Consider the following 54559-nt stretch of genomic DNA (forward strand, 5'->3'; position numbering starts at 1 on the left):
GAAACTGGGTCTCACTGAGTTGCAAGGAGACTCACTAAGTAGCTGAGGTTGTCCTTGAACTGTGATCCTCTGGTCTCAGCCTCCCAAATGTGGGTATTACAAATGTGTGCCACCACACCTAGCTGGAAACCATATCTTTTGTGAATGCCCTTCTAATTTGATTGCCCTTTGGAAGAAAGATTGCTAGCAGTAATATATTAAAATATGTGAAGTGTGTGTGTGTGTTGAACTTAGGGTTGTTGTACTTCTGAGCTACCCCTGCAGCCCTATTTTTATATTTTGAAACAGAGTCTCATTAAGTTACTGTATGCTGGCCTCCAACCTTGGATCCTCCTATCTCAGCCTTCTAAAGCACTGGTATAACAGGCTTGCAACTGCTGTGATGGCTCCACAAAGAACTTTAATGTACCCTTAAAAATGGGTTCCTTCATGGTGGTTACCAGGCATGGTGGCGCACGCTTGTAATCCCCGCGCTTGGGAGGCAGAGACAGGAGGATCGCGCAGGTTCGAAGCCAGCCGCGTGCGCTGGCTTAGGAGACCCTGTTTCCAAAATGAAAAATGTAAAAATAGGTCTGGGAGTGTAGCCCGGAGGTAGAAGGGCTTCCAGGAACCCCAGTACCACCAAAAAAAAAAAAAAAAAAAAAGGGTTCCTTCATAAATTTCCCAACTGCTGGGTGTGGTGGCACACGCTTATAATCCCAGCATTCAGGAGGCTGAGACTGGAGGATCCCAGTTGGCAGACAGCCTCAGCTACTTAGTGAGGCCCTCTGCAACTCAGTGAGACCCTGTTTCAAAATAAAGAATAAAAAATAGGGCATGGGTGTAGCTTGGAGGTCAAATGCCCATGGGTTCCATCCCCAAACCCGCAAAAAAAAAGAAAGAAAGAAAAAAAAATTCCCCAACTTTGTGTGGACTAAATTAAGATTCCAGATATTAAATTGTTTTGTTCTGTGATACCAAGATTGAATCCAGAAGTGTTCTGCTTGAGTTACAGCCCCAGCCCTCTTTTAGTTTTTATTTTGAAACAGAGTCTCACTAAGTTACTAAAGGCCTTGCTAAATTACCAAGGCTGGACTCAAACCTGCAATTCTTCTGTCTCAGCCTCCCATCTATGAAGGGTCAGAGGCTCCTCAATTCCCCAAATTCCAGAGAAATTTAAAGGTGCAAAACCAGTATGGAGAAATTTATAAAAGAGAACTTTCTAAGGTATCTTTTTCTGGTAGTACTCTCCTACAAACTTGTCCTAATCTCTGATTGCAGTCAAACACTAAGAAATAGCAACTCAGACTTGGAAGGCATGAGACAGAAATAGTCAGGAATTTTCATTTTATAAAATACCCTAGTTGAATTCATCAGTTTGAGTATCAACCATACTCCCACAAAAAATATCCTTTCAAACTGGATATGGTATCACATGCTTTTAATTCCAGTACTTGGGAGGCTGAGACAGGAGCACTGCAGGTTTGCAGCCAGGCTCAACCTCATGGGGCAGCAACTTAGTGAGACCCTATTTAAAAATAAAAAATAGAGCTGGGCATGGTGGCACACACTTGTGATCCCAGCATTTGGGAGGCTGAGACCAGAGGATCGCAGTTTGCTGACAGCCTCAGCTACTTAGTGAGGCCCTCTGCAACTCAGTGAGACCCTGTTTCAAAATAAAGAATAAAAAATAGGGCTGGAGTGTGGCTCGGAGGTAGAATGCCCCTGGGTTCCATCCCCAGTACCGCAATAAATAAAAAACAAAAATAAACCAGGTGTGGTGGAACACACTTGTAATTCCAGTAGTTGAGAGGCTGAGACAGAAGGACTGCAGGTTTGCAGTCAGGCTCAGCAACCTCATGAGGCGCTCTGCAACTTAGTGAGACCCCGTTTCAAAATAAAAAAATAATAAAATCAGCCTGGGGTATAGTTCAGAGGTAAAATGCCACTGGGCTCAAATCTAAGTACTAAAACAAAACAAAACCCTCCTTTTAAGAAATACAAATAAGCCAAGTGTGGTGGCACATACCTATGATCCCAGTACTTGGGAAGCTTAGAGAGGAAGATCGCAGGTTCAAAGCCAGCTTCAGCAATGTAGCAACACTGAACCTAGCCAGATCCTATTTCAAAACAAAAATAAAGGCTGAGAGTGTAGCTTGGAGGTAGAATGCCCCTGGATTCAATTCCCAGCACCCTCATATATATATAACTTAGAAACAGATTAAAACATACAGAGTACTTGGGAGGCTGAGATAGAAAGTTTGAAGGTTTGAGACCTGCCTCAGCAATTAAAAACTTAAATTCTCAGGAATTTAGCAAAATGCTGTTTCAAAATAAAAAGGAGTAGGGCACAGCTCAGAGGTATAATGCCCCTGAGTTCAATTCCCAGTATTATACACACACAAAGATACATCAATATTATCTTTGATAAAGACAAATCACCTCAAGCCCACCCCCAGCCTCCCATGCCAAGCAGAAATATGTAATCAGCAAAGGTAAATGCTTGAATCTTTAAGGGTCTCATCCTGATCTGAGTAGAAACCTGCAAGTTTCTCAGAGCACAGACTAAGAAACAGTGACCTGGAACCCCATCCCCCTGGAAGGGGAGAACCAGATCACAAGATTTCCACAAAGAAGCTGTAAAAATTATACTACAAGCCAGGCATGGTGGCACATGCATGTAATCCCAGTACTTGGGAGGCTTATACAAGAGGATAGCAGGTTCCAGGCCAGCCTCAACCACTTAGGCCCTCTATAATTTAGCAAGACCTTTTTTTAAAATTTAAAAAATAGGCCTGAGAGTATAGCTCAGAGATAGAATGCCCCTAGGTTCAACCCCCAGCACAACACACACACACACACACACACACTACAGAAGAACACTAATTTGAGTTATCCAAAAAGTAAAATTTCAAATAGCTTTAGTAAGAGCATTCTGTAAGGTTTCCAAGAAGCTATGAGAGATTGAGTAACCATATCTGGTAACCCAGTTATTTTCAAAAGGTATAATTAAGCCAGGTGTGGTGGTGCACACTTGTAATCCTAGTACTTGGGAGGCTGAGAAAGGAGGATCGCAAGTTTACTGCCAGCCTCAGCAACTTGTGATGCTCTCCATTACTTAGAGACTTTTTCAAAATAAAGAATAAAAAAAATCAGGCTGGGAGTAGAGCTCAGAGATAGAATGTCCCTGGGTTTTATCCCTGGTACCACCACAACAACAAAAAGTACAACTTGGGTCCTAAGTGAGAGAAACCTGAGAAAAATTGCATGGTTTGAATTACAGCAGGCCTGCAGCCCATTCAAATCAGTGGAATTTTCATTAGAATTTTTTTTAAAAGCCAAGCATGGTGGCACATGTTTGTAAGCTTCGGAGGCTGAGACAGGAGGATCTCAGAGTTACTCTGAGGATCTCAGACCTGCTTCAGCTACTTAGTGAGGCCCCTCACAACTTAGTGAAAGCCTGTTTCAAAATAAAAAATATAAGCCAGGAATGATGGTGCATAGTTGGAATCCTATACTTGGGAGGCTGAGACAGGAGGATCACAAGTTTGAGGACAACCTCAGCAAATAGTGAGAATCTCATCAACCTAGCGAGACCCTGTCTCAAAATAAAATTTAAAAAATAGGGCTGAGAAGCCGGGTGTTGGTGGCGCATGCTTGTAATCACAGCTGAGACAGGAGGATCTCAGAGGATCTCAAGCCTGCTTCAGCTACTTAGTGAGGCCCTCTGCAACTTAGTGAGACCCAGTTTCAAAATAAATAAAAATTAGGGCAGAGGATGAAGCTTGGAGGTCGAATGACCCTGGGTTCCTTTCCCAGACCCACAATAAATAAATAATAGGGCTGAGGGTATAACTTGGGGGTAGAATGCCTCTGGGCTAAATCCTAGTACCACACACAAAATAAATAAAATAGGGCTGAGGGGAGAGCTCAGAGTTAGAATGTTCCTGGGTTCCATCCATCCCCAGTACCACCCATACACACACACAAAAAGGTATCACCACCCTGAAAGTGCAAACTGTCTGCCTGCCTGCTTTCCTTCTTTCTGTGGTACTGGGGATTGAGCCCAGGGGCATTCTACTTTCAAGATATGCCCCCAACCCGATTTTATTTTTATTTTGAAACAGGGTCTCACTAGGTTGATGAGAGTTTCACTGTTTGCTGAGCCTGTCCTCAAATCTATGAGGCTGATGTCTCAGCTTCCCAAGTACTGGGATTACAAGTGTGTGCCACTATACCCGGCTCTTATTTTATTTTTGAGGTACTGGACATTGAACCCAGGGGTATATTACCTCTGAGCTACATCCCCAGCCCGATTCTATTTTGAAACTGGGTCTCACTAAATTGCGGAGAGCCTAAGTAGCTGAGGCTAGCTGCGAACCCAAATCCTCCTATCTCAGCCTCCCAAGATTACAAAGCGTTTGTAAGCCTCCGAACCTTACAAACATGTGCCACCATGCTTGGCACTTTACACAAGGTCTTACTAAATTTCAGAGTGCCTCGCTAAGTGTCTGAGGCTGGCTGCAAACCTACAATCCTCCTGTCTTAACCTCCCAAGTACTGGGATGACAGGCATACAGCACCACACCCAGCTACTTCCATTAATATTTCAACAACAAAAAAAAATTTCCCCCCAGCATTGTCTGGCATTAAAAACTTGCATTTCAGCCCGGCGTGGTGGCGCACGCTTGTAATCCCCGCGCTTGGGAGGCGGAGACAGAAGGATCGCGCAGTTTCGAAGCCAGCCTCGCTGGTTTAAGAGACCCTGTTTCCAAATAAAAATATAAAATAGGTCTGGGAATGTAGCCCGGAGGTAGAAGGGTTTCCAGGAACCCCAGTACCACCAAAAAACAAACAAACAAACAAACAAACAACCCAAAAAACAAAAAAACTTGCATTTCCAAGCCAGTTCACCCCCCCCCCCCATTCACGCTTGTTGCGTGCCGGGACGGGTTTCTGGGTAAGTAGAGGTCAGGGTGAACTTTGTTCAAGAGTCACATTAAGATCCCAATACCTTCGCGGCCCCTGGGCCGAGGCTCTCTCGGAGGAGGTCTCCCAACGCCCAACTCCGGAATGGGGTCCTCGCCCTCTGAAAACGGCTATTAGCTCTATTGGTCTCTGGGCGGCTCCAAAGGATTCTGGGAACTAGGGGAGGGGCCCAGGAGCAAAAGCACAAACGTTGGCGCGGGGGAGGGGGAGGGGGCAGCAGCCGGTAACTTTGGGGTTATCCGTCCGTTGCTGCTTGACTTCTCAAATCCTCCCAGCGCCTCCTCCGCCTCTCCAACGGAGAAGCGCCCCTACCAGCCAATCACCGGGCTGCTGTTCGCCAGTTCCGACCAATCCCGAACAAGCTTACTTTGAGCGGGAAAAGCTGGCGAGCTGCAGGAAAGCGAGGTCGGCTAACCGCCCCGTCGGAGCCTTGTCTCTGAGGGGGTAACAGGCGCTGGAGACGGCCGCCCATTGGCTGGGCAGCGGGCCAATGAGGGGTGCGAGGCGGGGGCCGGGCCTCACCCGCGGGGCGGGGCGGGGCGCGGCGCGGCCGGCCGGTGCCTGGTCGCGTGCGGGGCGCGAGCCCGGCGCTGGCGATGTAACGGCCTCTGCGCCCCCATCGCGCGCCCGCCCCTCCACAGACCGGCTCCAGGCAGCGCCCGGGGCGGCGGCGGCGGCGGGGTGCAGGCCGAGGGCGCCGGGCCTCGACGCCCCTCACCCTCGTCCCCCAGGAGCCGGACCTAGCCCGGGAGGGCAGGGGGCCCCATGGAGGTGAGAGGCCCTCACGCCCGGACTGAGGGAGGGACTCGAGGGCCCGGCTGGACGTCCACCGCGGTTCTTTCAGGAGGGCGGCCCGGTGGGCGCGGCGCGGCGACGTGGCTGAGGAGCCGGGGGCGGCGGGGCGCGGGGCCGCGGCGCCTCGGGCGGCTGAGGCGGGCCGGCGTGGTCCTGTCAGGGCGTCGACTGCGGACCCGGCCCGGCTCGCGGGGCGGAGGGAAGAACCCCGGGGCCGCGAGCGGGGCCCCGACCCCGGGTCCGCTAAGAGGATTCGGACTTGAGTGCTAGAGTCGAGGGCGGGGCAGTCCGCACTGTCTGGTGACTCTCTCTCCGTGTCTTTATTTTTTTGTAAAGTCTAAAGTTTTCTATTCTTGTTTTGTGCAGCCTAAAGTAGCGTTCCGTGGAGGTGCGAATCGCTGCTGGAACCTCAGCGTCGACCCCAGCAGTCGATTATCCGACGTATTCAACAGCGTGATGCTGACTGGCTCCACTTCCTTCTATGATTGCTACAAATCGCAGGTCCTTTAATAAATCCAAACCCTTCATTAGACGATTTATTCTAAATTGCATTCATGTACCCAGACGGGTTCATAGGTGTTTAAGTGGCCCCACAGTTAAGACCAGAAAGCCAGGCCGGGCGTGGTGGCGCACGCTTGTAAACCCCGGGCTTGGGAGGTGGAGACAGGAGGATTGCGCTGGCTTAAGAGACCCTGTTTCTAAAAAAAAAAAAAAAAGTATAAAATAGGTCTGCGAGTGTAGCCCCGAGTTAGAAGGGCTTCCAGGAACCCCAGTACCACCAGAAAAAAAAAAAAAAAAAAAAAAAAAAGACCAGAAAGCTAGTGAGATTTTATTTTAGTACTGGAATACTGGAGGATTTAACTTCAGGAGCATTCTACCTCCAAGCCACACACACAGCCTTATTTCTACTTTTGAAACAGTCTCGCTAGGTTGATGAGAGTCTCCTAGTTGCCAAGGCTGCCCTCAAACCTGTGATCTTGTCTCCGCCTACCAAGTACTGGGATTACAAGTGGTCCCCCACCACGCCCAGCACCAATGACATTTTAAGTAAAAGCTGACGACATTTTAAATACAAAATTTAGGCTGGACGTGGTGGTGCACGCTTGTAATCCCCGCGCTTGGGAGGCAGAGACAGGAGGATCGCGCAGGTTCGAAGCCAGCCGTGCTGGCTTAAGAGACCCTGTTTCCAAAAATAAAAAAGTATAAAATAGGTCTGGGAGTGTAGCCCGGAGGTAGAAGGGCTTCCAGAGACCCCAGTACCACCTAAATAAATAAATAAATACAAAATTTACAAAATGCATACCTGGCTTTGAAAATAACAGTAAGATTTTTCATTGACTCTTGTTTTTATCTTGTCCTCAGTATAACATGACATCAAAAATACAGGAAAATCCTGCTGGATATGGTGGCACATGCTTGTAATCCCCGTGCTTGGGAGGCTGAGACCGGGAATCACAGTTCACAGACAGCCTCAGCTACTTAGGCCCTTCACAACTCAGACCCTGTTTCAAAAATAAAAAAAATAAATAGGCTGGGGGTGTAGCTTGGAGGTACAATACCCCAGGGTTCCATCCCTAGTACCACCAAAAAAAAGAAAGAAAAAATTAGGCTTAGGGTAAGATAAGTCATTTTCATTTGAACTTGTTTAACCAGGACATCATTGTCAATACTGTTGTACTTTTATTTGCTTGTTTGTTTTTTGTACTGGGAATTGAACCCAGAAGTCTTCATCGTAGTCCTCCCCTTCCTCCTCCCTTCCTCCTCCTCCTCCCCTTCCTCCCCCTCCCCCTCCCCCTCCCCCTCCCCCTCCCCCCCCCCTCCTCCTCCTCCTCCTCCTCCTCCTCCTCCTCCTCCTCCTCCTCCTCCTCCTCCTCCTTCTTCTTCTTCTTCTTCTTCTTCTTCTTCTTCTTCTTCTTCTTCTTCTGTGTGTGGTACTAGGGATTGAGCCCAGGTGCATTCAGCATTCTACCTCTGACCTACCACCTCCAGCCCTATTTTTATTTTTTAAACAGGGTCTTCCTAAGTAATGAGAGTCTCACTACTTGCTGAGGCTGCTCTCAAGCCTTCAATCCTCCAAAGTACCATGATTACAGGTCCTGGCTGAGGTGCTGTTCTGAGCTACACCACCATCCGTTTTTATATTTTGAAATAGGGTCTCACTATGTTTCTAAGGACCTTCTCATGTTGCTGAGGGTAGCCTCAAACTTTCTATCCTCCTGTGTCAGCCTCCCAAGTATTGGGATTACAAGTGTGTGCCAGAGGCTGAGACAGGAGGATCTCACAGGTTCAAAGCCAGCCTCAGCTACTTAGGCTCTCAGCAACTTAGTGAGACCCTGTTTCCAAATAAAATATAAAATAGGTCTGGGAGTGTAGCCTAGAGGTCAAAGGCCCCTGGGTTCTACCCCCAGTACCACAATAATAATAATAATAATAAACCGGTATGTATGTAATCCCAGTACTTGGGAGGCTGAGACAAGAGGATCTTGTAGGTTCGAAGCCAGCCTCTACTTAGTGAGGCTCTCAGTAACTTAGACCCTGTTTTCAAATAAAATATAAAATAGGTCTGGGAGTGTAGAACAGAGGTAGAAAGCCCCTTGGTTCCATCCCCAATACTACACACACACACACACACACACACACACACACACACACAATAATAAACCATTTTACTTAAGCCGGGTGTGGTGGTGCGTGCTTGTAATCCCAGTACTTGAGAGGCTCAGACAAGAGGATTGCAGATTCAAAGCCAGCTTCTGCAACTTAGCGAGGCTCTCAATAACCTAATGAGACCCTTTTTCCAAATAAATAAAATCAGAGTGCTGGGCATAGTGGTGCACGCTTGTAATCCCATTACTTGAGAGGCTGAGACAGGAGGATGGCAGGTTACACAACCTCAGCTACTTAGGCCCTCCACAACTTAATGAGATCCTGTTTAAAAGTAAAGAATAAAAAATAAAGCTGAGACTATAACTTGGAGGTAGAATGCCTCTGGGTTCAATCCCCAGCGCCTTGAAAAAAATAAAAAAAAATTAGGCTGGGGATGTATCTTGAAGGTTAGAATGCCTCTGGGTTCAATCCCCAATACCAACTAACTAAATAATTTTACATAATCCACACTACAACCTTATGTTATGCCCACTGTACAGGTGGAGAGATTGAGATTTGGAAATTTGTACCCTAAATGACAAACCCCAAATGAAACCTAGATGTTTCATTCCCAAGCACGGAGATAACAAGCGTGCGCCACCACGCCCGGCTCAGAACCAGACTTTTTTTTTTTTTTTTTTTTTTTTTTGGCGGGTCTGGGGATGGAACCCAGGGGCATTCTACCTCTGAGCTACACCCTCTGCCCTATTTTTTTATTCTTTATTTTGAAACCGGGTCTCACTGAGTTGCAGAGGGCCTCACTAAGTAGCTGAGGCTGTCCGCAAACCGCGATCCTCCTGTCTCAGCCTCCCGAATGCTGGGATTACAAGTGTGCGCCACCACACCCGGCTAGAACCAGACTCTTAATGCTGTCTATTTATTTTTGTGGTACTAGGGATTGAACCCAGGGGTATTCTTCCTTCAAAATACATCCGTAGCCCTATTTTATTATTTTGTTTGAAACAGGGTCTCGCTAAGTTGCAAAGGTCCTCACCAGAGTTGCTGAAGCTGGCTGTGAACCTGCAATTCTCTTGTCTCGCCTCCCAAGTACTGGGATTACAAGAGTACACCACCAACACGGCTTTATGTACCCTATGATGTTTACATTTCCACTAAATTTTACTTGAATTTAAAATTTTTATTTTTATTATTTGTTTTTCAGTACTGGGAATGGAACCTAGGGGCATTCCACCTCCGAGCTACACCCCTAACCCTATTTTTTATTCTTTATTTTGAAACAAGGTCTTACTAAGTTGCAGAGGGCTTAAGTAACTGAGACTGACTGTGAACCTGTGATCCTCCTGTCTCAGCCTCCCAAGTACTGGGATTACAAGCGTGCACCACCACACTGGGCTTGGATTTATTTGTTTTGCACCATGGGTCAAACCCAGGGACATTCTACCTCTGAGCTACACCCCAGCCCTTTTAAGTTTTTTTACTTTGAATCAGGCTCTCACTAAATTGCTTAGGCTGGCCTGGAACCTGCGCTCCTTCTGTCTCAGTCTCCAAAGTACTGGGAAAATGGACTTTCATCACCATGCCCAGCTTTTCTAGATTTAATTTCATTTAGCTGTTTTAAGAATAACAGTGATATAAGAGGTAACATTTAAGCCAAGCATGGTGGCACTTGAAGGTGTATACATATGTATATGTATATACATATATCTTTTTTTGTGGTACTAGGGATTGAGCCCAGGAGCATTCTACCTCTGAGCTACACCCCTAACTTGACTTTATTTTGAAACAGGGTCTCAGTTGTAGAGGGCCTCACTAAGTAGCTGAGGCTGGTTGTGAAACTATATTCTCCTGTCTCAGCCTCTAACGTACAGTAATTACAAGCATGCACCACCAGACCCGGCTCTTAATTTTTTATTTTTATTTTGAAACAGGGTCTTGCTAGGTTGATGAGTCAATACTTGCTGAGGCTGTCCTCCAACCTGCAATCCTCCTGTTTCAGCCTTCCAAGACTAGAACTACAAGCATGTGCCATCACGCCCTTTTCATAAATATTTTAACTGAAAAGAATCCAGATATTTGAAGTATAATTATGTATAAATCCACCAAATTATTTGTTTTTTCCAAGAATACAAAAGTTAAACCAATCCTTTAAAAAGGATTTTCTTTTTATTTCTTTATTTTTTATTTTTTGAGGTATTAGACATGGAACCAAGGGGCATTCTGCCTCTGAGCTACACCCCCAGCCCTATTTTTTTTATTATTATTATTATTTTGGTGGTACTGGGGTTCCTGGAAGCCCTTCTACCTCTGGGCTACACTCCCAGACCTATTTTTATATTTTTATTTGGAAACAGGGTCTCTTAAGCAAGCATGGCTGGCTTCGAACCAGTGCGATCTCCTGTCTCTGCCTCCCAAGTGTGGGGATTACAAGCATGCACCACCACGCCTGGCATTTTTTAAATTTTTTATTTTACTATTTTGGTAGTACTAGGGATGGAACCCAGGGCCTTTTCTACCTCTGGGCTATATTTGCAGACTTTTTTTTTTTTTTTTTTTTGGTGGTACTGGGGTTCTTGGAAACACTTCTACCTCCAGGCTACACTCCCAGACCTATTTTTATATTTTTATTGGGAAACAGGGTCTCAAGCCAGCAAGGCTGGCTTCGAACCTCCCCAATCCTCCTGTCTCCTCCTCACAAGTGCTGGAATTACAAGCTGTGCAGCCACCACGCCCAGCTCCTGGCCCTATTTTTTATTCTTTATTTTGAAACAAGGTCTCACTAAGTAGCTGAGGCTGGCCATGAACCTGCAATCTTTCTGTCTCAGCCTCCCAAATACTGGGATAACAAGCCTGTGCCACCACACCAAGTAGGATTTGCTTTTTCTAATAGAATTTATTTTTATGCCTCAATTCTTCTCTGCCTTTATTTTTTTATTTTTTATTTTTTTATGTTTTTGGTACTTGGGGTGGAACCCAGGGCCTTTTCTACCTCCAGGCTATACTCCCAGACCATTTTTCTTTCTTTCTTTTTTTTTTTTTGCGGGTCTGGGGATGAAAACCAGAGACATTCAACCTCCGAGCTACACCCCCTGCCTTTTTTTTTTTTTTTTTTTTTGAAACTGGGTCTCACTGAGTTGCAGAGAGCCTCACTAAGTAGCTGAGGCTGTCCTCGAACCGTGTTCCTCTGGTCTCAGCCTTCTGAATGCTGGTATTACAAGCATGAGCCACCACGCCCAGCTCTCCCAGACTTATTTTATACTTTATTTGGAAAACAAGGTCTCATTAAGTTGCTGGGAGCCTCACTAAGTAGCTGAGGGTAGCTTTAAACCTGTGCAATCCTTCTGTCTCAGCTTCCCAAGTGCTGGGATTACAAGCATGTACCACCATGCCTGGCTTTTTTTTTTTTTTTTAAGACACTGAACTCAGTGCCTTGTGCATGGTAAGAACTTATTATTTTGCGCCAGGCATGGTGATGCACACTTATATTCGCAGTAGTTGGAAGTCTGAGACAGGAGGATCACAGGTTCGAGGACAGCCCCAGCAAATAGTGAGGCTTTCTTCAAACTAATGAGAATGTTTCAAAATAAAAGTAAAATAGAGCTGGTAGTGTAGCTCAGAGGTAAAATGCCCCTGAGTTCCATCTCCTGTGCCACAAAACAAAACACATTTAGCACTGAGCTACATCCCTAGCCACAGAGTTTACTTTGCAATGTAAATGTACTTAAAAGTATCCTCCCAAATATATTTTTATTCCCAACACTTTATCTTGTTGTCTAAAAATATTTCTTTTGGCTGGGCATGGTGGCGCACACTTGTAATGCCCGCGCTTGGGAGGCAGAGACAGGAGGATCGCACAGGTTCGAAGCCACCCTCGCTGGCTTAAGAGACCTTGTTTTCAAATAAAAATATAAAAAGTTAGGTCTGGGAGTGTAGCCCGGAAGTAGAAGGGCTTCCAGGAACCTCAGTACCACCAAAAAAGAAAGTTAAAATTTTTTTTTTGTTTAAGCAGCTATTTAATCTTTTTATTTTATCTTTTGTAGTACTGGGGATTGAACCCAGAGGCATTCTACTTTGAGCTACAGCCCCAGCCCTATTTTTTATTCTTTATTTTGAAACAAGGTCTCTCTAAGTTGTGGAGGGCCTCACTAAGCTGAAAGCCTGCAATCCTCCTGTCTCAGCCTCCCAAGAACTGAGATTACAAGCATGTATGCACCACCACACCCAGCTCATTTAAAAATTTTTTAAATTACATATAATTTTTGCACTACTGGGCATTGAACCCAGAGATGCTCTGTATCTGAGATACATTTCCAGCCCTTTTTATTTTTTATATTTGTTGACACAGGGTCTTGCTAATTTGCCAAGGCTTCCCCAAATTTGCCATCCTTCTGCCTCAGACTTCCAAGTAGCGATGATTTTAACTATTTATTAATTATGTGTTGGGGGGTTACTGGGAATTTAACCAAGAGACATTTTATCTCTGAGCTATACACCAGCCCTAGAAACAGGGTCTCTAAGCTGATGAGAATCTCACTGACTGTCATCAGTTATAATCTAATTGCTGAGGCTGGCCTTGAACCTGTGATCCTCCTGTCTCAGCCTGCCAAGTACTAGAATTACTGCTTGTGCCATGATACCTAGCTGGGTTTTAACTTGTAAATTTAAAAAAAATTATATAAGGAAAAACAACTCAGGGCCTTGCAAATGTTAGGCAAGCCCTCTACCATTGAGTTATTTCCCTATCTCGTAAGCAACTTTTAAATTTATTTACTTATTTTTATTTTTATTTACTTTATTTATATTTTATATTTATTTATATATTATATATTATATAATATATATAATATATTATATATATTATATTATATTTATTTATTTTTATTTTTATTTACTTATTTATTTACTTATTTTTATTTATTTACTTATTTATTTACTTATTTACTTTTTTATTTATTTACTTATTTACTTATTTTTTATTTATTTACATCATTACTGGTGATGGAGCCCAGGGGCATTCTACCTCTGAGCTGAGGTTGTCCTCGAACCCATGATCCTCCTGTCTCAGCCTCCCAAGTACTGGGATTACAAGTGTGCACCACCACGCCCAGCTTACGCTATTTCAAAAAGATAAACAAGTTTTTTGTCACTTTGGATTATTCACCACTGAAAACAAGTCAAAGTAAGTCTACGATTAAAAAAATTGAGGTAGCCGGGCGTGGTGGCGCACGCTTGTAATCCCCGGGCTTGGGAGGCGGAGACAGGAGGATCGCGCAGGTTCGAAGCCAGCCGCGTGCGCTGGCTTAGGAGACCCTGTTTCCAAAAATGAAAATGTAAAAATAGGTCTGGGAGTGTAGCCCGGAGGTAGAAGGGCTTCCAGGAACCCCAGTACCACCAAAAAAAAAAAAAATTGAGGTAAAGGAATAAAATTATAAAAGGTTCTAAAGAAAAAAGCCTTTATAGGGTTAGGCATGTAACTCAGTGGATACTTGCCTAGTATGTGTGATACCCAGGTTTGATCCCCAGCAGTGGGAAAAAAAAGTCTCTGGGTATGGTGGCACACGCTTGTAATCCCAAGCACTTGGGAAGTTGCTAAATACATAAATAAATAATAAAGTAAAATAAACAAGCCAAACTTGGTGGCTCATACTTGTAATCCCAACATTTGGGAGGCTGAGACAAGGAGGGTGGAAGTTCGCAGACAGCCTCAGCTACTTAGTGAGGCCCTTTGCAACTCAGAGCCTGTTTCAAAATAAAGAATAAAAAAGCAAGGCTGGGGGTTTGGCTTGGAGGTAGAATGCCCCTGGGTTCCATCCCCAGTACCGTAAAAAAATAAATAAAAATAAAACAGCCGGGCATGGTGGCGCATGCTTGCAATCCCCCCACTTGGGAGATGGAGACAGGAGGATTGCGCAGATTCGAAGCCAGCCTCTCTGGCTTAAGAGACCCTGTTTCCAAATAAAAATATAAAAATAGGTCTTGGAGTGTAGCCCGAAGGTAGAAGGGTTTCCAAGAACCCCAGTACCACCAATAAATAAAATAAAACAGCAGGGTGTGGTGGCACATGCTTGTAATTCTAGTACTTGGAAGGCTGAGACAGAAGGATCATAGGTTTCCATTCAGCCTCTGCAACTTCACAAGGCCATCTACAATTTAGTGATTTCCTGTTTAAAAATAAAAACTATGAGCCGGGCGTGGTGGCACACTCTAGTAATCCCCGCTCTTGGGAGGCAGAGACAGGAGGATTGTGCAGGTTCGAAGCCAGCTGTGCGCTGGCTTAAGAGACCCTGTTTCCAAATAAAAACATAAAATAGGTCTGGGAGTGTATCCCGGAGGTAGAAGGGCTTCCAGGAACCCCAGTACCACCAAAAATAAATAATTAATAATAAATAAATAAAACATGGCTGGGAAGCCGGGCATGGTGGTACACGCTTGTAATCCCCGTGCTTGGGAGGCTGAGACAGGAGGATCTTGCAGGTTCAAAGCCACCCTCAGCTGGTTTAAGAGACCCTGTTTCCAAATAAAATATAAAATAGGTCTGGAGCCGGGCATGGTGGCACACGCTTGTAATCCCTGTGCTTGGGAGGCTGAGACAGGAGGATCGCACGGGTTTGAAGCCAGCCTCAGCTACTTAGTGAGGCTCTCAGCAATTTAGTGAGACCCTGTTTCCAAATAAAATATTAAAAAAAAGGTCTGAGAGTATAGCCCGGAGGTAGAAAGACTCTGGGTTCCACCCCCAGTACCACCAAATAAATAAATAAATAAAATAGGTCTGGGAGTGTAGCCGGAAGTAGAAGGGTTTCCAGGAACCACAGTACCACCCCCCCAAAAAAATACATATATATATATATAGTATGTATGTATGTATGTATGTATGTATGTATGTATGTATATGGCTGGGGGTATAGCTACAGTCAGAATGCCCCTGCATTCAGTCTCCAGTACCAAACAAAACAAAACATAAAACAAGTGGGTGTGGTCGTGCAAGCAAGCAATACCAGTAATTAGGAGGCTAAGCCAGGAGGATAATAGGTTCAAAAACAGCCTCCTCAGCAACTTAGTGAAACTCTCAGCAGCCTAGCATGGTCCTGTTTCAAAACAAAAATTATATAGGACTGGGGTGTAGCCCAGAGGTAGAATGATGGTTCAATCCCCAGTACCACACACACACACACACACAATCTAGGCATGGTGGTACATACCTGTAGTTCTAATATTGGGAGGCTAAGACAGGAGTATTGCAAGTTTGAGGCCAGTCTCAGCAACTTACTAAGACCCTGTTTCAAAATAAAAAGGGCTATGGGTGTGGCTTGGAAGTAGAATGTCCTTGGGCCCAATCCTCAGTGCCACAAATACATGAATGAATAAATATTTAAAAAATAAAACACATTTTTAGTATCTGAAAACTTAGAGGTATAGTGTGTGAAAGTCCATGGATTCAGTCCTCAGTACTAAAAAAAGCATATTTATGCTGGGCATGGTGGCATACACTTGTAATCCCAGTACTTGGGAAGCTGAGACAGAAGGATTGTGCAGGTTCAAAGCCAACCTCAGCTACTTAGTGAAGCTCTCAGTAACTTAGTGAGACCTGTTTCAAAATAAAATATAAAATAGGTCTGGGAGTGTAGTCCAGAGGTAGAAGGCCCCTGGGTTCCATCCCCAGTACCACATACACACACAAAAATACCAGCACATTTAACCAGGTATGGTGGCAAATGCTTCTAGGTTCAATCCCCAGTACCACACAAAAACAAAACACATTTTTAGCCAGAATTATATTTCTTCTGTATAAGAAAATAAGACTTACATTGTGTTTATGTCAGGATATTTATAGTTATTACATGTCAGTGTGTGTGTGTCTTCATATTGGAGAGTGAACCCAGAGGTATCTACCTCCAAGCTACACCGCAGTCCTATTTTTTATTCTTTATTTTGAAACAGGGTCTCACTGAGTTGCAAAGGGCCTCACTAAATAGCTGAGGCTGTCCGCGAATTGCGATCCTCCTGTCTCAGCCTCTCAAATGCTGGGATTACAAGAGTGCGCCACCACATTTGGCTTTTTCTTTTTCTTCTTTTTTTTTTCTTTTCAGGTCTGAGGATGGAACCCAGGGGCATTTGACCTCCGAGCTACACTCCCTGCTCTATTTTTGATTCTTCAGTTTTAAAATTTTTATTTATTTTTGTGGTACTGGGGATGGAACCCAGAGGCTTTATACCTTTGGGCTACACTCCCAGACCTATTTTCTTTTTCTTTTTTTTTTTATTTTTGGTGTTATTGGGGTTCCTGGAAACCCTTCTACCTCCGGGCTACACTCCCAGACCTATTTTTTATATTTTTATTTGGAAACAGGGTCTCCTAAGCCAGCATGGCTGGCTTCGAACCTGCACTATCCTCCTGTCTCCGCCTCCCAAGTGCAGGGATTACAAGTGTGTGCCACCATGCCCAGCCTCCCCAGACCTATTTTCTATTTTATTTTTAATCAGGGTCTCACTAAGTTGCAGAGGCCCTCACTAAGTAGCTGAGGCCTCCCAAGTACTGGGATTACAAGCGTGCGCCACTACGCCCAGCTGTTTTTACTTTTGAAGAGGGTTTCACTAGGGTTGATTGCCAAGGCTGTCCTCCAACCTGTGATCCACCTGTCTCAGCCTTCCAAGTGCTGGGATTATAAGTGTACACCACCATACCTGGCTTAGATTTAGAATGTGTGTGTGTGTGTGTGTGTGTGTGTGTGTGTGTGTGTGTGTGTGTGTTACTGGGGATGAAATCCAGAGCTTTCTATCTCGAGCCTACACCCCCAGACCTACTTTATTTTTATTCGGGAACAGGGTCTCACTAAGTTTCTGAGAGTCTCACTAAATTGCTAGGGCTGGCTTTGAACTTGTGATCCTTCTGTTACAGCCTCCCAAGTACTGGGATACAAGTGTGCATCACCATACCCGGCTAAATTCACAATTTTTAACTCTTCAAATAAGGAACTATTAAAACTTGGGATGTAAGATATAGTAGAGCACACTTGTAATACCAATATTTGTGAGGCTGAAACAGGAGGATTGTGGCCAGCCTCAGCTACTTAGTGAGGTCCTCTGTGATTTAGTGATGCCCTGTTTCAAAATAAATAATAGGGCTGGGGTGTGGCTCAAAGGTAAAATGCCCCTGGGCTCCACCACAACAAAAAACAACACAAAACCCCAAAACCTTGATATGTGCATAAGATGTACAGGTAGCAGTGGCACATGCCTGTAATCCCAGTACTTAGGAGACGGAGTAAGAAGGACTAGCCTCTGCAACTTAGTAAGACTCTTATTAACTTAGTAAGATCATTTCAAAATAAATAAAAAATAGGGCAATCCTTCTGTCTCAGCCTCCCAAATGCTGGGATTACAAGCGTGTGCCACCCAGCCCAACTCTTTTGTGTGTGTGTGTGTGTGTGTGTGTGTGTGTGTGTGTGTGTGGTACTGGGGATGGAACCCAAAGGCTTTCGGCCTCCGGGCTATACTCCCAGACCAATTTTTAAAATATTTTATTTGGAAACAGGGTCGCACTAAGTTGCTGAGAGCCTCACTAAATAGCTGAGGCTGGCTTCAAACCTGTGTGATCCTCCTGTCTCAGCCTCCCAAGCGCTGTAATTACAAGCATGAGCCACCACGCCTGGCTCATTTTTTTATTTTGAAGCAGGATCTTACTATATTACTAAGTCTCACTAAGTTGCTAAGACTGGTCTTGAACCTGTGATCCTCCTGTCTCAGCCTTCCAAGTACTGGGATTACAGTTTTACACCACCACATCTGGCTTCTTTCCTTGTGGATTTTTTTTTTTTTTTTTTGTACTGGGAATGGACCCAGGGACATCCTACGTCTGAGCTGAGACAGGAGGGTCACAGATTTAAGGACAGCCTCAGCAACTTGTGAAGCCCTCCACAACTTAGTGAGACCCTGTTTCAAAATAAAGAATAAAAAATACGTGTGGAGTGTAGGGCTTTTTTTTTTTTTTTTCTTTTTTTTTGGTGGTGGTGGTACTGGGGGTGGAACCCAGAGGCTTTCTACCTCTGGGCTATATTCTCAGACCTTTTTTGTATTTTATTTGGAAACAGGGTCTCATTAAGTTGCTGAAAACCTCACTAAGTAGCTGAGGCTGGCTTTGAACTCGTGCGATCCTCCTGTCTCAGCCTCCCAAGCGTGGGGATTACAAGTGTGCGCCACCACACCCAGCTAGGTGTGGGGTGTAGTTCGGAGGTAAAATGCCCTGGAGTTCAATCCCTAGTACCGAAAAAAAAAGGAAAATCTTAAAATTCAAACTTTTTGGCTTCTTTACTCAATTCACCAGAAAAAGAAAAGAATAAGTTTGTATTTGTCTTCTAATTATAAAATTATCTTTGAAAATTTTGAAGAGATAACATTTTTATTATTATTATTATTATTATTATTATTATTATTATTATTAGGGGTACTGGGGTTCCTGGAAGCCCTTCTACCTCCGGACTACACTCCAGGACCAATTTTTTTTATTTTTGGAAACGGTCTCTTAAGCCAGCGCAGCTGACTTCGAACCTGCGCCTCCCAAGCGCGGGGATTACAAGCTTGCGCCACCACACCCGGCTATTATTATTTTTAAATTTTTTTTTTTTTGGTGGTACTGGGAATGGAACCCAGGGGCCTTCTACTTTTGGGCTATAATCCCAGACCTATTTTATATTTTATTTGGAAACGGTCTCTTAAACCAGCTGAGGATGGCTTCAGACCTGCATGATCCTCCTGTTTTAGCCTTCCAAGCATTGGGGACTACAAGTGTGGATTACAAGTGTGTGCCACCACCCGCCCTGATAATAACATTTTAGATATTGTTTCATTTTTGCAACATATCTTGAAAATAGCTGAAAAGTAAAGATAGTAGTAGTAGTAGTAGTATTTTGGTGGTACTTGGGATGGAACCCAGGGGCCTTCTACCTCTGGGCTACACTTTCAGACCTATTTTATATTTTATTTGGAAATAGGGTCTCTTTAGCCAGCTGAGGTGGCTTCGAACCTGCGCAATCCTCCTGTCTCAGCCTCCCAAGCGTGGGGATTACAAGTGTGCGCCACCACGTCCAGCTAAAAATCTTATTTTTAAAAAGGCCTTTTGCTAGAGGATGCGATTTGATTTAAGTTTGTCATATATTGCTTGAGTAATCTGTAGCCTCATATTCCTTGTGTTTTTTGTTTTCCTGTACTGGGCATTAAACCCAAGGGACCTCAGTTATGCTAACAAAATGCTCTACCTATGAGCTATATCCCCAGTTCAGATTCCTTGTTTGGTTTTATTTACATCATCATCATCATCATCATCATCATTATTATTATTATTATTATTATTATTATTTTGGTAGTACTGGGTTCCTAGAAACCCATCTACCTCTGGGCTACACTCCCAGACCTATTTTATATTTTTATTTGGAAACAGAGTCTCTTAAACCAGTGAGGCTGGCTTTGAACCTGTGCGATCCTTCTGTCTCCACCTCCCAACCACGAGGATTACAAGCATGCACCACCACACCTGGCCTTATTTTGTTTTATACAGGGGATTGAACCCAAGGGCCTTCTACCTCCAAGCTACACCCTCAGTTCTTTTTATTTTTCATTTTGAAACAAGATCTTGCTAGATTGCTGAGGGTCTCACTAAATTGCTGACACTGGTCTTAAATCTGTAATCCTCTTGTCTAAGCCTCCTGAGTACTGGGATTACAGGTGTATACCATCGTATGGAGCTCAGATTTCTTGCTTTTAAGAGATAATACCAGGCCAGGCATGGTGGCACATGCTTGTAATCCCAGAATTCGGGAGGTGGAGATCATTGGATCACGGTTTGTGACAGCCTCAGCTACTTATGCCCTTGGCAACTTAGACCCTGTTTCAAACATTAAAAAAGGACTAAAAAATAGGGCTGGGGGTGTAGCTTGGAGGTACAATGCCCCTGGATTTAATCCCCAGTACGTTAAAAAAAAAAAAAAGATAATACCAATGTCACAAGATTGACTAAATATAATGTCTGTAGAATTTTTTTTTGAAAATTGAAAAATTCTATATAATTGTACATTCATTTTTCACATGTATTAGAAACACTGAGTCAATTTTGTATATGACTTATTTAAAATAACACTGCAGCCAGGTGTGGTGGTTTGTAATCCCAGTACTTGGAAGGCTGAGACAGGAGGATCATAGGTTTGGGACCAGCCTTATTTAGCAACATAGTGAGACTGTTTCTTTTTTTTTTTTTTTTAAATGCAAGCGAGGTTTATTGTGCTGCAGCTCTGTCCCGGCTAGCCAGGGGTCAAGACCCAGACACTATGGTCGAGTTTCAACAGAGACTGTTTCAAAAATAAAATAAGATGGAGCTGGGGGGGGGTATGGTTCAGAGGTAGAATGCCCCTGGGTTCCATCCCCAGTAGCACACACAAAAAGTAACAGTTGATTTTTTCACACTTTTACCAGCACACAAAACAAAAAATAAAGTACTGAGGTTATAGCTAGAAGGTAGAGTGTCCCTAGGTTCAATCTCCAGTGCTGCAATAAGTAAAAAAATAAACTGCTAATCTCCACATAATGCTTATCTGCATATCTGACTAGACTTTGTTTTTGTAAATAAAATTTAATTGCAACACAGACATACCCACTTTTTTTCTATATTTTCTGTGATTGCTTTGGTATTGGAGTAACATAGTTGACCAATTTCCACAGGAGCCTTGATGACCAGTAAAGCTAGAATATCTTCACTGGAAATTTTGACAATAGCTGGTATAACATAAGCTTAAGTAGCTAAGTCTAGATTTGTATAAATTCTCCCAACTCTTATACCTATATTATTCATCTGGTTTCTTATTGTTTTGCTAATATTCTATAATATGCAAAGTTGGGCTTTTTTCTCTTTCTTTTCTTTTCTTTCTTTTTTTTTTTTTTAAGTACTGAGGATTGAATCCAGGGCCACACGCATGCTAGGCAGCATACACTCTACAACTAAACTATATAAACAGCCCTTTGAAATAATAATTTAAAGTAAAATTTTTTTTACTTTTTTCTTTTTGGTGGTACTGGGGTTCCTGGAAGCCCTTCTACCTCCGGGCTACACTCCCAGACCTATTTTTATATTTTTAGTTGGAAACAGGGTCTCTTAAGCCAGCGAGGCTAGCTATGAACCTGCATGATCCTCCTGTCTCCGCCTCCCAAGTGTGGGGATCACAAGCGTGTGCCACCACATCCAGCTTTTTTTTTTTACTTTTTGACACAGAATTTTGCTAAATTCCCAGGTTGGTTTCAAAATTGCAATCCTCCTGTCTTAGCCTCTTAAGTAGCTAGGATTTTAGGTGTGTGCCACCATATTTAGCTATAAGTGAAGTTTTCTCTTTTTTTCAGGTCTGGAGATAGAAACCGGGGCATTCGACCTCTGAGCTACACCCCTTGCTCTATTTTTTATTCTTTAATTTGAAACAGGGTCTAACTAAGTTGTGGAGGGCTTTACTAAGTAGCTGAGGCTGTCTGTGAACTACAATCCTCCGGTCTTAGCCTCCCCAATGCTGGAATTACAAGCGTGCGCTACCATGCCCAGCTCTATAAATGAAGTTTGATGTGTCTAATATACAAACTTTTTTTAAATTTTTAGAATGAAGACAATGTAGACCTAAGGCAGACCTACACTCCACTCTCTTCATCAGCAGAATATGCAAGTTCTATAGATTCCTCACTTTTCTATGCACCATGGTCTACATATGGAGATGATATTAAACAACCTTCTAATTCTCAGATCAGTGTAAAAAACAGGTAAATTAATAACAGATTTCTCAAGCTAAGTGAGGTTGTTTTTGTGTGTATGTGTGCTTGTAATCCCCGCGCTTGGGAGGCTGAGACAGGAGGATCACACAGGTTCAAAGCCAGCCTCAGCTACTCTAGTGAGGCTCTCAGCAACTTAGTGAGACCCTGTTTCCAAATAAAAAATATAAAATAGGTCTAGGAGCGTAGCCCAGAGGTAGAAGGCCCCTGGGTTCCATCCCCAGTACCACCAAAAAAAAAAAAAAAAAAAGTTAAATAAATAAAAAGGGCTAAACAGAGCATGGTAGCACATTTCTACAATCCCAAGTACCTGGGAGGCTGAGACAGGATGATTAGTTTGTGACTAGTCTTGGCAATTTAACAAGGCTCTCCACAATTCTGTTTCAAAGTAAAAAGACTATTTGTGTGTGCCTGTGTGCTTAGGAGCATTCTACCTCTAAGATACACTTCCAGCCCTATTTTTCATTCTTTATTTTGAAACAGGGTTTCACTAAGTTGTAGAGGGCTACACTAAGTAGTTGAGGCTGGCCATGAACCTGCAATCCTCCTGTTTCAGCCTCCTAAATACTGGGATTACAAACAATGTGCCACCATGCCCAACAAAGTTAAAAAAAAATTAAAAATAGGTCTGGGGAAATAGCTCAGAGGTAGAATACCCCTGGGTTCAATCCCTAGTAAATAAAGAAATAAATAGAAAAAGGACTAGAGTGTAGCTCAGAACACCTGTTGGTTCAATGCCCAGTACCAGAAAAAAAGGGAGGGAGGGAGGGAGAGCTGGAGGGAAGGAGGAAAGAAGGAAGGGTGTGTATTTTTTTTTTTTTTTTTTTGCGGGTCTGGTGATGGAACCCCCAGGGACATTCGACCTCTGAGCTGCACCCCATGCCCTATTTTTTATTCTTTTATTTTTGAAACAGGGTCTCACTAAGTTGTGGAGGGCCTCACTAAATAGCTGAGGCTGTCCGTGAACCGCTATCCTCAGGTCTCAGCCTCCTGAATGCTGGGATTACAAGCATGTGCCACCACACCCAGCTCAAGGATGTGTGTTTTAACAAAAATAGAGCAGCATGTTCATATGATTTTCAAATCACAAATGAAGAATCTGAACAGCTGTTGATGAAATAAGACTAGACACACATTCAGGAGCAACTATGGTACGAAGCATGTCTGAAATATTACAGGTCTATGATTTATCTTTGTCACCTAAAATTAATAGTATATGTCTTGGAGAAATAAGAGATAAATATACAATGTGAAGTAGATACAGAATTTGAAACAAGGGAGAAATATTAATATAGGATAGACACTATGTCATAGTAGAAAATATTCTTTTTTTTTTAATTGATGCATTATAGCCATACAATTTAATGGGATAAAAGATGGTGGAGACATACATGCACACATCACCTAATTAGCCCTTACCCAATCCCCACCTTTTTCCCTCCCCATCCCTCCTTCCCAATGCTTGGCTTAGTGATCAACTTTGATATGTTTGTTTAAGTACATCATGTGCTTTAGTTTTCTCTTCCCCTCTCCCATCCCCTCAGTTAGGTCGCCTTTTTTGCTCCTTTATAGAATCTCCTTCATCTAGAATTCCTTCTGTTACCCATTTTTCCCTAGTAGAAAATATTCTTGAGTTCTTGGTCTCTTCTTTATTTTAAATGATATAAATTCAGTCAAAATATACAAAAATTAATGGTAGAATATGACTGGAAGGAGAAATTAATATATTGTGTTTAACATGAATACAATAGTTTACATATGATATTCATTTGTTTTTAGGATTCAAACTGAAAGAAATGACTATGGCAGTGAAACAGATTTATATGGACTTGTATCTAACATTTTGGAAGAACAGGATAAGTCACAGCCATATTTTGCTGAAGGGTTAGTACATTATATAACTTTTATAGTGCATAAATAGCTTTTAAATTTATATATACTAAGTTACTCTTTTATATTTAATTTTGACTCATTTGACAGTATCCAACTTAATTCAAATATTTGTTTGTAGAAGCCTTTATTTTTGGTACTGGGGATTGAACCTAGGGCCATTCTGTCTTTGAGTTATACCCCCACCTTTTTTTTTTTTTTTTTTTTTTTTTTTTTGAAACAGGGTCTCACTAGGTTGTTGAGAATCTAAGTTGCTGAAGCTGGTCTCAAATTTGGGATACTGCTGTCTCATCTTCCCAAGTACTTGGGATTGTAGGCATGAGCCACCGTGTCCAGCTTAGAAGCCTTGTTTTTGCAGAAATACTTGCCATACAATTAAAAGTTTAGCCTAAGGTTTTATTTGCTTAAGAAATTTCATTTTAAAAGTTATCCTTGCAAGCCAGGCGTGGTGGCCCACGCTTGTAATCCCAGTGCTTGGGAGGCTGTGACAGGAGTATCGCACAGGTTCAAAGCCAGCCTCAGCTACTGAGTGAGGCTCTGTTTCCAAATAAAATAGAAAATAGGTCAAGGGCATAGCCCAGAGGTAGAGGCCTCTGGGTTCCATCCCCAAGACCACACACACAAAAAAAGTTATCCTTGCATAATTTAGAGCTATTTCCCTTGAGTTCATGAGCTAAATTTTGACCTAAAGAATATAAATTTTGTTGGGTGTGGTGGTGCACTCTTGTAATCCCAGCATTTGGAAGGCTGAACAGGAGGATCCGGACTCACGGCCAGTCTCAGCTACTTAGTGAGGTCCTTTGCAACTCAGTGAGACCCTGTTTCAAAATAAAGAAGAAAAAATAGGGTGGAGGTTGTAGCTCAGAGATAGAATGTCCCTGAGTTTCATCCCCAGTACTCTGTGTGTGTGTGTGTGTGTGTGTGTGTGTGTGTGTGTGTGTGTATTTTTTTTAAGGAGCTTTTATTTTAAACATAGATCTCAAAGAATAAAACCTGTTATACATTACAGAAGTACATATGGATTTTATTCATGTGGTAGAAGTTTATAAAATATGATTTGTTTTATTTGGGTGTGAAAGCCACATTACCCACTCTATTTCATAAATAAGGACACTGTGCTTCTGGGCGTGGTGGCACACACTTGTAATCCCGGTACTTGGGAGACTGAGGGTGGAACCCAGAGGTTTTCTACATCCGAGCTATATTCCCAGACCTATTTTATATTTTATTTGGAAACAGGGTCTCACTAAGTTGCTGAGAGCCTCACTAAGTTGCTGAGGCTGGCTTCGAACCTGTGCAATCCTCCTGTCTCAGCCTCTCAAGCACGTGGATTACAAGTGTGTGCCACCATGCCTGGCTTTATTATTTATTTTGAAGCAGGGTCTCACTAAGTAGCTGAGGCTGGTCGACAACCTGCAATCTGCCTGTCTTAGCCTCCCAAGTACTGAGAGTACAAGCGTGCGCCACCATGCCTGGCTTGTACTATACTTTCATATGATTGAAAGTGCAATAGGGTTTTCACCACCACAAATATATAAATAATGCCTTGTGCTATGAGAATGTTATGATGTCATGATGGCTATGACATCGTTAAGCAATAGAATTTTTTAGTTCCATTATAATCTTAAAGACTACTGACATATGCATGGCCTGTTGTTGACTTAAATATCAGGGCATGACTGTATTTATGGAGAATATAGCACATTTCATGTACAGAGAACTATCTGGAGGTAATGGTAGCCTATAAGGCAGAGTTGGAAGAGATTTGAAAATGTTAAGGTGGGGCAAGATAAAATGTTTTTGAAAATCTTTCCTATGTTTTCTACCGAGGAAATAGTTTTTAAAACTTAAATTGTAACTAAATATATTTACTTGTTTTAGGACCTGCTCCTCCAATTTAAAGTCAGTTTGGCCAATGAACACAAGCAGATTTGTAGATCACCATGACCTCTTGACAGAAACTAAAAGGCCAATAGATACAGCTATCTCTCCGCAAGCTTTTTATAGTGGTGAATCTGTGTCAGCAGTGGAAAAGCAATACCTGCATAATAGTAGTCTCACACCACAACAAAAAATAGATGAATTTTATCATGGATTTACTGGTTTAGACCTTGAAGAACAATGGATATACCCCTCAAGAAGTGATCATTCTAACTGTTACAATATTCAGACAAATGATACAGCTAAGGCAACATTCCAAGAATATCCATTTATCAAAAACTGTTTTACACCACAAACTGGTCTGTCTGATATCATGAAAGAATCAGGAATTGATACTTACTCTTATGCAAGAGAGAAAATATGTGCTAAAGGTCTTGAAGCACCATTACAGCAGAAAAGGGCAGAGATGTTTCTTTCCCAATTTAATAGATATAGTGAAAATGCAGATTATTGTAGATACCCAGAATATACTCATCCAAATAAGGCTAAGCTTAATAAATGTTCAAATTTTAGTGTTCAAGATGGTAAAAAATTAGCCAATGGCACACCTGAAACACCAGCTGTAGAAGCAGATGCCTATACAAAGTTATTTCAAGTTAAACCAGCAAATCAGAAAAAAATGGAAGAGACAATGCCTGACCAGCAGAATTTCACATTTCCGAAGACTACACCACATCTGACAGAAAAACAGTTTGCAAAGGAGGCAGCATTTACTGCTGATTTTGGCTTAAAATCAGAATATGGACTCAAACCTCACACAGTTTGTCCAACTAATAATGATTTTGCTAATGTCACAGAGAAGCAACAGTTTGCTAAATCTGATCCCCCAAATTCTGAGTATTTTAAATCAGTGAATTTATTATCAAACTCAGCAACATCTTCAGGAGGTATCAATTTAAACAGACCAACTTGGATGAATGTTCAAACAAAAAACAGCACTCCTATTCCTTATCGAAATCAAGGTAACTTGATGAAATTAAATAGTCATTTAAGTGCAGTTTCAAAAAGTTCTAACCATTCTTCAGATTTCCCCCAACTATCATCTGCAAATTTAACCCCAAATAGCAATTTATTTCAGAAATATTGCCAAGAAAACCCTTCAGCATTTTCTAGTTTTGATTTCAATTACAGTGGTGCAGAAAGAATTCAATCTGTCAGTCACATGGAAGGACTGACAAAGACTGGAGAAGAAAATCTCTTTGACTCTGTTACAGATAAAAAAATAAAGCAGCCAAATGGATTTTGTGATAATTATTCAGCTCAGCAGTATGGGATCATTGAAAATGTAAACAAACACAATTTTCAAGCCAAGCCCCAAAGTGGACATTATGATCCTGAGGAAGGTCCAAAGCATTTAGATGGCTTATCTCAAAGTACATATCAAGATCTACTGGAGTCACAGGGTCATTTTAATAGCCACAGACAAGGAAGTGGAGACAGCAATATTGCTAGCCGTGTGAATCGCACACAGGCATCATGCTTTTCTAATAATTACATGATGGGAGATTTAAGGCATAATCAGAGTTTTCAACAACTTGGTTCGAATGGGTTTCCTCTAAGATCCACCCACTCATTTGGCCATTCTGTTGTTCCACTGTTGGATTCCTATGATTTGTTTTCTTATGATGACATAAGCCATTTGTACCCTTATTTTAATGATATGATGTATGGTGATAACTCCTTTTCTGGTTTCGTGCCAACTTTTGGCTTTCAAAGACCTATTAAAACACGAAGTGGACCAGCCAGTGAACTTCATATTCGTCTAGAAGAGTGCTATGAACAATGGAGAGCATTAGAAAAGGAGAGAAAAAAGGTAATAGAACTCTCCACTTAGGAGTTACTTAATATGTTCCTCTTCCTGTCTTCACTATGCATAATTTAAAAGTACTTGCCTTATAATTAAAATAGATTCTCTACAATGTATAGTTTTTTTAAAAAAAATTCTGTTTCTAGTACTGTAGATTGAACCTGGGGGCATTTTACCTTTGAGTGAAGCCCCATCCCTTTTTTTTATTTTGAAAGAGAGTCTTAATGAGTTGCTGAGACTGGCCTCAAACCTGCAACCTTCCTCTCTCAGCCTCCCAAGTACAGGGACTACAGGCATGTGCCACTATTCCTGGCTTAATGTACTGTATTAATATTCATGGCTATAAGCAATTAACCAGGTTACTTAAAGACAAAAGCTTGAGTTTTTAAAATGTCATCCATATTCTAATTTTTAAATTTTGTCTCTGAAATATAATTTCTCTTTATATAAAGTTTATTTATTTACTTTTTTTTTTTTTTTGCGGGTCCGGGGATGAAACCCAGAGGCATTTGACCTCCAAGCTATACCCCCTGCCCAAATAAAAATATAAAAATAGGTCTGGGAGTGTAGCCCGGAGGTAGAAGGGCTTCCAGGAATCCCAGTGCCACAAAAAAAAGTTTATTTCTTTGAAATTTTTTAGTATTAAACTTTTGTAGTATTCAGGTATTTTATACATATTAAGTATGACAGAAAAATACTGTAATACTATGGTTTATATTTTTTGCATTTTGATACCAAACCAGAATTTTTTTTTTTTTTTTTTTTTGGTGGTACTGGATGGAACCCAGGGGTGTTCTACCTTTAAGTGACACCCCAACCTTATTTTTTTTTATTCTTTGTTTTGTTTTGCAGGTCTGGGGATGAAACCCAGGTGCATTCGACCTCTGAGCTATACCCCCCACCCTATTTTTTATTCTTTATTTTGAAACAGGGTCTCTTTAAGTTACAAAGGGCCTCACTAAATAGCTGAGGCTGTCTACAAACCACAATCCTCGGTCTCAGCCTCCCAAATGCTGTTACAAGCGTGCGCCACCACACCCAGCTTTATTCTTTATTTGAAATACGGTCTCACTGAGGTGCAAAGGGCCTCACTAAGTAGCTGAGGTTGGCCACCAGCCACAATCCTCTGGTTTTAGCCTCCCAGATGCTAGGATTACAAGCATGTGCCACCACGCCCGGCTCAGAATTTTTATTTAAAGAAGTAATTTACCAAGCCGAGCGTGATGGCACATGCTTGCAATCCCAGCATTCGGGAGGCTGAGACTGGAGGATCGCGGTTCACAGACAGCCTCAGCTACTTAGGCCCTCTGCAAGTCAATGAGATCCGGTTTCAAAATAAAGAATAAAAAATAGGGCAGGGGGTGTAGCTTGGAGGTTGAATGCCCCTAGGTTCCATCCCCAGACTCACACACACAAAAAAAAAGTAATTTACCATTTCTACTTTAGGATTATGAAAACATTGTTCATACTTGAATCATATTTAGAAAATTCAGAATCTAAATGTTATATATGTTTTTACAGACTGAATTAGCCCTTGCCAAGAATTACCCAGGGAAAAAAGTATCCAGTACTAACAATACTCCGATTCCAAGACTGACCTCCAACCCATCTAGAGTTGATCGCTTAATTGTGGATGAACTTCGAGAACAAGCTAGAGTAAGCTGTAAAAATATCCAATCATGTCGTTTTATATTGCTTGATAAATAATACATTTCAGCAAGTTAAGATTTCTGAAGAATTTTAAATCACATTTATTCATTCATTCATTCATTTTGGTACTGGGGATTGAATTCAGGGGCATTTTACCTCCAAGCTACATCCCCAGCTCTATTTTTTATTTTATTTATTTATTTATTTTTGTTGTTGTTGTTTTTGGTGGTACTGGGGTTCCTGGAAACCCTTCTACTTCCAGGCTGCACTCCCAGACCTAATTTTTTTATATTTTTGGTGGTACTGGGGGTGGAACCCAGAGGCTTTCTAACTCTGGGCTATACTCTCAGACCTTTTTTTTTTTAATTTTATTTGGAAAAAGGGTCTCACTAAGTTGCTGAAAGCCTCACTAAGTAGCTGAGGCTGGCTTTGAACCTGTGCTGTCCGTGAATTGCGATCCTCCTATTTCAGCCTCCCAGATACTGAGATTAAAAACGTGCACCACCACTCCCGGCTTGGATTAAAGTATGTTTTTAAAAATAAAAAACAGCCAGGCGTGGTGGCGCACGCTTATAATCCTTGTACTTGGGAGGCTGAGACAGGAGGATTGGGGTTCACTGATGGCCTCAGCTACTTACGCCCTTTGCAACTAAGTGAGACCCTGATTCAAAATAAAGAAAAAAATAGGACTGTGGGTATCGCTCAGAGGTAGAATGCCCCTGGGTTCCATCCCCAGTACAGCATAAATAAATAAATAAATAAATAAATAAATAAATAAATAAATAAATATTAAAAACCGTTTTAAATATTATTTGTAGGGAAAGTCTCGTTTATTAGTCACAAATAATTTGTTTTATAGTTTGTTGAGCAAGCTATAGGGTTTTTTTTGTTTTTTGTTTTTTGTGGGTCTGGGGATGGAACCCAGGAGCATTTTACCTCTGAGCCATACCCCCTGCCCTATTTTTATTCTTTATTTTGAAACAGGGTCTCACTAAGTTGTGGAGGGCCTCACTAAGTAGCTGAAACTGTCCACAAACAGCCATCCTCAGGTCTCAGCCTCCCAAATGCTGGGATTACAACCATGGGCCACCATGCCTGGCTTATTTTTTTTATTCTTTATTCTTTTTTATTCTTTATTTTGAAACAGGGTCTCACTAAGTAACTGAAAGTGGTTGTGAACCTGTTACAGCCTCTCAAGAACTGGGGATTACAAGCATGTGCCACCATGCCCAGCTATCTGAATATTTCTGCATTCCAAAAGGGGAATATTGGTGGCCCAGAAAAATTAAGGATTTGATATCAGAATTAATCAACTTAGCGTTTCTTCCTTTTAACTCAAATTCTTTTCCATAATACCTCCTAATAAGCCTGGCGTTGTGGCACATGCCTATAATCCCAGTACTTGGAGGCTGAGACAGGAGGATCACAGGTTTTAGGCCAGCCATAGCAACTTAGTGAAACCCTGTTTCAAAATAAAAAATAAAAAGGGCTGAGGACCTGGTGTGGTAATGCGTGTTTGTAATCCCAGCATTTGTGAGGCTGAAACAGGAGGATCGCGGTTCAAGGACAGTCTCAGCTACTTAGGCCCTTTGCAATTCAGTGAGACCCTGTTTCAAAATAAAAAATAACTGGGTGTGGTGGCACACGCTTGTAATCCCAGCATTCGGGAGGCTGAGAACAGAGGATCATGGTTCACAGACAGCCTCAGCTACTTAGTGAGGCCCTCTGCAACTTAGTTTCAAAAAAAAAAATAGAGAATAAAAAAATAGGGCAGGGAGTATAGCTCAGAGGTCAAATGCCCCTGGGTTTCATCCCTAAATCCGCAAAAAAAAAAAAATAATAATAATAATAATAATAATAGTGCTGGGGGTATAGCTTAGAGGTAGAATGCCCCTGGGTTCCATTCCCAGTACCACAATATAAAGGGGGGCTGATGGTGTAGCTTGAAGTTAGAATAAAACTGGGTTCAATTCCCAGTACTTACATGGAAAAAAAAAAAAGTTCTTCTAATAATGCTGTATTTTCAAGCTGTTCTCTTATGTGCCCAAAACAATATCAGATCTTATATTTGTATCATCAATGATATGAAACTGTTTGAATATTTGACTTTTTTTGTGTGTGGTACTGGGGTTCCTGGAAGCCCTTCTACCTCTGGGCTACACTCCCAGACCTATTTTATATTTTTGAAACAGGGTCTCTTACCCAGCGCGGCTGGCTTTGAACCTGCGCGATCCTCCTGTCTCTGCCTCCCAAGTGCAGGGATTACAAGCGTGCACTACCACGCCCGGCTTATTTGACTTTTTGTTTTTTGTTTTTTGTTTTTGTTTTTTTGCGGGTCTGGGGATGGAACCCAGGGGCATTCAACCTCCGAGCTATACCCGCTGCCCTATTTTATTATTCTTTATTTTGAAACCGGGTCTCACTGAGTTGCAGAGGGCCTCACTAAGTAGCTGAAGCTGTCCGCAAACCGTGATCCTCCAGTCTCAGCCTCCTGAATGCTGGGATTACAAGCATGCGCCACCACACCCGGCATGACTTTTTTTTATAGTAGCTGATTCTCAGAAATCAACTACAAAGTTTTTGTTGTTGGTGTATTTTTGTGTGTGTGTGCTGGCTATTGAACCCAGGGGCATTCTACCTCTGAGATACACCCCCAGTCCGATTTTATTCTTTTATTTTGAAACAGGATCTCACTAAGCTGCAGATAGCCTCACTTAAATTGCTGAGGCTGGCCACAACCTGCGATCCTCCTGTCTCAGCATCCCAAGTAGTAAGATTACAAGTGTGTGCCACCATGCCCAGCAACTACGAAGTTTTTAAAATTAAAGCAGGTATAAAACTTCTCATTTAGCCATGCTAGGTGGTGCACACTTGTAATCTCAGTGCTTGGGAGGCTGAGATAGGAGGATCGCAGGTTCACAAACAGCCTCAACAACTTTGAGAGGCTCTCTGAAACATAGTGAGATCCTGTTTCAAAATAAAGAATAAAATTGGGTTGGGGTGTAACTCAGAAGTAGAATGCCTCTGGGTTTAATCTCCAGTACTGCAAAAAATAAAAACTTCTCATTTTTTGTTTCCCCCAGCACGGTATTAAAACACAGTATGCATTCACTTATTAATTTTTCTCTTGTCTATTCTTTTTCACTGAAGATTTGTTTTTATGTAAGTTAATGGCAGGACAATATGATTACATGCTTTATCAAAATTTAAAATATTTCCCTCAGGTTGTGACTTTACTGGGCAAAATGGAACGTCTTCGAAGCTCTCCCCTTCATGCTAATATCTCTACTGCCCTTGATAGACACCTGGAGTCCATTCATATCGTACAGTCACGTAGAAAGGATGAAATTGTTAATGCTTCAAATCGGCAAAGGCAAGGAGTTCCCAGATGTCAAGATGATAGAGGTACAAATATTGATTCAGATTCTTTTGATAACTCATGTGGTATCTGAATATTAATAACATCAGATTTTCAGATTAAAAGGTGGATTCTAAAACTGGTATCTAGGTCGGGCGTGGTGGCGCACACTTGTAATCCCCGCACTTGGGAGGCTGAGACAGGAGGATCGCATGGGTTCGAAGCCAGCCTCAGCTACTTAGTGAGGCTTTCAGCAACCTAGTGAGACCCTGTTTTCAAATAAAATATAAAAAAGGTCTGGGAGTATAGCCCGGAGGTAGAAAGCCTCTGGGTTCCTCCCCCAGTACCACCAAACAAAACAAAACAACTAAAACTGGTATCTAAAGAACAAACTGGTAATGATGCTTACATCATTTATTTCAGAAATATTTTGTTCTATTTTATACATTTAATTGTAGTACCTGTCTTTAGAGTCTATATTTTACCAAAAGCATTAACAGTACCAACACTTTTAAATATTTTATTTCTGTGGTACTGGGGATTAAACCCCAGGCATCACACATGCTAGATAAGTGCTCTACCTTGAAAGGATGAGTTATATCCTATCCCTTTTTGTTTTTGAGACAGGGTCTGAGTTGCCCAGGTTGGCCTTCAATTTATAATCCTAGCTTCCAGCTTCAGCCTCCTGAGTAGCTGGGATTACAGATGGATGCCATCATACCCAATAATACTTTCAAGTATTTATTTACTTTATTGGTTGATTGATTGAAGTACTGGGGATGTAACCCAAGGGCATTCTACTCCAAGCTACACACCCAGCCCACATACATACATACATACATACATACATACATACATACATACATATATATATATATATATTTTTTTTTAATGTAGTACTGGGGATGGAACCCAGGGACATTCTACCTCCGAGCTACACCGAGGTCCTATTTTAGTCTTTATATTTTTTGAAACAAGGTCTCACTGAGTTGCAAAGTGCCTCCCTAAGTAGCTGAGGCTATCCTGTCTCCACCTCCTGAATGCTGGGATTACAAGCCTAGGCCACCACGCCCAGCTTATTCTTTTTTTGAAACAAGGTCTCACTGAGTTGTAAAGGGCTTCACTAAGTAGCTGAGGCTGTCGCGAACCATGATCCTTCTGTCTCAGCTTCCCAAATGCTGGGATTACAGTGCCCCCAGCCCTGTTTTTTATTCTTTATTTTGAAACAAGATCTCACTAAATTGCAATGGATCTCACCAAATAGTTGAGGCTGGCTAAAAATCTGCAATCCTTCTGTCTTAGCTTCCTAAGTAGTGGGATTACAAGTGTGTGCCACCACACCCAGCAACTTTCAAGTATTTTAAAATCAAAAAACACAGGCAGGCATGGTGGCTCATGCTTGTTATTCCAGTACTTGGGAGGCTGAGACAGGAGGATCGCAGGTTCACAGCCAACCTTAGCAATTTGTGAGACCCTCTACAACTTACTGAGACCCTGTCTCAAATAAAACATAAATATAGGGCTGGGGTAATAACTTGGGTATAGAATGCCCCTGAGTGCCAGGCATGGTGGCGCACGCTTGTAATCCCAGCGTTCAGGAAGCTGAGAGGGGGATCGGACAGCCTCAGCTGCTTAGGCCCTCTGCAACTTAGTGAGACCCTGTTTCCAAATAAAGAATAAAAGATCGGGCTGGGGGTGTAGCTCAGAGGTAGAATGCTCCTGGGTTCCACCCCCATTACCAAAAAAATACCCGAGTTCAGTCCCTAGTAACACACACACACACACACACACACACACACACACACACACACACACAGAGTACTTAGCTCTATCAATAGCCATCCTTTTTTATTATAAAAATGTTTTATCATTTAGTAGCAACAGCACTGGGCTTCACTAACAGTTGAGGGCTATTTATGATATCCAAGCCAGGCATGGTGGTGCACGCTTGGGATGCTGAGATAGGAGGATCACACAGGTTCGAAACCAGCCTCACCTACTTAATGAAGCTCTCAGGAACTTAGTGTGACCCTCTTTCCAAATAAAGTATAAAATTGGTCTGGGAGTATAGCCTAGAGGTAGAAAAGCCCCTGGGTTCCTCCCTGAGTACCACGCATAAAAAAATGATATCCACTATGAAATGACTGAATATTTCTTTTACAGATGTTTTTGCCCTTGCTTCAGCAATTAAAGAGATGTGTGTGGCTACTCGGAAAGCACGCACTACCCTATGGTGTGCACTGCAGATGACCTTGCCAAAAACAAGTACAGCTGGTCAAGCAGATGTGGAAAAGGCCTTCCAAGACATAGTAAACTGTGAAGATAAAGTCCATGAAAGCATAAATAGTAGCAATCCCATGAACCAGAGAGGTGAAGCAAACAAACATTAAGGAATGCCAGATGAATTAAAAAGCTGTTGAGTAAATGTATCAAGACATGCTAAAAAATTTTAATGAACTTGTCAAACTTTCAGTACATTAATTTTCTGTCATATTTAAAGTTACTATCTTAATGAAGTCTAGCTTCTATTTAAAAATCTACTTGGAATGAATGAAATATAGTTTAAAGTATACTAAAGGTAAAGTTGATTACTTTGTGAGTTCTGAGTAGTCGGAGTTAAAAAGTTTAAGTAAATTAAATAGTTCCTCACAGCTGAAATATTGCTTAAACCCATTCTGCAGTGCAGGTAAATACAAATATGAAAGTCTTTTAGGAGATGTCTCATTTAGTTCTGCCTTAGTAAGTATAATTCCAAATAATGAGTCCAAGTGGCTGTAGCCCAGTCAAGGTTGCAGTCTAGTAACCAGACACATTTGATTGTGCTAAGTGTTTTCCTCACGATACTGGATAAAACCTAGGAAACAAAGGAAAACAGGGATAAACCCAATATTCATGTAAAAATTAAAATACTACCATATCCATAAATTTGAAATCTTAGTGTCTAAGCATATGGAGGGAAATGCATCTGATTCTCCTAAATTAGTGATAAAAGTGCCAGTGTAAAAACCATGCAAGTTACTGAATATAAAACCTGTTCAAATCATTTGTGTATATTCTTTAAAATTTAATTATTACTATCAATTATTAAATATTTCCAATTTTAAGGTATTTAAATTGAATCAAAACAAATTATTTCCTTTATCTGGACCTTTTAGACTTGATGCACAGTAACTAAAATAATGACTATTGTTTTAATACCCTTAGTTTGCTGTCTTTTATGAGGGTATCACGAAGTTCTAAAATGTATTTTTTTTAAGGTTAATCTTTTAACTAGTTTAGTTTGCAATTGGTTAGTGTATATTTTGTGTAGTTGTGTTCATTAGTTTGCTTCTGTATTTTTTTAAAAAGAGCACTTGAAAGCTTGGCTTTTTCTGTTTCTCATCACTTAATATCTTTGTATGGAACCCGAGTAATTTATTCATTAATATGAAATGTTGGTATTATGTGACTCAGAAGATCTTGGGTATTAACATTTCTAGCATGAGTTAAACTATAATATAATGTACTGATGAAATTTAATTGAAATATCCTTGACTAGAAACACTAATTTTTTAAATGTTGGTGTTTTTCTTAGTGTTAGAAATCCTGGTATTTAAAAAAAAAGAGTGTAATCACACCACATAAATTTTCTTTAGATGATGTGCGGAAGAAACTGATTGAGAATGCAGGAGGAACTGTAGGGACAAACATTTTGATCACTGATATGCTTTAGGACTACCCAAATGAATTACATTGAGGGTAGTCAAATAAAATAGATCACCCCGCCACAGTCACTGCACAGAAAGTGGTTAAGTTGGATATAAGACATGTTGAATGTTATGAAAACAAATATTGTATTGAATTTATTCTCTCAGGAAAAAATAAATTACTTTGTTGAAAATATTTGGTTTCTTCTTTTTACATTTGTATTAGTTTCTAACTTTAAGAGTAGTTCCTCATGTCAGAAAATCAGTTGATAGGAACTAAATTTTAAGCTGGGTGCAGTGGCACATATCTGTAATCCCAGTTCTTAGGAAACTGAGGAGGGTCACAGGTTTTCAGCCAGCCTCAGCAACTTAGTGTGTCCCTACACAATTTAGTGAGACCGTTTAAAAATAAAATAAGGCCTCAGGTATAGCTCGGAGGTAGAATTCCCCTAGGTTTAATCCCCAGTACCACACAAAAAATAGCAATTTTTTTTTTTTTTTTGGTGGTACTGGGGTTCCTGGAAGCCCTTCTACCTCTGGGCTACACTCCCAGACCTATTTTTACATTTTTTTATTTGGAAACAGGGTCTCCTAAGCCAGCGCGCGCGGCTGGCTTCGAACCTGCGCGATCCTGTTTCTGCCTCCCAAGCGCGGGGATTACAAGCGTGCGCCACCACGCCCGGCTAGCAATTAAATTTTAAAATGCATTAACACTTAATAATGTTGATAGATTGATCCCATTCAGATATACTTGGATTTTATGTGACTTTCTTCAAAGATAAATTTGTTTTTTTGTTTTTGTTTTTACAATACTTTTTCTGGTACTGGGGATGGAACCCAGGGGCATTCTACCTCCGAGCTACACCTCTAGCCCTATTTTTTTTATTCATTTTGAAACAGGGTCTCACTGAGTAGTAAAGGGCCTCACTAAGTACCTGAGGCTGTCCACAAACCACGATCCTCCTGTCTCAGCCTCCCAAATGTTGGGATTACAAGCGTGCGCCACCACGCCCCGCTAGAAATTTGGATTGAACCAGGGGCATTCTACCTCTGAGTTATACTGACCAGCCCTATTTTATTTTTTATTTTGAAACAGGGTCTAAGTTGCTGAAACTAGCTTTGATCCTGTCTAAGCCTCCCTAGTACTGGGATTAAAAGTGTGTGCTACTTATTGCCCAGCAATAAATTTTTTAATTAAAAATTTCCCTTTGCAGTGTTGAACATTTTAAGTGGAAAAGATGTCTTAATATCTGCACTAAGTGTATATTCAAAACCTAATGAGCTGCTGCACATAGTGGCTCACGAATATAATCCTGAGACTAGAGGATCACGGGTTTCTGGCCAGCCTCAGCAATCTTAGCCAGACCTTCCACAACTTAGACCCTGTTCAAAATTAAAATAGGGTTGAGGGTGTAGCTAAAAGGCAAAATGGTCCTGGATTTAATCCATAGCACCATACACACACATACAAAACCTAATGAGCTGAATCTGTGTTTTGTTTTTTGTGGTGGTGGTGGTGGTAATGGTACTGGGGATAGAATCCAGAGGCATTCTACCTCCAAGCTACCTCCCAGTCTGATTTTATTATTTTATTTTGAAGCAGGGTCTAAGTTGCAGAGGACCTCACTGATACTGCATATTGAAACCAGGGACATTCTACCTCTGATTTACACCCCCAGCTTTTTATTTTTTGTCTTGAAATGGTCTCACTAAGTTGCTGAGGCTAGCCTTGAGTAGTTTGTGATTCTGTCTCAGCCTTCCAAGTACTAGGATTACAGGCATGTACCACCACATCCAGCATCACTAGTGTATACTTAACTGTGACATATGTAACAGAGTCCCAGAACTATTGACAAATTGAAACAAGTACCCTTCAGGGGTCCATGGCTTATAATGACTCTTTCAGAGGCCAAAATCCCAAAATAGGGGTTACTAAAAATACTCTAGCTGGAGCTGGACGTGGTGGTCCACGCTTGTAGTCCCAGCATTGGGAGGCTAAGACAGGAGGATAGCACAGGTTCGAAGCCAGCCTCAGCTACCTAGGCTCTCAGCAATTTAGTGAGACCCTGTTTCCAAATAAAATATAAAACAGGTCTGGGAATATAGCCCATAGGTAAAAAGCCTCTGGGTTTCACCCCCAATACCACCAAAAAAAAAAAAAAAAAAAAAAAAAACTCTAGCTGGGCATGGTGGCACACACTTATAATCATAGTACTTGGGAGGCTAAGACTAGAGGATCACAGTTTCAAAGCCAGCCTCAGCAACTTGTGAGGCCCTCTGCAACTTAATGAGACCCTATTTCAAAATAATAGCCGGGCATGGTGGCACACGTTTGTAATCCCAGCATTTGGGAGGCTGAGACGGGAGGATCATGGTTCAAGTACAGCCTCAGCTACTACTTAGTGAGGTCCTTTGCAACTCAGACCCTGTTTCATGATAAAGAATAAAAATAAAATAAAAAAATAGGGCTGGGGTGTAGCTTGGAGGTAGAATGCCTCTAGGTTCCATCCCCAGTACCACAAAAAGGAAAAATGAGGCTGGGGTATATAGCTCAGAGGTAGAATGCCCCTGGTTCAATCCCCAGTACCATAAAAAAATAGACTCATGTCTATATCCACAAGCCTATTCCTCCTACCACCACATGAAAGGACCAAGAAACTCCAATAGTATCTCAAAAGACTTCAAAGCCAATTTACTGGCATTCAAAAAAAAAAAAAAAAAAAAAAGAAAGAAAAAAGGTAATCTTTCTGATCTAATCTTCACAGAAAGGAAAACTGAGAAAGAGGATTTATAAATTCTTGTGGCAGAGGGGTTACTGGGAATTGAAAACAGGGGCTTTCTATCTCCAAGCTACAATCCCCACCCTTTTTTTGTTTTAAAACATGATAGGACGTTATCACACCCAGCTAGAACTTATGGATTCTATGGAGGAAAGTTTCCACCAATAGAATGTAGGTTAGGTTATAGGACTAATCAAAAGAAAGCAAACTAACCAGGTATGGTAGCGTATGCTTGTAATCCCAGTATTTGGGAGGCTCGAGACAGGAGGATTGCAGGTTCATGGCCAGCCTCAGCTACTTAGGTAATTTAGTGAGACTCTGTTTCAAAATAAAAAATAAAAATAGAGCTGGGGTGTACCTCAGAAGTAGAATTCCCCTGGGTTCAATCCCCAGTACCACACACACACACAAAAAAAGTTAAAAACACATTGCTAAGTAACTATCCATTTCCATGGGTAACGAAAGAATCAGACAAAATGGCAACTTAAATAAAGTTTATTTTTTTAAAAAGCTGGTTATTTTTGCAATGCCATGGTTATAGGGCTTCATGAAGAGGTAACATCTCCTTTTCCTTAACCATGATTTTTTTTTTCAACCTTCTGCACAAAGGTAAAAGTTTTTGTTAATCTCATAGTTAATGATATAAAATAAAGGTCAGCAAACTTCTCCAAAGGGCTAGGTAGTTAATATTTTAGGTTTTATATGTCATATATGTTCTTTATCATGTATTTTTCTTATAATCTTTTAAAATTTTAAAAACCATCTTTAATTTACACCATACCAAAAAAAAAAAAAAAAGGCCAATTTTGGTCTGGGGTTGGTAGTTTGCTGACCCCTGCCTGGTATAAAATATCTATTTTCTTTCTTATTAGAGAAAGTGCTTTCTCTAGGCTTCTTGAGAATCTGATATTGCCTGAAGACATGTAAAGATGTAAAGAAAGGCTTGTTTATAACTGACTGTGGCTTGTGACAAGTGGAAATGGAGAGTCCCTGCTCACTTTAAACTCTCCCAGTTTTTCCATTCACTCATTCAATAAATTTGTTGAGCATCTATTATGTGCAGTCTTTTTTTGTGTGAATCTGGGAGTGGAACTCAGGGGCACTCGACCTCTGAGGTTACCCCCCTGCCCTAATTTTTATTCTTTATTTTGAAACAGGGTCTCTAAGTACCTGAGGCTGTCCACAAACTGCAATCCTCTGGTCTCAGCCTCCCAAATGCTGGGATTACAAGCGTGCGCCACCACGCCCAGCATGTGTACTCTTCACTATCTGTGTTAATAAGATTTCCAGTGTTTCTTCCTTAAAAGAACAATTCCTACAGTTTCTCTAAACCAGAAATTACCAGGTCTTAATACTCATATGTTTAGGATTAAAATCTCTACCAGCACTCAAGAGGATTCATGATTATTTTAAAAAAAACGAATCTAGCTAACAATGATAGCTTGCACTCAATGCTGACACACTGTGTGTGTGTGTGTTACTGGAGATTAAACCCAGAGGCACTCTACCACTGAATTATACTCTCAGCCCTTTTTAGTTTTTTTGAGACAGGGTCTCGCTAAGTTGCCCAGACTTGTCTTGAACTTGCGATCTTCCTGTCTCAGCCTCCCAAGTACTGCAATTACAGGAGTGTGAGATTACACCTGTCCCCTGACACATCCTTCTTAATGTCAGCCTGGATGTGGAAAATATGTTAACTATCTCTAAAAACTCTTATAGGCTGAAACTTTCTTCAAAAAAGAATTCAGATCTTGAATGTACCCCAAATAATTTCCTCCCATTTTTTTTAGCTGGCTGCCATGTAACATAAAATCTAGGTCCAGGAAGGGATCCTCATTAGCTCTCTATTACAGCCAGAAAACAATACTACATTTAGGGGTGGGTAAACATTGCTTCTGAGGCAATTGCATTACCACTTTTCACCTCAGAGGAGTGGTTGTATTTTCTGCTCCTTCAGGGTGAAAACTCTGTTAGCTTTCTGAAATCTTGCTATTTATCAAGGGAAAGGAAGACCTTTTTTTTTTTTTTTTAAAGGAGCCAAAAGGAACACAGGACCTCAGTACTAAAAAAGAGAGAGATGACCCCCCATGCTAGCTCTTTGGTACAGATATCAACTATAATAACCTGATCACCCATACCACATGGCACATTTTCTAGTAAGAAGTGATTATGATTTTCCTTTTGACCATGTAAACAACAGAGGAAATGCCTTGGGGAATCACTCTGCAGTGCTGTCTCGTTTCTCTTAAATACACTTATGCATAACCAGTTCTCTCTGCTCAAGTCCACGAGGGCAGGGGTAGAGCGGCCAGGGTTATCGCCTCCGCTCCCCTCTCTGTGTCCGTTTCTTTTCCTTTTCCTTGCGCTCCTGCTTGGCTAGTCTGTCGCGCTCCCTCTGCAGCTTGTCCTGCTCCTTCTTCCTCTGGGACTCATCCCGCAGCGAGTCTCGCTCCAACTTCCGAGCATTGAGGACATCTTCCACATTGGTGTTTCGGAACAGAGCTACAGGTAAGTTAAGGGGTGAAGGGACAGGTCACACAGGTGAAGGGACAGCTCACACAGGTTCCTCAGTCTTGTCTCGCATGCAGAGTGCTGAGCGCTCTCCATCAACTCCTAGTCTTAAAAAACAATCCTTCGCACCGGGCGTGGTGGCGCGCGCTTGTAATCCCCGCGCGCTTGGGAGGCAGAGACAGGAGGGTCGCGCAGGTTCGAAGCCTGCCATGCGCGCTGGCTTAGGAGACCCTGTTTCCAGATAGAACATGTAAAAATAGGTCTGTGAGTGTAGCCCAGAGGTCGAAGGGCTTCCAGGAACCCCAGTACCACCAAAAAACAAAAAACAAAAAAAAAAAAAAAAAAATCCTTGTGTTTCTCTGTGGTCTAGTGGGAGATAAAGATACCATTACAAAAGTTCTAAACTGTCCCTCAAAATAAAAATCTCAGTCAGACTTAACTATATCCGAAAAAATATTTTATCAGGGTTTGGGGTGTAACTCAGACCTAGCATGTGTGAGGTCCTGAGTTTGAGCCCCAGCACTGCAACATATAAAAAAAGAAAAAGGAAAGAAAGAAAAAAGAATTATCAAGATGAAATTTCCAATTTAGAATAAGTACTTATTCAGTAGCCTAATGTTGCTGGTGCCGGGAGCAACACTTGTAATCCCAGGACTTAGAGGGCTGAGACAGGATTGCATATTCACAGCCAGCCTTAACAACTTAGACCATTTCAAGATAAAAGAATAAAAACAGGGCTGGGGTTGCAGCTCAGAGGTAAAATGCCTCTGGGTTCAATCCCTAGTATCACACACACACAAAAGAGCTTGAATTTATAAGAAATATGAAGAAAGTTTAACAATAGTAAAAAAAATAATAATAAACTAGCCAAAAGCTCTATTACTTGTTTTAACTTTAAAAACAAAACATGTAAGCCGGGCGTGGTGGCGCATGCTTGTAATCCCCACGCTTGGGAAGCTGAGACAGGAGGATCGCACAGGTTCGAAGCCAGCCTCAGCTACTTAGTGAGGCTCTCAGCAACTTAGTGAGACCCTGTTTCCAAATAAAATATAAAGTAGGTCTGGGAGTATAGCCCAGAGGTGGAAAGCCTCTGGGTTCCACCCCCAGTACCACCAAAAAAAAAAAAAATTTAAAAAATTTAAAAATTAAAAAATAAAAACAAAACATGTAAGCTGGGCATGGTGGCGCACACTTGTAACCCAGCATTTGGAGGCTGAATCAGGAGGATCTTGGTTTGCAGATAGTCTCAGCTACTTAGGACCTTTAAAACTCAGTGAGACCCTGTTTCAAAATAAAGAATAAAAAAATAGGGCTGGGGGTGTAGCTTGGAGGTAGAATGCCCCTGGGTTCCATCCCCAGTACCACACACACACACAAAAAATTAACTAATTAATTAATATAAAAACAAAACATGTTAAAAAAGACACCTCCCTAAATGAACTTCCTTTTCCCTGATATTCTTAACATATTTCTTACCTACCTTTAAGGTGAATCTCTAACTTCACCTTCTCCAGGAAGCTTATAAAAGTGATTTTATTGGTAGGTACCTTCCTTAGCACATGTTTCAATATGTCTCTATTTTTAGTTTAAAGGATTCTCATCTTTGTGTTCTCTTTCCAATAAATTGTAAGGCTTTTGAGAACAAAGACAAAAGTTTAATATTATTTTAATTATTTCCATAGTGCTGGGCAACCCAGAGCTACACAAAAGCTTATAGATTTCTTATTTTCTCTTAGAAATCTTTCCTCCAAGCTAGTCTCTTCATAGTACTTGATAACTTGTTCTTTATTTTTTTTTTGGAAACAGGGTCTCACTGAGTTGCAAGGGGCCTCACTAAGTAGCTGAGGCTGGCCGAGAACCAGTCTCCAGCTCCGGAATACTGGGATTACAAGCGTGCGCCACCACGCCCAGCGATAACTTGTTTTCTTTGGAGAAAACACTTGCTAAGTTGCTATCTGTGCTAGGAATGGGGCTGCCAATGCTGGCATGACAGGAGTTCCTTGAGGGACACCTAGCAATGATAGCAAAGTAAAAGTGAATCCCAAGAGGACTCTGTGGAGAAGCACATGGCAACGGTCACAAAGGATACATCTGTCAGCACCAAGGCTCACTGTGGTGGCACCTGAGTCGTCCTTCTCATCGGCTTCAGTGACTGATGCTAAGGAAAACCAGATGGAAAACAATGACTTGCATACCCCAACTCAGCATTAAAAATCATTCAGTAAACCGGGCATGGTGGCACATGCTTGTAATCCCAGCATTCTTGTAATCCCAGCATTCGGGAGGCTGAGACCGGAGGATCGCAGTTCAAGGACAGCCTCAGCTACTCAGGGCAGGGGGTGAAGCTCGGAGGTAGAATTCCCCTGGGTTCCATCCTCAGACCGGAAAAAAAAAAAAAATTCAGTAGACTGCTGCACAGGAAAAGCAGGCTGAATGAAGGGAGACTTCGTCAGGGATGCGATGGTAAACCCCGCCCTGAGATGCACCAATAGAAATCTCAACATAGAGAAGACTAAGGTGAATGTGGTGGTATACGTTTGTAATCAAGTATTTAGGAGGCTGAGACAAGAGGACCACAGGTTTGCGGCCAGCCTCAGCTACTTAGTGAGGTCCTCTGCAACTGTGAGACTCTGTGTCAAAATAAAAATAAGAAACTGGACTGGGGGGTGTAGCTTGGAGGTAGAATGCCCCTGGGTTCAATCCCCAGTACGAAAAAAAAAAAGACTTTCAAGAGCTCCTCTAAGACCCGTTTCTTGGAGGCTGATAAGACACTTAAATTTATCTGGGCAGATTGCCATTTACCTGAAAACCAGGGACAGTGAGATGACCTCTAAAACAGCAGCTCTAAGTACAGCTCCCGGAGCCCCTGGGAACTTGTTAAATATACAAATTCTTGGGCTCCGCCCTGATGCATTTCAATCAGACACTCTGGGAGGAAAGCCCAGAAATCTGTTTTAACATGTCCTCCAGGAGAATCTGTACTCTAAAAGCTCTGTTCCAAAGAAAGTAAAAGTTCTTTTATAGGCCCAAAACTGAGATCATTGGAAACAACTCTGCCAACCCTGAGAAGAAAAGTCATGAGGAAAAACTAGAAGAGAAAGTGGGTGTGGTGGTGCAAGCTTGTAATACCAGTACTGGGGAGACTGAGACAGGATCGCAGGTTTGAGGCCAGCCTCGGCTACTTAGTGAAGCTATCTGCAACTCAGTGAGACCCTGTTTTGAAATAAAGAATAAAAAACAGGGCTGGAGGTAGAGCTTGGAAATTGAATGCCCCTGGGTTCAATCCCCATTACCGCAAACAAAAACAAAAAGAAAAAACTAGAAGCGAAACTGGCCCCAAAGCAACCAAGACTCTTTCCTAAACTATGGTAGTCCACCGACATTTCCAGAATGATGTCTAATGAATAATGGGCCGCATACGTCATTCAAGTGGGCTTGGTAATCTAAGCATTTCCTACATAAATTTGAGTTTACAGGGATCTGAATCTGCTAACACTTTCTTTCTGTGCAGCTTCCACTCAGATTCCAGATTTACTCTGGTGTTGCTTATGAACTCAGCTTTAGCTGGGCGTGGTGGCACAGGCTTGTAATCCCAGCATCTGGGAGGCTGAGATAGGAGGATCGACAGCCTCAGCCTCAGCTACTTAGCAAGGCCCTTTGCAACTCAGTGAGACTTTGTTTCAAAATAAAGAATAAAAAATAGTACTGGGAGTGTAGCTCAGAGGTAGAATGCCCCTGGGTTTCATCCCCAATACCTCAAAAAACCAAAAAATTGAAAACTATAATTCCAGGTTTAGTAATAGGGCATGTGCTTTGCAGGCACAAGACTCTGGGTTTAAACCTCAGCATATTAGAGATATATAAAACTCTAGTACTGACTATTCTAACTTCATTCTTTTTTTTTAAATTAATTTGTTTTTTGTTATACTGGGGATGGAACCCAGGGACCTTCTACTTCCAGGCTACACGCCCAGTCCTATTTTATATTTTATTTGGAAACAGGGTCTCACTAAGTTGCTGAGAGCCTCACTAGGTAGCTGAGGCTGGCTTTGAACCTGTGCGATCCTCCTGTCTCAGCCTCCCAAGTGCTAGAATTACAAGCGTGCGCCACCACGCCCGGCTTCATTCCTTATTTGTAAGTGCCACAGATCACTGTCATTTTAGAGAAGAAAATTAAGCTACGGCGGGGAACTGGCCACTCCCCAAAGGTCACTGTAAACCATCAAACATTTATGGCTTGAGCCTCAGGAAATGGTACTGCGACTCCAGAAAGGATATTCCTCTTCATCTGTCACATCAGCGTACTGGGCGAGCAGGGCAGCTTTCCTCTGCTTCTCCTCTTCTGATACCATCCTGGGCTTCACAACAATCTGTGCTTGCTTCTCGATGAGGGTGGCGATGGCCTGGACCTCATCTGGGAGATGGTGGAAGAGAGGGAAAAGGTTGCATGAGAGAACATGAGTTTACCAAGCCACTAGTCCATGCAGCGGCTCTGTACTACAGGCAATGGAACCTGCTGACTCAGCGCCCTGGGGTTCAAAGAACAGCCCAGGGCAAAGAAAGCCCGTGGGGCCTGGCTCCAGGTCTCAGGCTCACCTGCAACATGACAGGCCCTTGTTTTACTTAATTTTTTTTTTTTTTTTTTTGCGTTGCTGGGATTAAACCCAGGGGTATTCAATCTCCTGGCTATACACTCAGCCCTATTTTTTTTTTTTTTTTTTTTTAAACGGTCTCGCCGGGTGCGGTGGCTCACGCTTGTAATCCTAGCGCTTGGGGAGGCTGAGACCTGATCACACAGGTTTGAAGCCAGCCTCAGCTACTGAGTGAGGCTCTCAGCAACTTAGTGAGACCCTGTTTCCGAACAGTGAGACCCTGTTTCAAAAATAAAAAGACTTGGTGGCGCACGCTTGTAACCCCAGCATTCGGGAGGCTGAGACAGAAGGATCGCGGTTCACGGACAGCCTCAGCTACTTAGTGAGGCCCTCCGCAACTTAGTGAGACCCTTTTTCAAAAATGAATATGAGCTGGGCGTGGTGGCTCACGCTTGTAACCCCAGCGCTTGGGAGGCTGAGACAGGAGGATCACACAGGTTCGAAGCCAGCCTCAGCTACTTAGTGAGGCTCTCAGCAACTTAGTGAGACCCTGTTTCCAAATAAGATATAAAATAGGTCTGGGAGTATAGCTCAGAGGTAGAAAGCCTCTGGGTTCCACCCCCAGTACCACCAAAATAAATAAATAAATAAATAAACAAACTAACTAACTAAAAAATAGGGCTGGGGTATAGCTTGGAGGTACAATGCCCCTGAGTTCAATTCCCAATACCGAAAAGAAAAAAAAAAAGAGGCCACAAAATAAAAGTGGGAGGTGAGGCTGGGCATGGTAGTACACAGTTGTAATCCCAGCACTTGGGAGGCTGAGACAGGAGGATCACAGGTTTGAGGCCAGCCTCAGCAATTTAGCAGGACCCTCAGCAACTTAGTGAGATCCTGTTTCAAAATAAGTATCACTGTGATCAGGCTAACTGGAAAAATGCACAAGGAGAAAGGAATCAATATTCAGTAAAAAGTTAGAGCAACCTGCTCAGTGTTTGCCAGTATAAATAATTTTAGGAATAATGAGTATCCAAAGGAGAAGCTGAAACACTCTCCTTAACAGCTGTATAGTGAGGCTTTGGGGAAGGCCCTGAAGGTTAGACACTGAAATGACAATTCTAGCCGGCCGTGGTGGCACAGGCTTGTAATTCCAGCACTTGGAAGGCTGCAAGAGGAGGATCACAGGTTCACAGCCAGCCTCAGCTGCTTAGTGAGACCCTCTGCAACTTAGTGAGACCTTGTTCCAAAATAAAGAATAAAAAAAAAAAAAAAGAAAAGGGCTGGGGTGTAGCTTGGAGGCAGAATGTCCCTGGATTCCATCCCCAGTACCACAAGGAAGAAAAAAAAAAAAAGACAATTCTACCTTCTTTTTTCACTGTGGTGACAATACTCTGAGTTTCCGACCACCGTTCCACAATCTCCTTGCAGATATTAAGGAGAGAATCTTCTTCCTAATTAGAAAGCAGACCAATTAATTTCCTGAGAGTCACGGGAAGGATTTAGGAGCCACAAAATTGAGTACGTCTCTCCTGACGCCCTCGGCACGGGGTAATCCTGTGTCTGTGTCCAGAATGCCACACCTGCCGGGTCAAGAGCATCTACTCCATCCTTCCAACCTCCAGGGAGAACAGTTCCACCATCTCGGGGCAGTGCGCCTCAGGCTCTCCTTAAAAGAGAGCCAGGCATGGTGGTGTACCCTTATAGTCCCAGTATTTGGAAGACTAAGACAGGAGGATTGCCAGTTCACAGTCAGCCTCATTTACCTAGTAAGGCCCTTTACAACTTAGTGAGCCCCTGTTTCAAAACTAAAGAATAAAAAAATAGGGCTGGAGGTATAACTTGGAGGTAGGATGCTCCTGAGCTCAACCCCCAGTACTGAAAAAAAAAAAGCTGGAGCGGTGTGGTATGGAGCGGTGTGGTATGGAGCGGTGTGGTATGGAGCGCACACCTGTAACCCCAGTACTTGGGAGGTTAAGGCAGGAGGATCACAGGTTGGAGGACGGTCTCAGCAAGAAGCAAGACTCTTATCAACCTAGCAAGACCCTATTTCCAAATAAAAAATAAAATAGGGTTGGGGAGTAGCTTGAAGGTAGAATGCCCCCGGGTTCAATCCCCAGTGCCACACACACACACACACACACACACACACACACACACACACGGAAAAAAAATCATTTAATTTTAATTGACAAATAATAACTATATGTTACATATTTGTGACGTACAATGTGATGTCTTAATATAAAGAAGTTTATTAAAAAGATAGAAATACAGAAAATAGTTACAGCCCCATGCCAAAATGGCATGAGGGGGGAGGGTGGCCCGGGCCAACTCACCGCTCCCCTTATAATCACCATTCTAAACCTTGCATGGTGGCACATGTTTGTAATCCCAGTATGTGGGAGGCTGAGACAGGAGGATCACAGGTTTGCCATCAGCCTTAGCTACTTAGGCCCTCCGCAACTTAGTGAGACTCTGGTTCAAAATAAGAAGTAAAACAGGGTTGGAGGTGTAGCTCAGAGAAAGAATGCTCCTGGGTTCAATCCCCAGTTATACAAAAAATAAAAATAATCATCCCTCTGTCCATTTTATATCAGTATACATATTCTGCATGCCAACCAATTTCCACTTTCAACATGGTAGAACAAAAATAAAATTGGCTTTGGTGTTAGATGTACTTAAATTAAAATCCCAGATCCATGAACAAGTTTCTTTTCTTTCTTTCTTTTCTTTTTTTTTCTTTCTTTTTTTTTTTTTTTTTTTTTTTGGTGTTGGGGTTTGAACCCAGGGGCATTCTAACTTCGAGCTATACCCCCAGCCCTGTTTTACTTATTTTGAAGCAGGGTCTTACAAAGTTGCCGAGGGCCTCACTAAGTAGCTGAGGCTGGCCTCAAACCTGTGATCCTCCTGTCTCAGCCTACAAGTTTCTTAACTTTCTGAAGTTGAAGATTTTTTTGAGGATAAATGAAAATGTGTACAAAGTACTTACCCTAATTGGCAAAGAATGGGATTCAAAAATAGGGCATTCAGCCGGGTGTGGTGGCACATGCTTGTAATCCCAGCATTTGGGAAGCTGAGACAGAAGGATCGCAGTTCTTGGACAGCCTCAGCTACTTAGTGAGGCCTTTTGCACTCAGTGAAACCCTGTTTCAAAATAAAAAATAAAAATAGGGACAGGCATGGTGGTGCACGCTTGTAATCCCAGCATTCAGGAGGCTGAGACAGCTACTTATTGAGGCCCTTTGCCCTTTACAACTCAGTGACACCCTGTTTCAAAATAAAGTATAAAAAACAGAGTTTGTGGTGTAGCTCAGAGGTAGAATGCCCCTGGGTTCCACCCCCAATACCACACACACAAAAAAAGGACTAGGGGTGTAGCTCAGAGGTAGAATGCTCTTGGGTTCCATCCCCAGTACTGCAAAATAAATAAATAAAATGGGCATTCCCCTCCATCTTCGCTGTCTTTGTGGCTGCCGTCACCACCTCATGTTCTATTTCACAGAGCAAGATATGAGAGCTCACATTTTGTAAGCACTTACCCATGTTCTAGAAACTGTACTGAAAACTTTTGTGTGTGGTACTGGGGGACTGAACTCCCATTCTACCTCTGAGCTATACCCAGCCCTTTTTATTTATGGCGAGAGAGAGAGAGAGAGAGAGAGAGAGAGAGAGAGAGAGAGAGAGAAGAGAGAGAGAGAGAGAGAGTGTGTGTGTGTGTGTGTGTGTTGTAGTACTGCAGATTGAACCTAGGGGCATTTTGCCTCTGAGCCATTCTCAATCCTATTTACTTTTTCTTTTTCTTTTTTTTTTTTTTTAATGTGGTACTAGAAACTGAACCCAGGGGCATTCTACCTCCAAACTACACCCCTAGCCCTATTATTTTATTCTTCATTTTAAAACGGATCTCACTGAGTTGCAAAGGGTCTAAGTAGCTGAGGCTGTCCACAAACCACAATCCTCCGGTCGTGGCCTCGCCCAGCTTTATTTTTCATTTTTAAACAGGGTCTCACTAAATTGCAGCGGGTCTCATTAAATTGCTGAGGCTGGCTTCAAACCTTTGATCCTCCTCTCAGTCTCCCAAGTAATAGGCGTGTGCCACCACACCTGGCTCCTTTTTATTTATTTACTGGTACTGGGGATTGTACTCAGAGGTGTTCTACCTCTGAGCTATGCTCCCAGCCCTATTTAATAGTTTGTTTTGAAACAGGGTCTCCATAGCTTGCGGAGAGTCTCACTACTTACTGATGCTGGCTTTGGACCTGGGATCCTCCTTGTCTCAGCCTACCAAGTAACAGGATTACAAGCATGCGCCACCATGCCAGCCAAGTTTTTTATTTAGAAATAGGGACTCGCTAAATTACCATGTGTTGGCCTCAAACCTGAGATCCTCCCGTCTCAGCTTCCTAAGTACTGAGATTATGGGAGTGCAAAACAACGCCCGATTTCTCTTTTTTCTGACTTCTACCACCTCACACCAACCATTATTGAATTTCTAAATTTTTCAAAAGGTCAAGAACATTTGCTCGTTCCGCGGACCATGAAAGGACCTTTACCGTAGCCAATTTGCATTCTGTAGACGCCCACCTCCAAAAGAGGAACAGAGTGAGAACTTGCAGGCTTTTGTCATGGGACAGCCCTGAGCCAGCACTGCCTCCCAATGGGCACAGATGCCCCAAGAATATTCTATTCCCCCTGAACACTGTAAACGGACCAGAACGGAATTATTAGGCGACTGTAATAAAACTCTCATTTAGATAGTTCGACTCCTTCAGAAAAAGTCAGGGACAGCAAACCTCTTTAGCACCTGCATCCTTGGTACTTCCCCAAACCTGATTGGGGACCAACCTCCTCCTCCCTTGGCCCAAAGCTCCAAGAAAGTATGCTTCTCCCATGTGAGACTATTAAGCCCGCCTGGCACCGAGTAGGGGGAAGGGGTGTGCGAAGTGCTGACAGATCTCAGATGCCCGCCAGAGGCTGGAGGAATGTGTCCGGGCCACTCACCAGGAAAGCAGAGAGGATACCCTGCAGAGCGTCCAGCTTCTCTTCTTCCTCTTCCTCCTGCAGGACACCAAGGATGTAAGCGCCGTAAACGGCTCGGTCCACTCCCAGCGCCTCCAACCGTCCGTCCAGCCAGGATCCAAACCCCCCCGCCCCTCCGTCGCTTTCGCCGGAGACCGCCGTGGCCACTTCGCAGGGCGCCGCCATCTTGGGACGGGGTCCTGCCAGCCCCCGAGCTGCCTACCGCAGTGCCTGACGGGCCGCGCCGCGGGGCCAGTGCGCATGCGCGGGAGAGCCGCGCCTCGCGCCGGGCGTGCGGGCGGTGCCCCGCTTGGGCCACTTTGTACCTGCCTGGCAGATCCTGTTTTGTATGCATGGTCACGTGATCCTGCAGGAACTCCTGCAGGTGACTTATTATCATTGTTGGTACTGGGGCTTGAACCCAGAGGCGTTCTACGTTTGAGCTATACACCCTCAAACCTGTCTTATTTGGAAACTCACAAGGTTGCAGAGAGCCTCGCTAATTGCCGAGGCTAGCTTGGAACCCGCGACCCTCTTACTTATCTCAGCCTCCCAGATACTAGGATTACAAGCTCTGCAGGTGACTTTCTTTTTTTTTCTTTCGGAACTGAAGATTGAAAGCCCAAAGGCCATTCTACCTCTGAGCTACACCCCCCCTGCCCTATTTTTTTATTCTTTATTTTGAATACAGGTCTCACTAAGTTGCAGAGGGCCTCACTAAGTAGCTGAGGCTAGCCAGAAACATGCGATCCTCCTTTCTCAGCCTCCCAAGTGTTGGGATCACAAGGTTGTGGCACCATACACGGCTTTACAGGTAACTATTCTTTCTTTTCTTTTTCTTTCTTTCTTTCTTTCTTTTTTTTTTTTTTTTTTTTTTTTTTGTGTGTGTGTGGTACTGGGAATGGAACCCAGGGAAGTTGTACCTCCGAGATAGATTCCCAGATCATTCTTGTAGCTTGGAGGCATTCGACCTCCAAGCTACAAGTCCTGCCCTATTTTATATTCTTTATTTTGAAACAGGGTCTCACTGAGTTGCAAAGGGCCTCACTAAGTAGCTGAGGCTGTCCGCGAACCTCAATCCTCCGGTCTCAGCCTCCCAAATGCCGGGATTACAAGCGTGCGCCACCACGCCTGGCTAGGGTTCTCTTAACCTTAATTTAAATCACTGTGAGAATTTAGTGTTTGTTTTAACATTACGTGTTTAGCTAGGCTAGCAGCTAACTTTTAGCTGGCCGAGGTCAATATTGACTGTAGCTCTTGGCTGACAGCTTAGAAGCAGAGAAAAGGATTTTATTATTTTGCCTAAGTATGAAAGCTTGTTCTTATTAGCAATTAGTATAGCTCTTATTAACAATCAATACAGGCTCAATCCCCATCAGGTGCTTTGAAGCAGCACATGGAGTTTACCTTTCTTATACTCAGGCCAGGTCACAGAGGAGAGGAGGTAAACAGAGGCACTGATTGCCTGTATATAGTTTTAGGGCTAAAGGCTTCAATTGACTCTGAGGCTTTTTTTTTTTTTTTTTTTTCCTCTCTGGTGTTAGGATGGAACCCAGGGGCATCATCCTGTGAGCTACACCCCCTGCCCTATTTTTTATTCTTTATTTTGAAACAGAGTCTCACTAAGTTGCAGAGGGCCTCACTAAATAGCTGAGGCTGTCTGCGAACCGGGATAATCCGGTCTCAACCTCCCAAATGCTGGGATTACAAGCGTGAGCCACCAAGCCGGGCCTACCACTTGTATTTAAAAGGAAGGTGGAGTGCTTGTCATGCCAGTACTTGGGAGGATCACAGGTTTGCGGCCAGCCTCAGCTACTTAGCAAGGCCCTCCACTACTTAGTGAGATCCTGCTTTAAAATAAAGAATAAAAAGCTGGGGGTGGTGGCACAGGCTTGTAATCCCAGCGCTTGGGAGGCTGAGACAGGAGGATTGCACAGGTTCGAAGCCAGCCTCAGCTACTTAGTGAGGCTCTCAGCAATTTAGTGAGACCCTGTTTCCAAATAAAATATAAAATAGGTCTGGGAATACAGCCCAGAGGTAGAAAGCCCCTGGGTTCTACCCCATTACCACCAAAAAAAAAAAAAAAAAGAAAGAAAGAAAGAAAAAAAGAAAAAGGAAGAATAGAAAGAATAAAAATAGGGCTGGAGGTGTAGCTGGGAAGTAGAATGTCTCTGGGTTCCATCCCCAGTGTTAAGTTGGGTCCTGCACTCATGTGACTTTGTGTCACATGACCTCTGCAGGGCAAGGGAGGGGCTGAAACCCCCGCGAGAATTGGGCATTCCCGCGAGTAAACCCCCATCTCGCGAGATGCATGCCTTTAAAAGGAGAGCCCGCGTCCTCTAGCTTCGGACAGGCGCACGGGCCCCACGGTGCCTCACCCTGATCCCCGGGAGAGCCGTGCCATTAAAACTTTACATGCCATGTGTACCGGACCTCTCTCGTGTTTTTCACACTCCGCCGTACGCACATTATTTTTATTAATTTTTTATTTTACTTATCATTTGGTGCCGAACCGGGAGAACTCTTGGGTTCCTCCCCATTTTTTCTTTTTTTTTCGTATTTTTTTGTTTTTTTCTCTTTTTCTTTTTACTCTCTTTTTGAGCCCTGGACTCTCCGATCCGCCAGCAGCTCGACTGTGAGGTCCCACACCAGCGCTCCGCTTGCAGGCGTTGCTCCCGCCACTGCCGCCGCTGCCGCCCCGTGCCTGCGTGGACTACCTCCTGCACGGGCCAGGACCTCTGCCTGCTGCTTGGACCTCCTAAAACCGCCGTTCCCGCCTGCCCACGCTGCCGCCGCTGGAATGGGACCGCGCCACCCGCGGACTGCGCCACACCGCGCGCCTATGTCTTCTCCGCGCCTGGCGTTGCTTAGACCCGCCTGCCGGGGCCGCCTGCCTCCTCCATCTAGGTGGCCGCCACTCTGCTAAACAGCCCCCAGCCCGCCAAGTCCAGCCCGCGCTCCAGCTGGTTCCTCCACTCGGACTCGCGCCCTGGCGCCCTTCACCCTGTGCCTGCCCACCCCTGCTGCCTGGGCCTGGCCATTCCGGTAAGCAGCCACATGGGATTACTGGGGAGGGGGGGTCGCCAGCTTTGGCCCGCCATCTTGCACACGTGGAATCACTGGGGGGCCGCCATCTTGGTCCCACCATCTTTAACCCCTCCCAC

The 54559-nt window shown here is 42.7% G+C and overlaps 2 protein-coding genes across 2 annotated transcripts; one reads left to right on the forward strand and one right to left on the reverse strand.

Annotated features, from left to right (window-relative positions):
• Positions 1-5733: 5733 nt before the first annotated feature.
• MEIOC (meiosis specific with coiled-coil domain) lies at positions 5734-35197 on the forward strand (the record flags this gene model as incomplete). The annotated part of the gene is made up of 8 exons (XM_080714089.1): positions 5734-6001; positions 6107-6264; positions 21995-22152; positions 23941-24045; positions 25933-27805; positions 29321-29455; positions 32674-32854; positions 34971-35197. 8 exons carry the CDS (start codon positions 5734-5736, stop codon positions 35195-35197), a joined length of 3105 nt encoding a protein of 1034 aa, XP_080570215.1.
• Positions 35198-41587: 6390 nt separating this feature from the next.
• On the reverse strand, positions 41588-51658 carry CCDC43 (coiled-coil domain containing 43; the record flags this gene model as incomplete). The annotated part of the gene is made up of 5 exons (XM_080713323.1): positions 51378-51658; positions 47740-47827; positions 46043-46198; positions 43874-43936; positions 41588-41775 (listed from the first exon to the last, which is right to left on the reverse strand). Exons 1-5 carry the CDS (start codon positions 51579-51581, stop codon positions 41588-41590), a joined length of 699 nt encoding a protein of 232 aa, XP_080569449.1. The 5' UTR covers positions 51582-51658.
• Between the last annotated feature and the right edge of the window lie 2901 nt (positions 51659-54559).

The sequence above is a fragment of the Muscardinus avellanarius genome (genome assembly GCF_963383645.1).
Source record: "Muscardinus avellanarius genome assembly, chromosome: 16".
In the NCBI taxonomy this organism is placed as follows: Eukaryota; Metazoa; Chordata; class Mammalia; order Rodentia; family Gliridae; genus Muscardinus; species Muscardinus avellanarius.